A 72089-nucleotide genomic window follows, 5' to 3' on the forward strand; every position below is an offset into this window, starting at 1 on the left:
CCAAAAGTATACATGTCTAATAACAGAGCTCTAAAACATATGAAACCCTGATTTGATCACTCTATATTATATGTATTGAAACATCACTCTGTACTTAATAAATATATACAACTGTTATTTGTCTATTTTAAAAAATAAACATTTTAAAAGCCATATGAAACAGAAGTTAAATAATTAAATGAACAAATCCAGATGTGTAGGTGTGAAGTATTATAAGACTTCTGTCTCAGTAAGTGACAGATCAGGTAATCAAAAGCTCAGAAAGCACACAGAATACTTGAACAAAATGATCTACTAGCTTTATTTGATTGTCACTTTATAACATTCTACCTAACTGCAGTAGAATTTTTATTCTTTTCAGTTGTGCACAAAATCATCATCAAGATAGACTATGTTCTTGGCCTCAAGTAGTTTAAAAAGATTAAGTGCCTACAGAGTATGTTCTCTGATCAAAACTGAATTAAATTAGAAATTAATAATGGTATGATGTCTTGAAAATTTTAAAACCATTGGGAATTAAATAGCACAAAGGCAAACCTTATTTTATTGCACTTTATTGAGTTTTGCTATACTGTCTTTTTTCAAATTGAAGATTTGTGTCAACACTGCATCAAACAAGCTTCCTTTGTGTCTCTGTGTCACATTTTGGTAATTCTTACAATATTTAAGCATTTTTATTATTGTTATATTTGCTATTGTAATCTGTGATCAGGGGTCTTTGATACTACTGTTTTAATTGTTTTGGAATGCCACAAACCTCAACCATATAAGATGGCAAACTTGATAAACAAATATTGCACGTGTTCTGACTGTTCCACTGACCTGTCATTCCCCTGTCTTTCTCCCTGTCCTCTGGCCTTCCTATTCCCTGAGACAAAATAGAATGTAAATTAGACCACTTAATAACCCTACAATGACCTGTAAGTATAGAAGTGGAAGAAAGCCTCATACATTTCTCACTTTAAATCAAAAGCTAGAAAAGATTAAGTTTATTGAGGGAGGCATGTTGAAAGCTACAAAAGGACAAAAACTAGGCCTTTTGCACCAGTTAGCCAAGTTGTGAATGTAAAGAAAAAGTTCTTGAAGGAAATTGAACATGCTACTGCAGTGAACACACACATAGTAAGAAAACGAAACTGATTGCTCCATATTGCTGATATGGACAAAGTTTGAGTGGTCTGGATGAAAGATTAAGCCAGCCACAACATTCTCTTACACTAAAGCCTAATCCAGAATAAGGCCACCACTCTCTCTTATTCCATGAAGGCTAAGAGAAGTGAGAAAGCTGCAGAAAAAAAGTTGGAAGCTAACAGTTTGGTTCATACCATTTAAGAAAAGGAGCCGGCCGGGCGCGGTGGCTCAAGCCTGTAATCCCAGCACTTTGGGAGGCCGAGGCAGGTGGATCACGAGGTTGAGAGATCGAGAGCATCCTGGTCAACCTGGTGAAACCCTGTCTCTACTAAAAATACAAAAAATTAGCTGGGCATGGTGGCATGTGCCTGTAATCCCAGCTACTCAGGAGGCTGAGGCAGGAGAATTGCCTGAACCCAGGAGGTGGAGGTTGCGGTGAGCCGAGATCACGCCATTGCACTCCAGCCTGGGTAACAAGAGCGAAACTCTGTCTCAAAAAAAAAAAAAAAAAAAAAAAGAAAAGAAAAGAAAAAAGAAAAGGAGCCATCTTTATAACATAAGGGTGAAAAGTGAAAGCAGCAAGTGCTGTTGTAGAAGCTACCACAAATGTCCAAAAAGATCTAGCTAAGATCGTTGATGAAGATTGCTACAGTATATAACAGATTTTCAATGTATACAAAACAGCCTTCCATTAGAAAAAGATGCCATCTAGGTCTTTTATAGCTAGAGAGGTCAATGTCTCATTTCAAAGCTACAAAGGAAAGACTGACTCTTGTTAGGGTTAATGCAGCTTGTGACTTTTAAGTTAAAGCCAATAGTCATTTGGCTTTAACTTAAAGCCAAACTCATTCTGAAAATTCTAGGGCTCTTAAGAATTATGCTAAATCTTATCTTTCTATGTACTGTAAATGAAACCACAAAACCTGGATGACAGCACATCTGTTTGTAGCATGATTTGCTGAATATTTTAAGCCCACTATTGAGACCTACTGCTCAGAAAAAAAGATTCCTTTTCAAATATTACTGCTCATTGACAATGGTCCTGGTCATCCAAGAGCTCTGATGGAGATGGACATCAAGATTAATGTTGTTTTCATGCCTCCCAAATCTCATGGATCAAGGAGTAATTTCAACTTTCATGTCCTATGATTTAAGAAGTACTTTTTCTAAGGCTACAGCTATCATAGGTAGTGGTTTCTCTGATAGATCTGGGAAAAGTGAATTGAAAACCTTCTGTGGAGGAGTCACCATTCTAGATGCAATTAAGAACATTCATGATTTATGAGAGGAGGTCAGAATGGCAACATTAACAGGAGTTTGGAAGAAGTTGATCTAACTCTCATAGATGACTTTGAGGAGTTCAAGACTTCAGTGGAGAAAGTAATTGCAGTTGTGTTGGAAATAGCAAGAGAATTATAAGTGGGGTCTGCATATATAACCAAATTGCTACAATCTTATGATAAACTTGAACAGAATAAATAAAGTGGTTTCTTGAGATGGAATTACTCCTTGTGAAGATCTTATGAACATTGTTGAAATGACAGCAAAAGATTAGTTGATCAAGCAGTTGCAGGATTTGAGATTAATTTTGAAAGAGTATGTGAAGTACTGCTATCAGACAGCGTTACAAACTATAAAAAATCTTTCATGAAAGGAAGGATCTTATTTTAAGAAATTGCCAGCTACTCAACCTTTAAGCTCCCACCACCCTGCTGATCTGTCAGCAGGCATCAATACCAAGGCAAGTCCCTATATTTGCAAAAAGATTATGACTTATTGAAGGCTTATAGAATTGTTAAAATATTTTAGAAATAAGTTTTTAAAAATTAAGATATGTGAATATTTTAGACATAATCCTATTACACATTTATTAGACAATAGTGTAAGCATAACTTTTATATGCACCCAAAAACCAAAACAAAAAAATGTGGGGCTCATTTTATTCACTTTATTGTGGCAGCCTAGAACCAAACCCACAATATCTCCAAGATACAACCTGTACTTTGAATTGCTTATAATTTATAATTACATGGAATTAGTAATTTCTCCTCTGTACTGCTTATATTAAGATTATGGTTATTTTGAGCCAATGAAGCAATTGCCAAATTGCTACAATGGAGAAAGAAAATTTTATTTCTCTATTTAAACATAAATTTTCAAAAGTAATTATTCTCAGATTTAATCTTCTGTACTTTATTACAGTTGTCACTAAATGATAATCTCATTTGCACTTTCCTTCTGAGGGGAGAATAGAAACTTGTACAACATAAACACACATGTACTATCCAAATAAGGATAGTCAACATTGAAATTCATTCCATATGTGTGTGTCATGACAAAAACTGTAACTGTATTAAAGGCACAATATGCATCTGCTACAGAAAATTAAGCATATTACACTTGAGCATATACTATAAATATTAGGAATATTACACTTGAGTAGAAAATTCTTTTTGTGGGGTATTTTTCTTAAGATAAGCCTTCATCATCACATAGCTTCTAATTTATTAGAAAAATAATAAATTACTTATGAAAATGATTTTCTAACATTATTTTCAGTGCTTAATGTATATTAAAATTAATTATAGAAGTCAAAGACTTTGAGAATTTTGATAATATTAAAATTAATTACAGAAGTCAAAGACTTTGAGAATTTTGATAAAAACCAAACCAAAGCAATTCAAGCAAACCAAAAAGTGTCTGAATCAACCTAAATATTGAGGTTACTCCCCTTTTATGAGCTAATAGACCAATGAATTAAGAAATTACAATAGCTCATACTGAATTTTTTAGTATATGTCCACACACAAATTTTTGGAGTGCCAAAGCGATCAGTTTCTGTGGAATAACATGAGGGTATGGGGAGGAAATCAGTTTTATTCTCAAAACGAATATATCATCAGGGCTATGGCTATCCAGATAGTATGCCTAGAAGAACTGGGTGTTAACTAAGTTGAGGAAGACACTTAATAAAATTCCATGACTTAGAAAGTAAGTTGAAGGAAAGTCAAGAAAACAAACTTGATATCGAGAAATTGCAGAAGATTAGATGTAGTGATGAGGTAAAAGTGAAAAGAAGCAAGGTACAAAGTAAAAGACCAAGGCACATGTACGTAATTATTAAAAAATTGGATATCAGTCAAGGGTTGAATCTTTACTGCCAATATTGTTAGAGTTGGCTAGAGGGTATCCCAAGAAGGTAAGTCTTTTGTTCCATTGTGGTAACTGTTCTGAGTCTGATTTTTGTCTTTCACACCATAACCAGATATGATGGAATATTTGTTTCTCTCAATGAATAGAGTGTAGTGTCTTGGGTGAGAACTTTAATATCAAGGCTACTTAAGGGTCCCCGGTCTTGCTAGCAAATGAATAACCTCTTATCTATGATATTAGATAGTATGAGGATTGGCTATCAAGGCTGGCTTTGCACATGTACACTATCACATATGTATATATAATGATGTAGTTGGTAAACAGTCTTGAGAAGATGAAAAGCAATGGAAGAGATTAGTTACAGGAAAGTTGATAGATATGGGGTTTTGGTATCAACAGCAGGCAAGTGATGAGTGAGCAAAACTGACAAAGAATTAGAATAAGATAATGTCAGAATAAGGTCATATTGAGAAAAAATAAGATAGGGCATGATTATGAATCAGAGAATATGTTGATATGTTTGCTTTTCTGGAGTATAGAAATCAGTAGAATGAAAGGAAGCATTCTGTATTGTGAAAGTTGCTTGATATTTTTAATTTTGTGGAATTCTGAAGAAAGCATTTATAATTCTGAGTTCCCAAACTGATGAGAATAATGTGTCTCATCAGATATTTATTTGGAGCATGTATTGTTGAAGAGAAATCTGCTATTTAATATACTTAGTATGTCGAAATTAATTCTGGGTCATCAAGGCTTGAGAGAACAATCTCCCAGGCACTCAGAGTTTACTCATGCCCTGGGACACTACCATGCACACAGTCAAAAGAGACATTTTAAGAAGTCTTCAGGAGGTAAGAAATAGTATGAGCTTCTTGAATTTTGGAAATTGGGTCACAAAATAGAAGATACCCATCTGCAGCAGAATTTTAATTCAACCTCATTAATATTTTTCACAGCCAAGACTTTTTTTCCCCAGTCAGGACTACCTTGACTTTTGCTCTACCTTGTAAAATGTTTTAGTCTATGGTTGACTTCACCCTAATATGGAATAAACTTTTTAAAACAATTCCTGATTACCATTCTTTAATTGTTCTTCAAAGCCTTCCTTCAAACTGGCTGGCATACAAGCACTCTCACAACATAGCCCTTGATTATTCCAACAATTCAGCCGTTATTAATTGCACAAGTCTTTTCTTTGCTTTCTTTACACACTTTGAACATCTCCTTCATGTATCTGGAGCTCTTGACTAATATGTACTTTACAGCTACCTTCCAAAATTTCTTTCCTAGGTGACTTTTCAAGGAAGGCTTCCTTGACCTCTCTCTTTGCCCTCAGTTGTAATAAAACAGCACCCATTTTACTATGTTGTCAGTGTTTTGGTTATCTGGCTCCCTCATATGAACAAAGATTACGTAAGGACAACAACTCTGCCTCATTTATCTCTGTATTTCTATTATTTGGCACAGTAACTGGCACTACAGGGCACACAATAAAAACATCAAATAAACAAATAGATGATGACCTGGTGAGAACCGTATTTTGACCAACAGACAGGGCCTTCTAAAGCCTACATGTGTTTTGAGTTAGGATAATCCTTAACAACTATCCCTTTCCCAGCATTTGAATTAAGGCTTTATTGGAGCAGTAAGGGAAGGACTAGGAGTTACAGATCACACTTCCTGTTTCTGTCTTTGAAGGTCCCACATCCAAATCTTACAGTACAATCTCTCCTCTCTAAGCTATTTTTGAAGGCATTTGAGTACTTTACTCTTACAGAGGTGATAGGTTGTAATGCCTCATCCCGGTGCTTTCTTCCCAGTCATATTTGTAAACAGTAGTAATTTGCCTCCATTACATGGAACTCCATTCTGACAAGCACCTGGGTGATGACTACATCTACAAGATGCCTGGTCGGATTAGGTATTCACCTTAGGACTTTAGAATAGAAATTTTCTGGGAAGCTATTGAAATCGTGTAAATCTCATTCACATACTAATGTCTTTATTTGCAGTTAGTCTTGCCAGTTTGTGTTCTTTAGTCCACATCAACAGATATTAAATAAAGACCACAAAAATGTGAAGGAAAATCACAGAAAAATAAAATTCTGTTATAAGGGGTCTTAATTATTTTGCTTCATTTAACATTTTGAAGATGCTGATATTGAAGACTAATCTGTCTTTACCATTATTATGATCCTTTGATTATTTTTTGATCCATTTGCTATTATCTCATTATTTAGAAATTCATTTTACATAATACCCTTGGGACTGTTAGTTACCCCACATTCTTCAGAATTCATTTATGGCAGATGGAAAAAAGTTGCAAAAAAATGAAGTAAGGTAACTTCTTTTTAATCAGATTGATTACTTATAAAAGTGATTCATTGAAAAAAATGAGTATTTCTTAGATGAAATAAACAGATCAAGAAATAAATATAATCAACTAAGAATTTTCCCCCCTGTTTAGGTAAGGGGAATCTGCTATTTTTTCATAGTCCCATCTCTATTAGTAAATCAAGAGGCTTAGTCATGAAGCGATGAGACTTTCCTCTATTACATCCTGTTGAATTATTAGTCATCATTCCCTGAGTCAATTGTATTCTTTGTTTCTCCTGACATGGATCACCTATAAGTGTTGATGAAGAAGAACTGACACCTTCAATCAGTTATTTTTTTTGGTTTTATAGAGACATCCAAAGCTGAGTTTTTATTTTACAGCATATTGTAAAAAGGATATATACAAGATAAAGTTGTTACCCTACAAAGATAGTTTTCTCGTTTTTAGTTTATTATTTTTAAAAAATTTTATCAGGTTTTATTTTAGATCCAGGGATACATGTGCAGCATATTGCATGATGCTGAGGTTTAGGTTATGATTGATTCTGTCACCTAGGTAGTGAGCAGAGTACCTGATACATAGGGTACTATGGTAGTTTTTCAACCCCTACTCACTTTCTTCTCTTCCTCCTCTGTTAGTTCCCAATGTCTATCGTTCTCTTCTTTAGTCCATGTGTGCCCAATGTTTAGTTCCCATTTATAAGTAAAAACATGTAGAATCTGGTTATCTGTTTCTGCAGTAATTCACTTAGGATAATGGCCTCCAGCAGCATCCACATTGTTGCAAAGACATGATTTTGTTATTTTCATAGTTGTGTAGTATTCCATGGTGTATATGTACCAATTTTTTAAATCCAGTACACTGTTAATGGGCACCTAGGTTGATTCCATGTCTTTGCTATTGTGAAGAGTGCTATGATGAATGAGTACATGTGTAATTTGGCTATAATAATTTGTTTTCCTTTGAGTATATACTCAGACATGGGATTACTGGGTCAAATGGTAGTTCTACTTTTAATTATTCAAGAAATCTCTGAACTGCTTTTCACTGTGAGTGAACTAATTTGCATTTCCACCAACAGTGTGTAGGCATTCCCTTTTCTCCACAACCTCAACAAATTCTGTTATTTTTTGACTTTTTAACAAAAACCATTATGACTGGTGTGAGATAATATCTCGTTGTGTTTTTGATTTGCATTTCTCTGATGATTAGGGATATGGTACACTTTTTTCATATGTTTGTTGGCCACTTCTGTGTCTTCTTTTGGGAAGTGCCTGTTCATGTCCTTTTTTTTTGCTAGATTTTTAGTGGAGTTGTTTGTTTTGCACTTATTGAATTATTTAAGCTCCCTATAGATTTTGGATATATTAGACATTTGTCAGATGCATAATTTGTGAATTTTTTTCCTGTTCTATGAGATCTGTTCACTGTGTTGATAGTTTCTCTTTCTGTGCAGAATTTCATCAAGAGGCTTAGTCTAATTAGGTTTCACTTGTCAATTTTTGTTTTTGTTGGAATTTCTTTTGGGTCTTAGTCATAAATTCTTTGCCAAAGCAGATGTCTAGAAGAATATTTCTTAGGCATTCTTCTAGGTCTTTTATGGTATGAGGTCATACAGTTAAGTCTTTAATCCATCTTAAGTTAATTTTTACGTGTGGTGATAGGTAGGGATCCAGGTTTATTCTTTTGCATACTGGCTAGCTAGTTATCCCAGTACCATGTAGTGAATAGGGAGTCCTTTTTCCATTGCCTATATTTGTTGACTTTGTCAAAGGTCAGCTAGTTCTAGGTGTATGGCTTTATTTCTGGGTTTTCTATTCTTTTCCATTGGTCTATGTGTCTGTTTTTGTACCAGGTACCACGCTGTTTGGAGCATGGTAGCCCTGTAATATAGTTTGAAGTTGGGTACTGTGATGCATCCTCAATTTTGTTCTTTTTGCTTGGGATTGCTTTGGCTATTTGAGCTCTTTTTTTGGTCATTCCATGTGAATTTTAGAACAGTATTTTTTCTATTTCTGTTGAAAACGATGTTGGTAGTTTGACAGGAATAGCATTGAATTTGCAAATAGCTCTGGGCAGTCAGACTATTTTAATGATGTTGATTCTTCCAATCCATGAGCATGGACTGTTTTTCTATTTGTGGTGTCTCTGATTTCTCTGAGCAGTATTTTATAGTTCTTTTTGTAGAGTTCTTTTGCCTCCTTGGTTAGATGTATTTGTAGGCTGTGTGTGTGTGTGTGTGTGTGTGTGTGTGCGTGTGCACGTGTGTGTCTGTGCATCTATTGTAAGTGGGGCTGTGTTCTTGATTTGGTTCTTTGCTTGAGTGTACTCCTGTATGGAAATCCTACTGATTTTTGTACATTGATTTTGTATTCTGAAACTTTATTAAAGTTATTTATCTGTTCTAAGAGCCTTTGGATGGAGTATTCACAGTTTTCCAAGTATAGAAGCATCTTATCATGGAAGAGAGATAACTTACTTTTCCTCCAATTTGGATATCTTTTCTTTCTCTTTCTTGCCTGATTTCTCTTTCCAGGGCCTTCAGCACTATATTGAATATGAGGGGTGAGAGTGGGTATCCTTGTCTTGTTCCACTTCTTAAGGGGAATGCTTCCAGCTTCTGCTCATTGAGTATGAAGTTGGCTGTGGGTTTGTAATAGATGACTCTTACTATTTTGAGTTATGTTTCTTCAATGCCTAGTTTGTTAAGAACTTTAATCATGAAAGAATGTTGGATTTTATCAAGTGCCTTTTCTGTATCTATTTAAATGATTATGTGGTTTTTGTTTTCAATTCAGTTTAGACGGTAAATCATATTTATTGATTTGTGCATATTGAACCACACTTGCATCCCAGGAATAAGGCCTACTTGATGGTGGTGAATTAAGTTTTTCATGTGCTACACTATTCAGTTTACTATTTAGTATTTTGTTGAGGATTTTGTGTCTATGTTCATCAAGGATATTAGACTGTAATTGTTATTGTGTCTTTGACAGAATTTGGTTCAGGATGATGGTAGTTTTATAGGATGAGTTAGGGAGGAACTCCTTCTCATCAATTTTTTGGAATAGTTTCAGTAGCTCTTCTTTGTACATCTGGCAGAATTCAGCTGTGGATCCATCTGGTCCAAGGCTTTCTTTTGTTTGGTAGGATTTTATTATTATTATCATTATTATTTATTCTATTTCAGAGCTCATATCATTCTGTTCAGGGTTTCAATTTTTTTCCTGATTCAACGTTGGGAGGTTGCATGTTTCCAGAAATTTACCCATTTCCTCTAGATTTTCCAGTTCGTGTGCATGGAGGTGTTCATAATAGTCTCAAGATCTCTGGTATTTCTCAGGGATTAGCTGTAATGTCACCTTTGCCATTTCTGATTGTGTTTATTTGGATCTTCACTCCTTTTGGCTTTGTTAATTTAGCTAGCAATCTATTGATCATGTTTATCCTTTCAGAGAAGCAACTTTTGGTTTTGTTGATCCTTTGTATAGATCTTTCAAGTCTCAATTTGATTCATTTCTGCTCTGATTTTAGCTATTTCTTTTCTTCTACTAGCTTTGGAGCCAGTTTATTTTTGTTTTTCTTGTTCCTCTACATGTGATGTTAGAATGTTAATTTGAGATCTAACTCCTTGATGTAGGTGTTCTGTACTATACACTTTCCTCTTAATACTACTTTTGCTGTATACCAGAGATTGTGATATGCTGCATCTCTCTTTTCAATATCAAAGTTTTTGATTTCTGCATAAATTTCATTGTTTACTCAAAAGTCATTCAGAAGCAAGTTGTTTAATTTTCATGTAATTGTGTAGCTTTGAGAAATCTTCTTGATATTGGTCTCTATTTTTATTTCACTGTGGTCCAAGAGTATGCATAGTATTATTTCAGTTTTTTTGAGTTTACTGGGACATGTTTAATGGCTGAACATGTGGTCAGTTTCAGAGTATGTTCCATGTATACATACATGTTCCATATATACATGTTCTCATTTTAGAGATGAGAATCATGTATATTCTGTAGCTCTTGGGTGGGACATCCTGTAGATGTCTATTACTTAAAATTGGTCAAGCATTAAATTTAAGTGCAGAATTTCTTTGTTAGCTTTCTGCTTCAATGACCTGTCTAACACTATCAATGGGGCTGTTGAAGTCCTGCCCCACATTATTGTGTGATTGTCTAAGTCTTTTTGTAGGTCTAGAAGTACTATACATATATATATATCAGGGTGCTCTAATGTTAGTGCATATTTATATAGTGAAGTCTTCTTGTTGAACTAAAACCTTAATCCTTAGGTAATGCCTTTATTTGTCCTTTTTTGTTGTTGCTAAAGTCTGTTTTATCTGATATAAGAATAGTGACCCCTTCTCTGTTTTTGTCTTCAGTTTTCATGAAAGATCTTTCTTCATTCCTTTATGTTCAGCCTATGGGTGTCATTATATGTGAGTTACGCCTCCTGAAGAGACAGACACATCCAACAGCAAGTCACTGTAAGTACTGTGGAAACAAACTGAAAGTAGAGCTAACAGACAAAGAAGGTCCAAGTAGTCCCCAGGTATTCGGGAGGCTAAGATGGGAAGACCATCAGGGCAAGACCAAGGAGATTGAGGCTACGAGATTTTCATCCAACTTGCCACTCTGTGCCTTTCAAGTAGTGCATTTAGACTGCTTACATTCAAGGTTAATATTGATATGTCAATTTTGATCCTGTCATATATTGTTAGCTAGGTGCTTTGTAGTCTTGATTGTATAGTTGCTTTGTAGGGTCTGTGGGCTACATGTATTTTGTGTTAGCAGGTATCATTTTTTTGTTTCCATGTTTAGAACTTCCTTAAGGAACTCTTATAAGCCTGATCTAGTGATAACAAATTCCCTTAATGATTGCTTATCTGGAAAAGATTTTATTTGTCCTTTGCTTACGAAGCTTAGTTTGTGGGATATGAAATTTTTGTTCAAATTTATTTTCTGTAAGGATTCTAAAAATAGGCCCCTGATCTCTCCTGCCTTTTAAAGGGTCTTCTGAGAATTCTGCTATTAGCCTGATGGGGTTCCCTTTGTATGCAATCTGACCCTTTTTTCTAGCTGATTTTAATATTTTTTTTCTTTCATATTGACCTTAGAAAGTCTGATGAAACGTATCTTAGGAATGGTCATCTTGTATAGTATTATGCAGGGATTCTCTGAATTTCTTGAATGTTCATATTGATTTCTCCAATGAGCTTGGGGAAATTTTCGTGGACTGTATTCTCAGATATGTTTTTCAAGTTGCTAACTCTCTCTCTCAGGCATGCCAATGAGTCATAGGTTTAGTCTCTTTACATAATCCCATATTTCTTGAAGACCGTGTTCATGATTAAATTTTTTTTTTTAATTTTGAAAATCTCTATTTTTAATTAACTGGGTTGATTTGAAGGTACTGGTCTTTGAGCTCTAGATTTTTTTTTTTTTCTCTCAACTTAGTTTAGTCCATTGTTAAAACTTCCAGTTGTATGTTCATATTCCCATTGTAAATTTTTCAGTTCCAAAAATTCAGTTTGGTTCTTTCTTAAAATGGCCATGCCATATTTCAACTCTTGGATTATTTTACTGGATTCCTTAATTTGGATTTCAACTTTCTCTGGAATGCTGATCTTCACTGCAACTCAGGTTCTGAGTTTTAAGTCTGTCATTTCAGACATTTCAATCTGGTTAGGATTCATTGCTGGGGAGCTAGTGCCATCCTTTGGAGATAAGGAAACAATCTCCTTTTTGGATTGCCGAACTTCTTGCTGTGATTCCTTCTCATCTGAGGGGGCTCATTTTTTGTTTATTTTTATTTTTTTCAAAGTTGCTGTCATTTGGATGACTTTTGGTTTTATATTGTTTTTTTCCCCTGAGGGTTTCACTGTGGTGTACTTTGTGTATAGTTGATTAGCTTTGTTTCTGGGGGCTTTCAAAGGACCAAGTTTCGGTATGGTTTCTTGGTTGTAACTAGTTTCCGAATTGAGTTTCACAGGCATTGTGTGTGCTAAAGGAATTTATTTTTGTTTGCTGGTGTAATTCAGGCTGCAGTCCAGTAGACGGTGCTTAAGAGTAAGAGTTGGCAAATAGGCTTTTGCCCATCTATGTGCCTCTTTTGCAGGTCGGTGTGTTCACTGCAGTTCTCTGGGGAAGGAGGGATGGGAGAGAGAGATGACCTTCTCACTACATCTGTTCCCTGGCCTTGGGGTAGGGGAGTCTCTCCAGTCACTGGTGCCACACTGGTGTTTTCTTAACCCCCAATAAGTGTTGTGGTAGTCTGCATTTCCCCTTCCTTAGGAGTCGCTGGAGCTGAAGGTTAGGTCACCAGGAGATCCACAACTCCCCGGAGATCCACTGGTTCTCTGAGCATGCTAGAGTCAGAGGAGGTTGTGGGGAATGTCTGCAGGTGGTCTGGTGATGCAGTGCGTCAAGGGCAGAGGACCCTCAGGCAAGGCATTGGTGTCATGGATGCACATCTGTTATAATGACCATGACCCGGGTTTTTAATTTTTTTTTTTTTATTTTTGCCCAGCGGATGGCTGTAGTGGCTGCCCAGATCATGCTCCACTGATAAGGTTTTCCTTTGGTTTCTGCCCCAGCAGTAGACCTAGATTTGTTCCAAACTTCCTGCACCTGGATTGCTATGCTATACTAGGTGTTCCAAGCTTTGGGACTCCCTGAGGCAGAAGCTGTGGCGTGTCAACAGGCCAGTTGCTTCCCGGTCTTGCAAAGGGAGGGACACCTAGCTCCCCACACCAGCACTGAAACCTGTGCCTTACTCTTCTTAGTGTTCCAAGAGTGGAGGCTCCTCCCCTGCTCCAACTCAGGCCGCAGATCTCAACTCAATTCCCCTGGATGGTGTGCTTGAACCTTAGGAGCATTGAGACCTGAGGCTTTGTCCTCTGGCCTCCCACTGCAGGGAAGGCAGAGTATCTCTCTTAGGCCACTGGCTAAATACTGGTGGGGCTGTGGAGGCTGTCAAGTGGCCAGGTGGACAGCCTTGGGAGGGGCTGGCAGGCAAAGGGGTGCATGGATCGGGGTGTCCAGTTCCACAGGGAAGGGAGCCCTGCTATCTCCCAGCCTGGGGGTCAGCAGGGGCTGGAGTTCTTCAGAGCAAGGTGGAGAGCCCTGGGGGATGGATGCCTACGGATGTGTTTTGGGCAGTTGCCTCACACGCAAAACCTTTGGGGCTCTGGGTAGGTTCAAGCTCTGCCTCTGACTAGTCTCTGCGTAGTTCCCCCTGCCAGTTCCAATGTCTATAGGGACCACGGAATTTCTTGCAGCGAGGATCCCAGAGGTCTGCAGCGGGCGTGTGGTGCCCGGAGTTCCTTCACTCACCGTCCTCAGGCCATGTTCAGGATTAGGAGCCAGTCCCGGCACTCAGCAATGTCGTGCAGGCTTCCCACCTTCCTCCCTCTTCAACCCCAGTGCCTTCATCCCCACTCTATCAAAGGATTGGTTAAAAGTGGGATAGTTTACTTGATATTTTAGTTTCTCTCAGCGGGAGAGGGGTTTCCTGGCTGTGTCTAGTTGGCCATCTTGTAGGAGATCCTATCCTATAAATACTTTTCTTTGAGAACTGTTACTTTGGAATTTCCTGTAAGCCTCATGCTGTGGCCAGTTTCTGAGAGTAGGACTTGGAGAAAGACATGTTCACGTTGATTATTTTATGATAACCCACAGAAACGAACTCTAGAAATATTTGAGAATTAAAATTATAATTTATTATGTGTTAGTGATTATGTTGCAAAATAATAGAATGACCACAGCAAAACAATTTTGAATTTCAAAGTGAATGCCATTTTCTGTAAATTACACTCAAGCTACCAAAAATAAAGAGCAAACTGGCCCACTTTGCATTCAGTAAATATTGATTTCATTTCCTTCTGTCTGAAGTTGTATATTTTATTTTTACCCAAAACTCCCCAGCTCAGATCTATTTTTCTTTTACTCTAATCCAATTTAATAAAAGAAAAAACAATAAAATTGTTCCTAAAGAGCTGTGTTTACAGCTATGACAGGTGATTTTATTTTTCTTGGTCCAAAGGGTACGTCTTTAAAAATCAAATCTGGATGTGTGGATATAAGTTTGGATTGCGCAAATATTTTTTATTAGTCCAGTAAGACTCTGGGAAATCGAACTTTAGATAGGTAAATACATTTTTAAAAATTTCTTCCATCATGTATAGTTTCAATATTAAGAGAATTAAAAATTTATGAATTCTACTTTCCAAGATATAATAAACATATGAGAGTTAGAGGATGAGATATTTTAATAGAATTTTTAATATGCATATAATTTATGTTTTACTGACTTTTTAAGGATCTAAAATTTTTACACAGAAATAGAGCACTACCAATCTACTAAACATGAGTTAATCCATTTTAGTTGTTCAGAAGATACTTTAACTTCCTACCAGGCCTTCTGATATTGCCAAGAATGTCATTTGTCATTGTACTGTAGATATGGAAAAACACCAGTTACAGATTTCCAGCTGAAAGAATTCAAGATTGTCTTAGTCCATTCAGGCTCCTATAACAAAATACTAAGCAGTGGGTGGCTTATAAGTAACAGTAATGTAGTTCTTACAGTTCTGGGAACTGAAATGTCAGAGATCAAGACCTGCTGAGGGCCGACTTTCTGTTTCACAGATGGCCATCTTGTCACTGTGTTGCTATATGGTAAAAGGGATTTATGAATTCTCTGGGGTCTCTTTAATAAAGGCATTAATCCGACTCATGTGAGTTCTAATCTTATGACCTGTCACCTCCCAGAGGCCCTAACCCCAAATACCATCACAATGGAGATTAGGTTTCAACATATGCATTTTCAGGGGACAAAAACATTCAGTTTATACCACAGTTTAACTCTGATTGTACTTTCATGCACCACATATAAAATAAATACATATATTTGTATAAATGCAAATGAAGTTTGTATTCGGTTTCATCATCTGAAAAGAAATCTTACAAACTTGTATTAAATAATTTAACACATAATCAATCCATCAAACTCTAAATATAATTATTTAAATGGTTGTAACTGAGGGTTCATCATCTCCAAAATTTAGGATTTCTTAAACCATTTAATACCTAAAATGTTAACATCCTTATTTTCTAATCATCGAATGATGTTTATTCCCAACTTTTGCTTTAGTAGCTTTTTATGATGACACTCCTGAGCATGATAATTCATTTGACAACAAAAAAGGTATTTGATTCATATTTTTTAACAACCTACTATAACATCTTTTCCCTAAAAGATGAATGTAAAAGGAAGGTGGTGGGCAAAGCGGAAAATCTTATAAAAAAGTAGCAGCTATTCATTTATCCTGTGAGAGCTATGATCTCCTCAGTGTTTTAGGCAAATAAAACTTTGATCTTCTCCCTTACAAGTTTATAAAATGTGTGCTACCACTAGCAGCAATTTCAGTTTTGTTTTTTTTTTAATGTATTAACATACTTATTTTTAAAATTGCTTTTAGCCTGATGCTCTCAATGTTTGGTATCAGTTCAATTTTTATTTTTTCTCTAAAATTGAAAGTAATAATTTTTAAACAACATAAACATTAAAAATAAGCATTTTATAAATTATCAGAACATTGCTTTTGCTTCTCTATGACTGGCCTGGCCATGTTAAGTAAGTAAACTTTGTTGTATCAGAAAGCAGAACCAATTTTGCTCTCATGGAAATTAAGTTAGGGTTCCTAGAATTGTTTTCAGTTCAAGCAAAAGGACCTGTATCTTTTCCCAAAAGTATTAATTTTGCAGTCTTCCTGTGCCATTAAAACACTCTTGGCCAGGTGCGGTGGCTCACGCCTGTAATCCCAGCACTTTGGGAGGCTGAGGTGGGCAGATGACCTGAGGACAGGAGTTTGAGACCAGCCTGGCCAACATGGCAAATCCCCATCTCTATTAAAAATATAAAAATTAGCCTGGTGTGGTGGCACATGCCTATAATCCTAGCTACTCAGGAGGCTGAAGCGGGAGAATTGCTTGAACCCAGGAGGCAGGCATAGGTTGCAGTGAGCAGAGATTGTGCTATTACACTCCAGGCTGGGCAACAGAGCAAGACTCTATCTCAAAAAATAAAAAATAAAATTAAACAAACACACACACACACACACACACACACACACACACACACACACACACTCACAAAATGAAAAATATTTATGAAACATGTCTGCTTATTGAGAGATTGTTACAAAACAAAAGTTTTGGTTAAATAGTTGATGCAATTTGTTTTAATGAAAACTCTGTATTCTATTAATATTGAAGTAATGGAAAGTAATACTCCATTGGACATTTCTTGATGCATTAAGAAGAATGCTTGTCTTACCTTAGCATCATTGCTTACAGTAACAATGTGGCTCCCCTGCCCTCTGTCTATTAACTACTTCTATGTAATCATTTCCAGTACTGGGTTTCCCTTTCTACTCACTGCCTTCCTCTCCTGCCTGTGCTACTGGTTTCTTTTACTTGACAAGGCTTTGCATTGGCTTCTGCTCTCCAATTCCTGTTTCTCTTGTTCTCCAGTTTTTGTCTACAATGAGAGTAACATTTTAAAGCCCAGCACCGCCGGGCGCGGTGGCTCAAGCCTGTAATCCCAGCACTTTGGGAGGCCGAGGCGGGTGGATCACGAGGTCGAGAGTTCGAGACCATCCTGGTCGACATGGTGAAACCCCGTCTCTACTAAAAATGCAAAAAATCAGCTGGGCATGGTGGCGTGTGCCTGTAATCCCAGCTCCTCAGGAGGCTGAGGCAGGAGAATTGCCTGAACCCAGGAGGCGGAGGTTGCGGTGAGCCGAGATCGCGCCATTGCACTCCAGCCTGGGTAACAAGAGCGAAACTCCGTCTCAAAAAAAAAAAAAAATAAAATAAAAAATAAAGCCCAGCACCACAGCCATGCATTTTACCACTCTGCTTTGTTTCTGTTTTCTTCCTCAAAAATATAGTCCTTGTAGCTAAATCAGGGACATTCTTTCCAAAATATTCTGACCCTCAAGACATGACTCATCTCTCTTGGTGCCTATTTATCTGATTGGAAACCTCAGTGTCAAATATTGATTGATTTGTGACTAGAACTCTGTGGTAAACAAGGAGATACCCCCATCCAGATCTCCTTCAAAGAAGGGCTTGCTTTGCAGCCATCTGCAGCTGTCACCTCCTGCAAGGTCAGCCTCAACTGAACAGAGCTGCTTCATGTGAGGTCATGTCATTCCTGGATCACCCTTCATGCATGAGGTAGTAATATAATGAGCTGACCATTTTGTCTCCAAACAAGACACCTCTGATGAGCAATATTTTCTCCAGGGCTTTCTACTTGGTAGGGTGAAGATCTGTCAGGTCTCTATCATGCAATCAAATTCTCCCTGTGCTTAATCCTCTTCTTTCTCTTTCTTCTTACCAATGTTGAACCTCAGTAAACATCTTGTACCTCAAACATCTCAGCATCTGCTACCATAGTGCTTGACCAGCAGCAACCTCCTGTGTCCTACAAGCTACCCATTCTCTTCAGTATTCCCTCCTCACCTCCAGTGAATTGCCACATGCTCACCATTAAGCCTCATTCAGTCTTAATATCTGATAGTAATGGTTTTTAAGGTTTTTATTTTATTTCACTTATTTATTCATGTTTGATACAGAGTTTTATTCTGCAGCCCAAGCTTGAGTGCGGTGACCCAATCTCGGCCACTGCACCCTCCACTTCCAGTGCTGAAGTGATTCTTGTGCCTCAGCTTCCTGAGTAGCTGGGATTACAGGTATGTGTCACCATGCCCGGCTAATTTTTTGTATTGTTGTAGAGACGGGGTTTCACCATGTTGCCCAGGGTGGTCTCGAACTCCTGAGCTCAGGCCATCTGCTTGCCTTGGCCTCTCAAAGTGCTGGGATTACAGGCGTGAGCCACTTCAACCAGGCCAAGTCTTTTATTATGGAGTTAGGAAGACAATGTAAACATACCAGAACCCTGTGGAAGTGTTAAACCCAGTGAATCACTTTCCAGGAAAGAGTTAAGCCTGTTATGAGTATGAATGAACACTGTGCCACAGACTCTTAGGTGATGGCAACAGAGGGTCTGGATCTTTTATGACATGGACTCTCCTATAACATGGGCACTGAAACTAAAGCAAACAATGGAAGAAGGATTAGTACTACATAGAGACATTTTTAAAGAAATAACAAGGCAAAAAATTAGGCAGAAATTACAATGTAATTCTGTAAATTTACAGAGTGAAGCTGTCTTTCCTGCCTCCTCTTGTACATCCTCTAACCTTTTCCGCCTCTGTGATCTGGGTTAGCAAGACCTACCCCTTCTTTGCTCCTCCTTCCCAGCCTACTCACGTGAAGACAGTGAGGATGAAGACTTTATGATGATCAACTTCCATTTAATAAATAGTAAATACCAATTTTCTTAATAATATTTTCTTCCTCTAGCTTATTTTAAGAATAAAGTATAAGATACATATAACATACAAGATATGTTTTACTTGACTGCTTATGTTATCCATAAGGTTTCCTGTCAATAGTAGGCAATTAGTAGTCAGGTTTTCAGAGAGTTAAATGTTATATGTGAATCTAGGAATGTGTTTCCTGAACATTTGAAATAACAGCTGTAGCTTATGTTATATTACTATTGTATAGCACTGGCCTAGGCATGCTATCAAGCGAAGTCTATGACAGAATTATTTTGCATATCAGCAGCATGTAGAGCTATGAGGTGGACAATTCCACTAACCATGCTGCAGTCTTGCTATAGCTCCTGAGTTTTAGACTGTAATATAGATATAAGAAAGTTTAGAAAGGAAATCCTAATTTTAACATGAAAATCTTAATTGAAACCTGAAATTAGTAAAAAGAAATCTCAGAAGTTACAGAGTTTAACTCTAAGATTATAAAGAGAGCTTCTTTGAAAATAGAATCAATAAGGCCTACTATCTCATAGCGCAACAGGGTGGCTATTGTCAAAGTCATTACACATTTTAAAACAACTAAAAGAATATAATTAGATTGTTTATAGAACAAAGGATAAATGTTTGAGGTGATGGATACCCCATTTACCATGATTTGATTATATACATTGTATGCCTGTATCAATGTATTTTATATAACCCATATATATATATATATATATATATATATGTGTGTGTGTGTGTGTGTGTGTGTGTATACACATACCTACTGTGTGTTCACAAAAATTAAAAATTAAAAACTAAATACAATTAGAAAACTTCCTTTTCTCTCAGGCAGAAGAAATTTATAAAATAGAAAACAAAAACAAAGAAGATCACTTCTTATTTCTGAGTTTGTGCTAATCTGTTTGTGACTCATGAAAAATAAACACTGTAACTAGTGTTTGCATGAAGAGTGCCAAAGCTGGGCCGTTAAACAGAATGAAGTCAGAATCTGAAGGGTTAAACGTAAGAATAGATAGTGGCACAGACATAAGGGTCCTTAAATCTGTTAATGTAATAAGAAGAAAATAAAGCTGGACTTGCCAGTCTCCAGGGCAAGAGTGTGTCCAAGCTGTAGGGCTAAGCAATTAGAGTAGTCCTAACCAATTACATTTCAGGGCATCAGGTGATGCTGCCACAGTTAGAACTGTAGCTGGCCAAAGCCAGCCATCCAATTCACCTTGAAAGGGCCTATAATGGGGGCTCCCAAAGGGTAAATTAAAATCCATTCTAGTATAAACTCTACAACTTTCCTTAGCTCTGAGAAGTCCAAAGTAAGGAGCAATTGGTAGTGATGAGAATGCATCTAAGCTACACTGGAAATTTTCAGAACTAGGCAACAACGAACCTTGCCAAGGGCTTTCAGATTGAAGAATAACATAAATTGGGTTAATCTCTGCAACCTTTATTAAATACCTAACCAAATTAATCCAGTGAGAACTATGCCAGGCAGGAATTCCTGTTAAATCTTGTTTGGGTCAATCCATCATGGCTACTAAGACATGACGAGCAAAATTTGAATGACATGTCTGTAGTTGCATTCACTTGTTCAGGTGGACGTATAGGTGCTACATGGAAAAAGAGACTAAAGACTTGGTTAGGAGCTGGTCTCAGAAAAACTAAATGGGTCTATCAATAGAATCTACATGTCCTGGCAGAACGTTAGCAGTATCTCAAGCCCCAACCTTGTGTCTTAAATATCAAACAAAAATTTATTGATATATAATAATTGTACATATTTATGGGGTACATGTGGTATTTTGTTACATACATAAAATGTGTAATGATCAATACATAGAATGTGTAATGATTAATTCAGGATATTTAGCATATTTACCACCTTGAGCATTTATCATTTCTATGTTTGGGGAATATTTCAAGTCCTCTCCTATAGTTAAAATATACAATATATTGTCATTTACTGTAGTTATCCTACTCTTCTATTCAACATTAGAACGTATTCCTTTTATCTAACTACATTTGTTCCGTTAACCAACCTCTTTTCTTTTTTGATTTAAAAAAAAAATCAGTTTCATTTTTTTTTAAGAAAAAAAGGAAAAAGAAAGAAAGAGAGAAAGAAAGAAAAACAAAGAATGAAGGAGAGGAAGAAAGAGGAAGAGGAAGCGGGAGAGAGAACGGGAGTGTTGCTTTATTGCCCAGGCTAGAATGCAGTCTAAAAACGGGTATTGAAAACCTCTTTTATGCCAATAGTTGTGCTTAATAATGGAGACAGGAAAAAATGAGGGAAGAAAATAACAAACAAGCAGCCAACCAATATTTCATTTAAACCTGTAAGTAGGTGTGATATGGTACTGATGAGACTGTATATTTTGTGTATTTGAAGTGGAGAGTCAATGTTTATTAAGATTACTTGTTCTGGATCTGAGTTCAAGTCCTGGATATCCTTGTTAATTTTCTGTGAAATTGATCTGTCTAATGTTGATGTTGAAATCTCCCACTATTATTGTGTGGGAGTGTAAGTCTCTTTATAAGTCTTATGTATCTGGGTGTTCCTATGTTGGGTGCATATATATTTAGGATCATTAGCTCTTTTTGTTGCATTGATCCTTTTACCATTATGTAATGTCCTTCTTTGTCTCTTTTGATCTTTGTTGCTTTAAAGTCTATTTTATCAGAGGCAAGAATTGCAACTCCTGCTTTTTATTTATTTATTTATTTATTTATTTTTGCTCTCCATTTGGTTGGTAAATCTTTCTCCATCCCTTTGTTTTGAGTCTTTGTGTATCCTTGCATGTGAGATGGGTCTGGATGCAGCATACCGATGAGTTTTGGCTGTGTCTTTTGATTGGGGCATTTAGTCGATTTAAATTTAGGATTAATAATAATATATGTGAGTTTGATACCGCCATTTGATGCTAGCTGGCTGCTTTACCCATTAGTTGATGTAAATTCTTCATTATGCTGATGCTCTTTACCTTTTGGTATATTTTTGGAAAGGCTGATACTGGTTTTTCCTTTCTATGTGTAGTGCTTCTTTCAGAAGCTCTTGTAAAGCAGGCCTGGTAGTGATGAAATCTCTGAGTACTTGCTTTTTCACAAAAAGATTTTATTTTTCCTTTGCTTGTGAAGCTTAGTTTGGCTGGATATGAAATTCCGGGTTGAAAGTTCTTTTCTTTAAGGATGTTGAATATCAGCCCCTACTCTCTTCTGGCTTGTAGGGTTTCTGCTGAGAGATCTGCTGTGAGTCTGATAGGCTTCCCTTTGTGGGTAACCGGACCTTTCTCTCTGGCTGCCCTTAGTATTTTCTCCTTCATTTCAACCCTGGTGAATCTGATGATTATATGCCTTGAGGTTGGTCTTTTCGAGGAATATCTTTGTGGTGTTCTCTGTATTACTTGGAGTTGAATATTTTCCTGCCTTGCTAGGTTGGGAAAGTTTTCCTGAATATCCTGAAGAGTATTTTCCAGCTTAGAAAACCAACCTCTTTTCATCCTCCCCTTTCACACACTCTTCAAAGACTCTGATAACTATCATTCTACTTTCTACCTCCATGAAATTAATTTTTTTACCTCCCACATATGAGAGAGAACATGCTATATTTGTCTTTCTGTGCCTGTCTTATTTCACTTAACCTAATGACCTTCAGTTCCATCCACGTTGCTGCAAAAGACAGGATTTCACTCTTTTTTTTTAAGGCCAAATAGTATTCCATTGCTTATTTTTACTAAATTATCCTTATCCACTCATCCTTTGATAGACACTGAGGTTGATTCCAAATCTTTGCTATTATGAATAATGCTGTATTAAACATGGTAGTGCAGATATCCCTTTGATATACTGATTTCCTTTCTTTTGAATAAATACCTAGTAGTGGAATTGGTGCATCATATGGTAATTTTTAATTTTTAAGAACTCTGTAGATTTTTCTTCATAATGGCCATAAAAGTTTATATTCTCATTATGTCTTAAATCTTAAATAATATATATGTAATCTTTCATATCCTATAAGTAGGTAGAAACTAAACCAAATTAAGCCAATCTGGTGAGATCCAATGTTATTACAGTTTTAGAATATTTCCAAAAGTAGAATTTACTTATTAGTAAAGTTTTAAATGAGTACAGTGTCAGAATTCCCAGGAATGGTAAGTTAATATGGTTTTACGTTTCTCTGCAACAATTTTTTTCTCCATCTATGCATAGCTCTGCATTGGATCAGTAATGTTGGCATTAATTCAGGCCAGACCTGCATAGTGAGCTATGTAGTAAGCCATGTCTCACTAACACACGTTAAAAAAATATTTCACTCTGAAGATTGAAATGGATGTTTTCCTGGAAACTAAATGCTTGAACGTATCGTAAATCCATTAATGAAATGGGTAATTTGACCATAGGTATCACATGATATAAATATTTAATGCTCTGTTTTGGTTATTAAATGAAAAAAGAGGATAAAATACTGAGATGAGAAAATCCCACATTAATCATTGGGGAATTTGGTCAGGAATTGGTTCTCTGGTACTTCTTCAACCTGGAAAATCAAGAAAGAGGCAGAAATGACATCTATGTCAGACAAAAGTCGAGCCTGGTTATATTTAATAGACAAAACAGGTAAAACCATATTTCTGTTATTTGAAATTACCCATAGCGAAATAGTTTTACACCTAGAGCAGTCCTTAGTGAAGATTTTCTCCAGCTCTTGTCTTACAGGCCTAAGTAGCAGCAAAGTCTTAGCTCAGTGAACCAGTGGTTAGGTTAAAATATGCTCCCTCTTCAGCCCAGTGCTTTTTTATGGGATTTCTCCATTTTCCTTATTTTTCTTTGCTTTCAAAAGATTGATTTTTCAAACAATAAACATGTACATATATTTGTAAATTTACATATATATAAATATAAATATATATAAAAGTACAGCTTACAGACAACTTAGAGCATTCAAGGCCCTAAGAGGGTTAACAGCATTCTTCTCTTTATTTTGTTGACAAGAAAACTAACATTAAGATGTTCAATAATTTGCCTAACACCATGCAGATAGCAAGGCTCACAGCAACACGTTGGTGTCAAACTGACTCTAGAGAGCAAAGTTTCAACATTATGTAAATGTGCAAAATGTAATAGAATCCAACAAGAAGAGGAGTAGTGTGAAAGGATGCATGATGATTTTTGTTTTTATAAAAAGTGCTGCATTCTAAAGCTCACAAAGGAAATAGAATCATGGGGGAAAAAAAGAAGAAAATAGATTCTGTTATGACACACATTCCTGGAATTGTTAACTGTTTAATAGGAATCTGTTACCACATGGTTTAGAATACTTCACTTTTTTAAACGAGATGCTATCCCCCATCTGTTAGGTAGGGCAATATGGATAAGTTCTTTTTTGTTTTTAATTGACACAATAATAATATGTATTTATAGGTATGGCGTGATGTTTCAATATATACATACATATATATACACATATATATATGTTTATATATGTACGTATATGTACACATATATATATATAAACATATACACACACATTGTATAACGACCAAATCAGAGTAATTAGCATATTTATCACCTCAAACATGTATCATTATTTTCTAGTGAGAACATCAAAATCCTCTCTTCCGGTTATTTTGAAATATACAACACATTATTGTTAACTATAGTCATACTACCATGCATTAGAACACCAGAATTTATTCCCCCAACTGTAACTTTGCACCCACTGACCAATTTCTCCCCATTCCTTCCTCCCCAGTACCCTCTCCAGTCTCTGGTAACCACTATTCTGTTCTCTGCTTCCATGAGATTGACTTTTTAAGATTTTACATATGAATGAGACCACGAAGTATTTGTCCCTCTGTGCTTGGCTTATTTCACTTAACATAATGTCCTCTAGGTTTATCCAAGTTGTCACAATGACAGGATCTCATTTTTTTTTACAACTGAATAGTAATTTATTCTGTATATATGCCACATTTTAAAATCCAGTTATTCATTGGTTCCATATCTTGACTATTGTGAATAATGCTGCAATAAACCTAGAGGTACAGATATCTCTACAACATACTGATTTCATTTCCTTTGGATATATAATCCCGTTAATGGGATTGTTGGATCATATAGCCATTCCATTTTTAATTTCCTGAGGAACCTCCATATTGTTTTCCACAACGGCTGTACTAACTTACATGCCCACTAACATGTATGAGTTCCCCTTTCTCCACATCCTTGCCAGCATTTGCTGTTTTTTGTCTCTTTGATAATAGTTATTCTAACTACAGTGAGGTGACATCTCTGTGATTTTGACTTGTATTTCCCTGATGATTAGTAATGTTGAACATTTTTTCATGTTTGTTGGTCATTTTTATGTTTTATTTTGAGAAATCTCTATTCAAAGCTTTTGCTTATTTTGTAGTTCAATTGTTTGTTTTTGTTTTTTTGCTATTGAGTTGAATTCCCTGTGTATTCTGGATATAAACCCCTTGTCAGAGGCATAGTTTGAAAATATTTTCTTCCATACTGCAGATTGTCCCTTCAGTCTGTTTTTCCTTTGCTGAGCAGAACCTTTGTATTTTTATGTCAACTAATTTGTTTATTTTTGTTTATGTTGCCTATGTTTTGAGGTCCAAAAAAAAAATCCCTTCTCAGACCAATATCTACAAACATTTTCCCTATGGTTTCTTATTTTGACAGTTTCATAGTTTTGGATATTGCTTTAAGTTTTTAATTCACTTTAAGTTCATTTTGCATGTGGTGAGAGAGAGGGGTCTAGTTTCATTTTTCTGCTTGTTGATATTCCGTTTTCCCAGCATCATTTATTGAAAAGACTGTTCTTTCCCTAATATATTTTCACACTGTACTCAAACTAAGAGAACTGTGTTTTTTATATCCCAGAAGTAAAATAGGTGTACAGTAGTCAAGAATATCTTGAAAACATGGTTTGAGAAAATACAACAAATTGCTTACACAGAGGAAGAAAATATCACAAAGGACGGAAACATACTTTTTTTTTTAGCCTAAGTGCATAATGCAGTGTGTATTAGAGTATACTTCCTTTTTGCCTTTCTGAATGTATTATAGTAGTTTTTTCATCCTCAAATTATTCTTGGAAAAAAGATACATAGAACAGTTTTGTAAGTAAATGAGGACTTTGAGAAATAGTTTTCCAAAATCTATTACGAACATTGCATGTGTCACTGAGGACTGAAAATGTGCTCAGAAAATCCAGGAAATGCCAGAAACCTAGGTAGTCAAAGAATCCAGGCCCCTTAATATTTTATGATGACTTAAAAGCCGAAATATAAGAATGTCATGTTGAGCATGAGGGCCATGACTATAGAGTAGAGAGAAACCTTTCCCAGCTACTATTAAATTAGAATTATGCTCTGTTCAGCTTTGGGGTTATAGTCACAGGGCTGTTTTTTGTTTGCCTTCTTGCTTTATCATGGTTATTGCTTGTTCCTTCATTATGAAGTTCTTATTTATACATTCCCAGAATGTTCTCTTCTAAATTTGGATTTGAGCAAAAAGGAAAACAGAAGACAATGCATTTTTACAATCCCACAAATCACTGGGGCATGATCACCTGTGCTTCTTATTGACTTTGGGTGCCTATTTTATTCTCTATTCATTATATCAGCTTGAAGCCTGCGTAGCAGTGAATTTATCCAAATTTATGATCAGAATGTGGGAAAAGCAATAAGGATTCTAGTGGCCTAAAATAGATGAGTGGAGTGTGTAGGGTGTGCGGTGTCAATAAACTGTGGTCATTTAAAGAGAGGAAGAAAGGACACAGGGCATTGAGTACTACGGGGCACTCTATCAGTGAGTGCACGGGTGAGGACATAGAAAAAGGCAGCTACATTCAGAAAGGAAGGGTTTACTATAGGAACTTTGTCATCATGTTTTGGGAGGGCTAGGAATAAATGAGAGGAAAAGACAAAAACTGAAGGAGCAAAAGGAAAAAGGGGTGATACCCTGAGATGAAGAAACAACCAACAGCCCTATGCTGGAGCCCACGGGGCTTGTCGCTGCACTGCTGGAAATGCAGAGACTGCAGAAGTTGTGGCTGCAGTGTAGGCTACAGAAGTCTGCAGTTGTCCTGCCTGGTTGCTGTGATGGTAACTTCTAGAAAATTCTGTTGTTCTCAGCCAGAAACTGAAAGCTCTTCTCTCATCGTCTGTTAGGTGGACTCACATTAGCTGGAGTCTGGACTTAGAAACCCAGACAAAAAGGTGTCTGTGGAATGCAGTTTCAGTATTCTAGCCCCAGTTCTACAGAGCAGAGTCCGGAAGGGGAAGTAAGCAGCTATACTTGGTCTTGCCATAAACTGAAAAATCACCATCAACTCAAGCGCAGAATCTTCAGCATGCAAAGGATTCCAAGGAATAGCTAGCACTGGCAATACTTTAAAATTTTCTTTACATGTTTGGCTCAGATAATTTCAGTCTAGTTTATTGCAGGGCCTGGTAAACTTTTTCTTAAAGGTTCAGAAAGCGAATATATAAGTCTTATGGATGATTCAGTCTCTGTAACAACTATTATCTCTGCTATTATTGCATGACAGCAGCCGTGGACAATATTAAAATCAATGAGCATATCTGTGTTCCATTAAAATTTTATTTACAAAACCAAGTGACTGATCTGGAAGTCATAGTTTGTAGACACCTGGTTCATTGAATAACAGAGACCTATTTTCTAAAGAAACCATACAATGATTGAAAAAATATGAACTTACGGTGAGTAGAATTTAAATATATTAATTTTGATTTAATTTTCAGATCTTAGGAGAATTCATGTATAGTAAACATGAAAAACAAATCTGTACAAGTTCTGTTTTACATTTTTGATGGTTTCAAAATACTTAGAAGAATGTCTAAGTCCTTTAATTTACTGGTAAATTGACAACCAAACAAAAACACAAAGTAAGAATAACAAAAACCTTTTGGAGTACTTGGGGTCAGAAACAGTTTTGTTTCAGTATATATAGTGACTCAGAACCTGTTGTAGAAAAAGGAGATCAATAAACAGAATACCAAATGTGCTTGGAAAAGAACAAAAGACACAGGGTGACCATTGCATCAGGCCATGCAGGTCATTAGCGCTGTGTGCAAAAAGCCCAAAAAGGTTAAGCTTATGGACATCTGACCTAAACCTGTCTGAAACTATAAAAACAGTTTAGAGTATGCTAAGAACCCTCCTGATGAGAAGTAATTATTACAACATAATCTGAACTATCCAAACTCATACATTAAATGACTAAATTCATGTTATTGTGGATATATTCTTAAATTTGTTCTATATAATAAATTATGTTAATTAGTATTAGGTCAAGTAAAAGCTGATCTAATAACTCAACTCTTCACTCCAAATGAAGCATCCACTATGGAATTCTTTAATTTTTCTGCACCTGACAAATTCAGGGTGTGTAAGTAGAACAGCTTTTGTTTAAGGAATTTCAAGTAAAAGTATGTTCCATCATTTTTAAATCTTTTGCCTACGAAGCATGTAAGCACATCTCATTATTATTCAAATTCTGAGTATTACTGGGGGTAGGTATTTATTATATAAACTTTATGCCTTGGAAGAAAGATTAAGGCTTCATAATTTTCAACCCTAAATATCTTTATTTTATCAAAAAATTATGCTAGATAATGCCTAATGCATACATTTACATTTTCATACATCCATACATGTTTATTCAGTGGTTACTAAATTATTTGTCTTAATATACAATTATTTTTTGCATGATACTTTCATGGCCAATTTGATTGGCCAATTTCTTCATGGATGTTTCAGAGGGCAAGATAATAAGGTAGCATTTGCTTATGTAATAAGAATTTGTTATATAGAAAAAAATTTAAGAGATTTTCATAGTGACATATAAGTACTCATTAAATGTGTGTTGGGATACGCTAGGTATATTCTGAGCATGGTTAAACTTTGAAATCTAAGTCTAGAAAGAGTAAAATATTTTTTTCTTACTCAAGTATATAAGCCCCTTCTGGTATCTTATTTTCTATTGCAAGAGTTTTTTTTTTTCTAGAATAATTAACAGTAGTGTCAACTCAAAGGTTAAATGGCAGCCATTATAACTGAAATTTAAAGTTAGTTTTATTCAGAGCCAAGTTCAAAGACTAATATCACAGGAAACAGACTCAAGCGCAAACTAAGAATGTGTTCTGGAGGGTGCTACACAAGAGACAGCGTTTAATGTTCTGCTACAGAGAAAATGGGAGAAGTGGGTAGTGAAGCAAAGGTGGCATTCTTACTGTTCTGACTGGTGCTCAGTCATTATATGAGATAAAACAAATATGCAGTTAGCATCTCTGGAAATGAAAACAAAATCATGTTAATTAATCAGATGTTCTTCCAGTGAGAGCATTGTGTGTATGTTAGATAGGACATCTCTTGCATTTTCTTTTCTCTAATGTAAATTGTAGTCAGCAGTGAGCTTGTAATCTAACTCTACAAAAATAAAATGGTCTGATTTAAAGCATTTTCTGATTCCCATGGTGTAAATGCTTCCATTATGGCTTATTTCACAATAGAAATGTGAAATTAGTGAACTAGAAGCTAGGAAGAGATATACACCTTTAGCTCTCCTGCAAGCAGATTGGAGCCAGTTCATCACACCACTAATTAATATAAATGGAGATACCTCTTATTGACAGAGTAGCTGTGATTGGCACAGGTGAAACTCGGATGGCCTAACTTTGCCTGTGGAATTTCTCTCCCTTTTTTATCACTTATCTTTATTTTCTTCCTCCCTGAATTGATCTTTGTTCTGTGAAATGTTAATGTGATTTTTTTTTTTTTTTTGGCAAATAACAGAAACTTTACATGTATGCAAACGTTGTTACTTTGGGAGGGGAGTGTTTAATATCTCATAATTTACAAAAATTTCCCATTCCGGGATTCAAAAAAGAAAGATTCAGCAGAAAAGACTGACAGGGAAACCGATGTTGTGGTAAGACACTGTTATACTCTTGAGTCTTTAAGGACTTTCTACTTCAGTCCTATACTTGTTTGACTTAGCCCAGGAATTAACAGTTGGCACTCTCTCATTACCAATATTAATAAACTTTCCAGATTGTATTTATGAATTTTATTTTACCTGTAAGTTCTCTTCAAGTCCCAAGAGACAGGAAAATACAGAAAATTAAACTCTATGACAATTGGCAGTGGTGATCATTCTGTTTTCTGAACAATGGGCCCAGGGTCCAGGCTGGTCTTTTCAACAGAGCCAGTCAGGGAAACAAAAGGCAGAACCCTGGCCAGCTTGATAAATGCTTTCGGACTTGCTTGCTGTTTTGTCATTCAACAACGGGGGTGCTTTCTGATTGTTTTATAAGATCATAGAACTAAGCCCAAAGAATAATAGGTTCATATTTCACCCCTAAATTCCAGCTCCTCCAAAGTGCCCTAATATTTTGTTGAAGTGAAACACTGATCAAAACAACTTTAAATTATTTTTAAATGCAGTTTATGAGGTGGGGATGAAGGTGGGAAGAATGAAAACAAAAGATGAGAAGATTTGCAAGGATTTTAATTAAAATAAAAATCAGCTTTTGTTTTTTATGTATTTTATGCAAAGTCGAAGATGCCAATAAATGGTTTAACATGATATTCTGGTGGGAAAGCAGAAACCTGATACTAGTCTGGAATTTCCCTCTGATTTTACACTTGACAATGGGTTATCTTCATGGAAATTGTTGAAGGTGGTAAGCTGTTGGTACAGAATTGAGAAAAAGTTGCTTGGAGTTTACCAAGATCAGCTGAAGGTTTAGGCAAGCCTGATGAAAAATCTTAAAAATCAATGCTGCCTTGCCTCTACCAGGTCTCCACATGCAAGCCTGGAGCCTGAAGATCTGAAGACCTACTTGCCTTGGCTGATCGTCTCCCACCAGTGCAACAACACGCCCCCTCTTTCCCCACCCACCTGCATCCCACTGTTTCTAATCACTCATCGAAGCTTCCCCAGACAAGCCCCTCACTCCACCCTGCCATCTTAACTGTTATTTGGATAATGTGACTCCTCCTCACCCCACTCTACCATGTTAACTACTCTTATCCTACCTGCCATTATAACTGAACTTATGGTAATGTATACTCTTTGCCCCTACCCCCACCACTGTAACTAATCTTACTCTGTAACTTTCCACTGCCCTCCCCAAACCTATAAAACCAACTCCTATCCCACCGCCCTTTGCTAATGCCCTTTTTGGCCTTAGCCCACCTGCACCGAGGTGAATAAACAGCCATGTTGCTCACACAAAGCCTGTTTGGGGGATCTCATCATTCAAAGTGAGCATTTTTAGTAGCCTCAGTCATATTCAGATAAAAACAAGGCATCCTGGCTGGATGTGGTGGCTCATTCCTGTAATTCCAGCACTTTGAGAACCTGAGTCAGGCGGATCATAGGGTTAAGAATTTGACACCAGCCTGACCAACATGGTGAAGTCCTGTCTTTACTAAAAATACAAAAATTAACCGGGTGTGTTGTTGCACACCTGCAATATCAGCTACTCAGGAGGCTGAGGCAGGAGAGTCACTTGAACCTGGGAGGCGGAGGTTGCAATGAGCTGAGATCATGCCATTGCACTCCAGCCAGGGTAACAGAGCAAGACTCCGTTTCAAAAAAAAATAAAATATAAAGAAAATAAGGCTACCTATAACTAGTAAATCTTATGCTCTGTAACTTCCTCGGGGTATATTATGTAAACCTATCTTTCCCCAGTAGTTATTTGTAGTTAAAAAAAAATCCAGGCAAACACAAACAGGGTTTATGGGTTGATCTTAGGACATAAAGAACTAGAGAGAAACTATGTTTCAGTACCCCATTTCTCAAGAAGATGGAGCCCCAGGGAAGAAAGTTTTGTGGTAGGTAAAGAGAGTATGCATGCTAATCCCAGAAGACTCCAGAAAAAATTGCAAGTGGGAACTGAATTTAAATAAATGATAATAAAATCGTGTGTCCTGGTCTGAGTCTATTGGATTCCTTTTCCATCTTATTTCTCATTCATTTCCCAATCCTCATTCCCTTTGTGTAGCTCTTCCTTGAAGAACTTTTTCTTTGTGTGATGTGAATAGAAAGGTAATATGTAAGGCACTTTCAGGGAAATTCCCACTATGAATGGAAATATTTCAGAGACTCTGTTAAGATAAATGACTGTATCCATAATAATGAAATTCCCAAGTCAGCTGCAGGCAAATATAAAAACCACTTTAAGGCAAAATTATTGCAAGGTCCATCAATTTATACAACATATTTCTAGGCTGTCCTTGATTTGAACTTACAGACAATATAAATGCTTCGGTTAAATTCAATTTAAGTAAAACAAATAAATAAAACAGAGCCCAGAAACTCCAGCTGAAAATTCATTTGTTTCTGATCTGTACAATTTAATTTAGTGTTCAACTTGAGTGATCTTTATTCTACCTGGGCATAAAACTTATTTCCTCCAAACAATGTAAATATACTTTAAAATATATCTTAGATTTCAAAGTATCTTTTCTTTTTTCTCTCCACAAAGTGCCACGTTAACTCCTCCACCGAGCACCATCTAATGGCCCTTTCTTCTTTTAGTTCTCATAAACTGTCCCTGTCCTTTATCATGGGAATCTCATTGTGAGCAGCATTTCCTTGTTTCTAGAAACAGATATAATTATAGCTAATCATCTTCATTTAAAAAATCTATTTAATGCTAACATCTAGGCTCAGAGAATAGTTGAGTCACAGAGCCATCTGAAGAAATTGTCTTAATGTATTTCACAAACTTCCTTCTGTTGATTTTCCTTACTGGCCACTCTTATTTCCCAAACTACATTTTAGGTAACTTTAGCACTCCTTTTACTGATTTTCAGGTGTCTTGGCCTTTCCCTTCCTTACCCATTTTGCCTTTTTCATTTTTAATATTACCTTCGTGGACTTTATCCCTTGGGAAGTATCTACTTATCAAAGCAGATTCTGAAGGAGTAACACCTGATAATTTCAATCACCACTGAGACCAGAAAGTGTGAGAGCAATTTCCCAAAGATCCTCTGGTTCTTTTTCTAATCTAAAAAAAGAACATTCTCATAAACAAATTACTTCCATGCCTGGAATATGTCTCTGTCGGTATCTTTTACCATGATTTTAGCTTTTAAGAGGCCCGGGCAATGGTTAGCTACCCTGATCATTTATTTAATCCTTATAAAACAGTTAATGTCTTTGCTTGTCTAGAGTTGTTCCAGTAATGGGATCATATTTAAAAAGTATCACAGATTGTCTTCAGCCCTGCCACTCTCCAACCTCAGACAGATCCTATTTTTTTCACTCCCTTATACCAGATAACTGAATCACCCTTATCTTGATCAAACCATGATTGAAATCTTAGGGCATACTGGTCTTCTTCACCTCTCTTGCTCATCTCATTCAATCCGTTGCCAAGTTCAGCTGCGTGTCTCTCCACATGGGTGCCCTTTTCTAATGTCTGTGCTCTCATTGACAGTCCCATTCTCGTCACCACAATTTGGACTCTTACCTTCTCTTGCCAGAAATACTAAAAACTCATCTCCCTGCCTTGTCCCCTTTCTCCTCCCTTTAAAATGTCTTCTTTCATAGTGCTGTCAGAGTTAATGTCTGACAGGTGGCTATGAGCTGTAATTCTCACATTCTATATCCTCAATTAAAAAAAAAACCAAAAAACAAAAAACAAAAAAAAAAAAACTTCTTAGTCTGATAATTAACAAATAGATTTCTCAGAGTTTTCTGATGTCTTCTCACACTATTACCTACCGACTAGTAAAATCAAACAGCAGCTCTTCCCAAAACATGCACTGGTGCTGGTATCCATTTTTTTTTTAAGTTCTACTTTGGGCTCTGGGGTACATGTGCACAACCTACATCCTGCAGGATTGTTGCATAGGTACATACACTCCATGGTGGTTTGTTGTCTCCATCCCCCGGGCACCTACATCAGGCATTTCTCCTGGCATCCCTCCCCAACCTCCCCACTCCTCCCTGTCCCTCCTCTCCCCTCTACCCACCAACCTACCCCAGTGAGTGTTGTTCCCTGTGCCAAAGTGTTCTCATTGTTCATTACCTGCCTATCAGTGAAAACATGAGGTGTTTGGTTATCTGTTCTTGTATCAGTTTGCTGAGAATGATTGTTTCTAGATTCATCCGTATCTCTACAAAGGACACGAACTCATCGTTTTTTGTGGCTGCATAGTATTCCATGGTGTACATGTGCCACATTTTCTTTGTCCAGTGTATCACTGATGGTCATTTGGGTTGGTTGTAGGTACCCTTTTTTATGACTGTTTGCCACTTGCTTCATGGCCTATTCCAAGGCACATTTTACTTATGATGTCCCTCTGGCTGCCATTTTTACCACCTGTGCCCCCATCACTTCCTACGTAGCCTTCAGAGAGGATGCACATTATTGGTCCAGACAGACTTGAATTCAGATCCTAAGTCTGCCTATGGTTAATTTCAAAACTTTGAAAAAATTTACATATTTTTTGTCTTCTGTTTTCTTAAAATTCTGTAAAATGGATACAGTATTTTATTTTCATATGACCATTAAATGCAATCATCTATATAGTACATACATACACCTAGAATATATTAGAAATTCTAAACACATTGCTCTTTTTGGTAACTCTTCTTCAGTATTAATTAAACTCTTTGCCTGCATTCTAGCCACTTGAGATCTTGGCTCATTCTCTACTCACCTGTGCATTCATTGAAGTCATTATTTATTTTTGGAACCATAGTGGATTTTGGATCCGTCCATTACTTATTTTGGATAGCAACATACCTAAATAAGGAGATTTACACAGTCTGAAACTGAATTTGGAGGATAAATTAGATCCCCCAGTGGATTTAACATCTGTAATTATATAACAACACATGGTCTAGCCACTTGTCATCACCTAAGTCTGTCAGGTTTCTGTTAACCACAGCTAAAAGTGTTTACCTGAACTGATACTCTCTATGACGTTATGTGATCAAATATATAAAGAGAACCCGAGAATATAAAAATAGGGGGAAACAATTAGAGAACCGGAAGAAATGATAAACAGCATAAAGTTGGGCCATCGTCCCTGCACTTTGCCCTAACTCATACATTCAGGGTGCCTCATATCAGGAAAAATAATTTCTAAATTATTTAACTTACTAAGAATATAGATAATAAATTTTCAAATTTGAAAACAAAATTATTTACACAACAAAGACAATCAAGGTGGGGCAGTGATAAGGAGCTCCTCTGCTGCTATTAGAACTGCACTGACTTGAAGGCTTGAAAGAGAGTAGGCGCGAGAACAGCGCTGTAGGTCAGAAATAAGCCAATAACACTATGAAACAAACATGTTCTGGAACATATTTAGTGGCAATAAGTATTCTATCTGAAACAAGTGTGTTTTCACATACCTCTGAAATTAGAGATTATAAACCTACATTAGATGAAAAAGAATTTTCTACAGTTATCTATAGGTTTTAGGGGAAAAAAAGAAACTTCTATAGATTCTCTATGAGGGTCAAAGCTATGAAGGATATTTGGGACCTTTTTTTTTTTAACTTTATGTAAAAATTCTAGAATAAACATGTACTACTAGGAGAGTCAAATTATATATATTTTTTCACATGAAAGAGATTAAGTAAAGCAGAATCTTTGATGGTCTGCTGTGAATTCTTTGCAATAATTAAGAAATTTTTGAAAACCACTTCTAAATCAATTACAATATTCAGTTCGGCTTTAAGAGTGAGAGAGAGAATGTCTCTGTTCATGTTGGGAAAGAGCAGACATGCCCACAACAATTAGTCTATTATTTATTTGAAAAGGGCGTTTTTCTCATCATTTCAAAGTGTTAAACAAATAAAGGACATATTAAGTGTGTGATTCATGGAAAGATAAGAAACTTCTTACAGTATGATTCCTAGAGGATTATGACGCATTATTATGATTTGGGGTTTGTATGAAGCTTATCTTTTTGGGGTTTCCAATTTTAATTTCCATTTTTGGAGCTTAGATTTTTTTTTAATGTTCCTAACATTCAGTTAACTAAAGAAAGGTTACCAAATACTGAACCTAAAATAGCCTTTCTGGTACGTCTCATTTCCTGTGGCAAAAAATTCTGAGCAATAAAATAAAATACATGTGCCTAGAAGTTGTAAAACTGCAGTTGTAATTTGGAGTCTTAAAAGCTTCGTGACATTGGTCTGGGTAATGATTTTTTGAATATAACCCCAAAGTGCAGGTACCAAAAGCAAAAATGTGTGAATGGAATTGCATCAGACTAAAAAGCTTCTGCTCAACAAAATGAATAACAAAGTGGGAGACGTGATTATTTTATTTTATTTTATTATACTTTAATTTCTGGAGCACATGTACAGAATGTGCAGGTTGTTACATAGGTATACATGGGCCATGTGGTTTGCTGCACCCATCAACCTGTCATCTACATTAGGTATTTCTCCTAATGCTATCCCTTCCCTCGCCTCCCCACCCCCCAATAGGCCCCAGTGTGTGATGTTACCCTCCCTGTGTCCATGTGTTCTCATTGTTCAACTTCCACTTATAAGTGAGAACATGCAGTGTTTGGTTTTCTGTTCCTGTGTTAGTTTACCAAGAATGACAGTTTTCAGCTTCATCCATGTCCCTGCAAAAAACAGGAACTCGTCCTTTTTTGTGGCTGCATAGTATTTCATGCTCTATATGTGTCACATTTTCTTTATCTAGTCTAACACTGATGGGCATTTGGGTTGGTTCCAAGCCTTTGCTATTGTAAATATTGTGAATAGTGCCACAATATGTATGCATATGTCTTTATAGTAGAATGTTTTATAATCCTTTGGGTATATACCCGGTAGTAAAATTGCTATGTCAAATGGTTTTTCTGGTTCTAGTTCCTTGAGGAATCACCACACTGTCTTCCACAGTGGTTGAACTAATTTACAATCCCACCAACAGTATAAAAGTGTTCCTATTTCTCCACATCCTCTCTAGCATCTGTCGTTTCCTGACTTTTTAATAATCATGTTCTAACTAGCATGAGATGGTATCTCATTGTGGTTTTGATTTGTGTGGCTCTAATGACCAGTGATGATGTGCTTTTTTTATATACATTTGTTGACCACATAAATATTTTCTTTTGAGATGTGTCTGTTCATATCCTTCATCCACTTTTTGATGGGGTAGTTTGTTTTCTTCTTATAAATTAGTCAAAGCTGGATATAGCCCTTTGCCAGATGGATAGATTGAAAAAAATTTCTCTCATTCTGTAGATTGGCTTTTCACTCTGACAGTTTCTTTTGCTGTGCAGAAGAAACTCTTTAGTTTAATTAGATTCCGTTTGTCTATTTTGGCTTTTGTTGCCATTGCTTTTGGTGTTTTAGCCAGTAAGTCTTTGCCCATGCCTATGTCCTGAATGGTATTTCCTAGGTTTCCTTCTAAGGTTTTTACGGTTTTAGTTCTTAACTTTAAATCTTTAATCCATCTTGATTTAACTTTTGTATAAGGTGTAAGGAAGGGGTCTAGTTTCAATTTTCTGCAGATGGCTAGCCAGTTTTCCCAACACTATTTATTAGACAATCCTTTCACCATTGCTTGATTTTGTCAGGTTTGTCAAAGATCAGATGGTTGTAGATGTGTGGCATTATTTCTGAGGCCTCTGTTCTGTTCCATTTCTATATATATTTGTTTTGATAACAGTTCCATGCTGTATTGGTTACTGTATCCTTGTAGTATAGTTTGAAGTCAGGTAATGTGATGTCTCCAGCTTTGTGCTTAAGATTGTCTTGGCTATGTGGGCTCTTTTTGGTTCCATATGAAGTTTAAAGTAGTTTTTTCTAATTCTGTGAAGAAAGTCAATCGTAGGTTGTTGGAGATAGCACTGAATCTATAAATTACTTTGGGCATTATGGCCATTTTCACAATATTTATTCTTCCTATCCATGAGCATGGAATATTTCTCCATTTGTTTGTGTTCTCTTTTATGTCCTTGAGCAGTAGTTTGTAATCCTTCTTGAAGAGGTCTTTTACATCCCTTGTAAGTTGTATTCCTAGGTATTTTATTCTCTTTGTTGCAATTGTGAATGGTGGTTTACTCATGATTTGGCTCTCTGTCTATTATTGATGTATAGGAATGCTTGAGATTTTTGTACATTTATTTTGTATCCTGAGACTTTGCTGCATGCTTATCAGTTTAAGGAGATTTTGAACTGAGATGATAAAGTTTCCTAAATATACAATCACGCTATCTGCAAACAGAGATAATTTGACAACTCTCTTCCTATTTGAACATGCTTTATTTCTTTTTCTTGCCTGATTTCCCTGGCCAGAATATTAATACTATATTGAATATGAGTTGTGAGAGAGCACATTCTTGTGTTGTGCCAGTTTTCAAAGGTAATGCTTCCAACTTTTCCCATTTAGTATGATATTGGCTGTGAGTTTATCATAAATAACTCTTACTATTTTGAGAACATTCCATCAATATCTAGTTTATTAAGGATTTTTGTTTTGTTTTGTTACTTATAAGTTCCGGGGTACATGTGCAGATCATGCAGGTTTATTACATACATATACATGTGCCATGGTGGTGGTTTGCTGCATCCATGGATGGATGGATATTGAGAGTTTTTAGTATAAAGCATTGTGGAATTTTATCGAAAACCTTTTCTGCATCTATTGAGAAAATTATGTGCTTTTTGTCATTGGTTCTGTTTATGTGATGAATTACGTTTATTGATTTGCATATGTTGAATCAGCCTTGCACCCTAGGGATGAAGCCGACGTGATCATGGTGGATAAGCTTTCTAATGTGCTGCTGGATTCAGTTTGCCAGTATTTTACTGGGAACTTTTGCATTAATGTTCATCAGGAATATTGACCTGAAATTTTATTTTTCTGTTGTGTCTCTCTCAGATTTTAACAACAGAATGATGCTGGCCTCATAAAATGAAATAGGGAGGATTCTCTTTTTTTCTGTTGCTTGGAATAGTTTTAGAAGGAATGATATCAGCTCCTCTTTGTACCTGTGGTAGAATTTGGCTGTGAATCCAACAGGTCCTGGGCTTTTTTTTTTTTTTTTTTGGTAGGCTATTAATTCCTGCTCAATTTCAAAATTTGTTATTGGTCTATTCAGGAATTTGACTTCTTCCTGGTTTAGTCTTGGGAGGGTGTATATATCCAAGAATTTACCCATTTTTTTCTAGATTTTCTAGTTTATTTGCATAGAGGTGTTTATAGTATTCTCTGATTGTAGTTTGTATTTCTCTGGGATCAGTGGTGATATAACCTTTATCATTTTTTATTGTGTCTATTAGAGTCTTCTCTTTTTCTTCTTTATTAGTCTAGCTAGCAGTTTATCTATTTTGTTAATCTTTTCAAAAAACCAGCTCCTGGATTCACTGATTTTTTTGGAAGGGTTTTTTATGTCTCTATCTCCTTCAATTATGCTCTGATCTTAGTTATTTCTTGCCTTCTGCTAGCATTTCAATTTATTTGCTATTGCTTTTCTAGTTCTTCTAATTGTGATATTAAGGTGTCGATTTTAGATCTTTCCCACTTTCTCCTGCAGGCATTTAGTGCTATAAAGTTCCCTCTTAACACTGCTTTAGCTGTTTCCCAAAGATTCTGGTACATTGTGTTTTTGTTTTCATTGGTTTCAAATAACTTATTTATTTCTACCTTAATTTTTAAATTTACCCAGTAATCAATTGGGAGCATATTGTTCAGTTTCCATGTAATTATGTAGTTTTGAGTGAGTTTCTTAATCCTTAGTTCTAATTTGATTGCACTGTGGTCTGAGAGACTGTTATAATTCTGTTCATTTGCATTTACTGAGGAGTGTTTTACTTCAAAGTATGTGGTCAATTTTAGAATTAGTGCAATGTGGTGCTGAGAAGAATATATATTCTGTTTATTTGGGGTGGAGAGTTTTGTAGATGTCTACTAGTTCTGCTTGGTCCAGAGCTGTGTTCAAGACTTGAATATCCCTGTTAATTTTCTGTCTTGTTGTTCTGTCTATTATTGACAGTGGAATGTGAAAAACTCTCTCTATTATTGTATGGGAATCTAAGTCTCTTTGTAGGTCACTAAGAACTTGCTTTATGAATATGGCTGCTCCTGTATTCGGTACATATATTTTTATGATAGTTAGCTCTTCTTGATGCATTGATCCCTTTGCCATTATGTAATGCCCTTCTTTGTCTTTTTTGATCTTTGCTGGTTTAAAGTCTGTTTCATCAGAGACCAGGATTGCAACCTCTGACATTTTTTTGCTTTCCACTTGCTTGATAAATAGTTCTCCATCCCTTTATTTTCAGCCTATGTGTGCCTTTGCACATAAAATGGGTTTCCTAAATACTGAACACTGATGTGTTTTCACTCTTTATCCAGTTTGCCAGTCTGTGTCTTTTAATTGGTGCATTTAGCCCATTTACATTTAAGATTAATATTGGTATGTGTGAATTTGATCCTGTCATAATGATGCTAGCTGGTTATTTTGCCCGTTAGTTAATGCAGTTTCTTTATAGTGTCAATGGTTTTTACAGCTTGGTATGTTTTTGCAGTGGCTGGTACTGGTTTTTCCTTTCCATATATTGTGTTTCCTTCAGGAGCTCCTGTAAGGAAGGCCTGGTGGTGATCAAACGTGTCAGCATTTGCTTGTCTGCAAAGGATTTTATTTCTCCTTCACTTTTGAAGGTTAGTGTGGCTGGATATGAAATTATGGGTTAAAAATTCTTCTCTTTAAGAATGTTGAATATTGGCTCCCACTCTCTTCTGGTTTGTAGGAATTTTGCAGAGAGATTAGCTGTTAGTCTGATGAGCTTACCTTTGTGGGTAGCCCAACCTTTCTCTCTGGCTGCCCTTAGCATTTTTTACTTTATTTCAACCTTGGTGAATTTGACAATTTTGTATCCTGGGGTTTCTCTTCTCCAGGAGTATCTTTGTGGTGGTCTCTGTTTTTCCTGAATTTGAATGTCAGCCTGCCTTGCTAGTTGGGAAAATACTCCCGGATAATATCCTGAAGAGTGTCTTCCAACTTGGTTTCATTCTCCTCATCACTTTCAGGTACACAAATCAAATGTGTAATTTCCCATAATCTTATACTTTTGGAGGCTTTGTTTCTTCCTTTTTATTCTTTTTTTCTAATCTTGTCTTCATGCTTTATTTCATTAAGTTGATCTTCAATCTCTGATATCCTTTTGTCCACCTGATTGATTCAGCTATTGGTACATGTGTATGCTTTGTGAAGTTCTCATGCTGTGTTTAGAGCTCCATCAGGTCACTTATGTTTTCCTCTAAACTGGTTATTCTAGTTAGCAGTTCTTTTAACATTTTTACAAGGTTCTTAGCTTTCTTTTCTTTTCTTTTTTCCTTTTTTGCGATGGAATCTCACTCTGACACTAGGCTGGAGTGTAGTGGTGCAATCTGTGTTCACTGAAATCTCCACCTTCCAAGTATAAGCAGTTCTCCTGCCTAAGCCTCCTGAGTAGCTGGGATTACAGACGTATGCCACCATGACCAGCTAATTTTTGTATTTTTAGTAGAGATGGGTTTCACCATGTTGGCAGGATGGTCTCAATCTCCTGATCTTATGATCTTTTCGTCTTGGCCTCCTAAAGTGCTGAGATTACAGGTGTACGCTGCCAAGCCCAGCCAAGATTCTTAGCTTTCTTGCATTGGGTTAGAAAAGGCTCCTTTAACTTGGAGGAGTTCATTATTATCCACCTTCTGAAGCCTACTTCTGTCAGTTTATCAAACTCATTCTCCATCCAGTTTTGTTTCCTTGCTGGTGATGAGTTGTGATTTTTTGGAGAAGAAACATTCTGGTTTCTGGAATTTGCGGCCTTTTTGCTCTGGTTTCCCTCATTTTCGTGAATTTATCTATCTTCATTTTTGATGTTGGTGACATTCAGATGGAGTTTTTGTGTGGATGTCTTTTTTGTTGATATTGATGATATTTCTTTCTGTTTGTTTTCCTTCTAACAGACCCCTCTATTGCAAGTCTGCTGGAGCTTGCTGGAGGTCCACTCCAGACCCTGGTTTCCTGGGTATCACCAGCAGAGGCTACAGACCAGCAAAGATTGCTGCCTGTTTCTTCCACTGGAAGCTTCATCCCAGAGGAGCACCCACCAGATTTAAACTGGGGCTCTCCTGTATGAGGGTCTATTGACCCCTACTAGGAGATGTATCCTAGTCAGGAGGCATAGGGGTCAGGAATCCACTTGAAGAGGCAATCTGACCCTCAGCAGAGCTCAAGTGCTGTGCTGAGAGATCTGCTGCTCTCTTCAGAGTCAGCAGGCAGGAACATTTGAGTCTGCAAAGCTGCACCCACAGCTGCCTCTTCCCCCAGGTGCTCCATCCCTGGGAGATGGGAGTTTTATCTATAAGCACCTGACTGGGGCTTTCTTTCAGAGATACCCTTCCCAGAGAGCAGAAATCTAGAGAGGCAGTCTGGTTACAATGGTTTTGCACACTGGTGGGTTCTGCCCCCAGTTCAAACTTGCAGCAGCTTTGTTTACACTGTGAAAGGAAAACTGCCTACTCAAGCCTCAGTAATGGCAAACTCCCCTCTCCTCACCAAGCTGGAGCATCCCAGGTCAATTTCAGACTGCTGTGCTGGCAGCAAGAATTTCAAGCCAGTGGATCTTAGCTTGCTGGTCTCCATGGGAGTGGGATCTGCTGAGCTAGACCACTTGGCTCCCTGGTTTCAGCCCTTTTCCAGGGGAGCGAACGGTTCTGTCTCACTGGCATTCCAGGTGCCACTGAGGTATGAAAAAAAAAAAAACACAAACAAACAAACAAACAAAAAACCTACTGCAGCTATCTTGGTGTCTGTTCAAACAGCTGCCCAGTCTTTGGCTTGAAACCCAGCACCCTGGTGGTGGAGGCACCTGAGGGAATCTCCTGGTCTGTGGGTTGTGAAGACAGTGCAAAAAGTGTGTATCTGGGCTGGAATACACCATTCCTCATGACACAATCCCTCATGTCTTATGTCTTCCCTTGGCTATGGAAGGGAGTTCTTTGGCCCCTTGCACTTTTCAGGTGAGGCAACACCCCACTTCTCTTGGTTCACCCTTCGTAGGCTGCACTCATTGTCAAACCAGTCCCTGTAATACAAGCCATGTGCCTCACTTGGAAATGGAAATGAAGAAATCACCTGCCTTCTGTATTGATCTCACTGGTAGCTGCAGACCAGAGCTGTTGCTATTCTTCCTAGCCATCAAATCCTATACCTCAGACTCCAACTCGTGGGAAAAGGTGGCTCTACTACAAGTGGGCAAAATGGCTGTCCCAGGAGATGTGATTTCTATATTCTGCTTCATACCTGTATAGAAAATAGTCTTGAAATCATCACATTCCTTTGTTTACAAACTCCTTGTCACTATTACCTCTATAGCTCTCTTTTTATTACTTCCTGGAATAAAATATGACAATTTTTTTTTCATTTTATGATTAAAATTCCCCTTTTTATTTATATAAACATAAAATACTTAGCAATTGTTTATTTCTCTTCAGAATTTTTCTTATTGCATATTGCTGAATTCTGAAACTTTATCACAAAATAACTTTTAAACATCATATGAAATAAGAAAAGAAACTGTGGCTTTAGAAATGCTTCTTAAATCTCTTGGTGTCCATCTTTTCCCATCTTACAATGGTACTAATAACTCTGTTCAGTCTAATAACTCTGTTCTATCCCTCTCATATAGACAAATGAAAACCATAAGTGTAAAACTGTGTTGAAAACCTGAGCAACAATATAAACATTAAAGCATTGTTTTAGATTCATGCATTTTAGCATTCATAACTTGAACATGCTTCCTTCTCTTACAAAATTATTTTTGTCACTAAATAGTATCCTTCTTCTTTTTTGATTTGCATAAAATGTGCATCTTTGGCCAATATGATTTTTTATATTTATTTTCCTATTGAAAGTGAACACGGCCAGGTGTCATGGCTCATTTCTGTAATCTCAGCACTTTAAGAGGCTGAACTGAGAGGACTGCTTGGGCCCAGGAGTTTGAGACCAGACTGGATAACATAGTAAAACCTCATCTTTATTTAAAAAAAAGAAAAAGAAAAAGAAAAAGAAAAAAAGAAAGAAAAGAAAAGAAACCTTAACCAGGTATGATGGCATGTGTCTGTGGTCCCAGCTATTCAAGAAGCTGAGGCTGGAGGATTACTTGAGCCCAGGAAGTTGAGGCTGCAGTAGGCAATGATTATGTCACTTCACTCCAGCATGAGTGACAGAGCAAGACCTTGTGGAAAGAAAGGAAGGAAGGAAGGAAGGAAGGAAGGAAGGAAGGAAGGAAGGAAACACAAAAAAAGAAAAGAAAGAAAGTAAATAGCAAGAAAAAATACATTCTATGCAAACATTAAAAACAAACTGAAATGGGCTAAGGAACAAAATGGAAATTTTGCTACAGTTTTAATTTTTTCTGCCAAGTTCAATCCATAGTTTCTGGAGTACAAATCTTTATTTTTTTTCTTTTTTTAGAATACAAATCTTTATTTAAGTTAAGAATTGGGGTGTAGAGTGTAGGTTAGGGTGGTAGGGGGAACTAGAGGAATCTAAATCTGGGCCTTTAAAGTGCCTGGGGTGGGCACTGGTAACCTTATATAGGATATTTCTTTAGCCTTGGCTGAGTTTTCTCACTTTAGTATGATGAACCTTTCATATTGGATAATTCTTGTAGAGAGGAGCTGTCCTGTGCATTCGAGGATACCAACATCTCTAGATTTTAATCCATTATTTGCCAGTGGCACTTCATTTTACCCCAAAGGAAACTATCAAACATGTCTTTACATACTGCCAAATGTCCCCTGTGGGGTGATAATATTCTCCATTGGGAACCTTTGTGTTAGGGCAATTTGAATCTGCAATGAAAGATTACATATACCTTTTGTTTCTCAGCTGGGTTTATGACTGAGAAATAGAATGCAAGACAATTCAAGAAAATTGCTACTTATTTATTACTAAAGATAATTGACAATATATACTTTTGGGAAGACAGCGTCCCAGTACAGCACTTTTACTAAAGTCTACTATATATAAATTAACTTCGTGAAAGCATATTTACTTGCATTTCTAAACCAAATTCTCTTCTGACTTTTCATGAGGAGTTGTAAACTCAAACATGAGCAAAGGTAAAGAATTTTGATAGACCTCTAGCTAGGATTCTCACCTTTTATTTTCTGAATAATTCCTTTTTGAAGAATTTCCTTGACTCTTCAGGAATTTATTGTACTTTTTCTTACTGTAATTAACACCTGGGCCTTGGGCATCAATTACATATTGCCTTATATTATTTTCTAGTAGAACAATAAATGCTAGAGGTGGATTTTCAGTGTGATTACAAAGTCTCCGAGGGCAACATACTTCTCTTTTATGTTTCACAACATCCAGTATAGTGTCATACTCATTGATACTGAGTATAATTGTTGGAGTCAAACAGATGTGGGCTCTACTCAGGATTCTGTCAACCAAGGGCAGGGTAAATTTGCACAACTCAGTTTCCTCAAGTTAAGTAGCCATGTTTGAGTTCTACACCTAACTTCCACACATTCAGAACAACACTTTGATTAGAATTCAACTTCTTATATAATTTTCCAACTTTCCTAGACAGAAAGAATATAATGCTGATACTAACTTGGTTGTCAAGATCCAAAATTGATACAATATTTATTGTGAATTAATGTTTAAGCACCCTAAATTGGTACATCCATTTTGTACATCCATTTCTTGTGAGCCTATTTCATACAAGATAGTGTTTAAAGTGGTACATCAAATGCTTATAGGTTTATTGATATAAAAACTCAAGGTAATTGAAGTAGCCTTTTGTATACAAGGTACTTTTAAGCAAAAAAAAAAAAAAAATTCTCTGAATGTGAAATTTTCAGAGTTATAATTCTGAAAATCTGTTCATTTGTATTTCAAAAGACATTTAATCTTCAGTAAAATATGCAAATAATAATTCAAATAGCCACCTAAACCTATTATATTAATAAATATATTTTTGAGAAGAAACAGCAGAATTGCTTATTGATAATGTAACTCCTTATTTGACTTATGATTTTCCTCATTACCTTAATAATAGTCTTTTATTTTGGGGCCACAATGTAGCCAGACTTTGAGCTCAGTCAGCTTTTGGGGCCTCCTCAATGCCATGAAGAAGTAAAAGCTGTGCTGACATTTGCTGTGATGGCACAGCATATCTTTGTTAGTAACAAGATCAATGAAAACAATAATTCCCTGAGTACTTACTGTGTGTCAGCTTCTACCCTAAACTCCATAAATCACTTCATCAAATTTTCAAAACAACTATATGAGGTAGATATTGTCTGACTGTGCAAATAAAAAAAAAAAAAAAAACAGAAACATAGGAATGCAAGAAAACTTGCAAAGTACCACAGTTAATGTCAGCACCTTAGAGTTGAGTTCTTTTAGTTTACCCGGCCATATTTCCTAACACCAACTCCTTAGACTTTTAGGTCATGGGAAAATGCACTAGTTGTAGCTTGTAGGATGTGATTCAATTTAAAAATGACTTATTGGCCATTTCTGACCTTTGCCTAAGCTTGCTTTTATCAGAAATTTCTTATTTTCCTTTCCTATCTTATGAATGTTTTCTTCACATTAGAAAAATAAATCTAAAATGATGTGACCTGAGGTGGCTTCCTGGCAAGGACTTTCAAACTGCATTCTGGTGTTCTCTAAAATCACCATGGAAGTGATTCAGTAGCCACTATGATTAAGGGGCAAGAAGTGAAAAGTCAGGGAATTAGGTTACTCCTGCCCAGTTCCCTTAAATAGCTTCACTTCTCTGTTTTCAATAGTAAAACTATATCTATCTATCTATCTATCTATCTATCTATCTATCTATCTACCATCTAGCTATTTTGGGGGGAAAATCATTATTTTTAAAAAAAGTTTAGAGAACACTTCTCTTGTTGAACTCTGCTTTTAGCATAGAAAGCTGAGGCCTATAGAGTTTAGGCAGTTGGCCCTAAATCTCACAGCTTGTCAGAGGTCTCCTAACTCCAAGTCCAACCTATTTTTTGTCACCCCATGCTCTTGGCCTAAAGGAGAATAGTGTAATTGTGTTGTATGTGGTGCACTAGACTCTGGGCTATCACTCTGCAAGCCCACTCTGAGTTGACAGCTGATTCACCTAACCTCCATCTTTGCTGGAACAGTACAGGCCCCTGGAGTTTGTTCTTAGGCTCAGCTTCCATTTGCATGGGCCTAACATATGTTCCTGCTTCACTTTCCTTTTTAGCCACCTTCATTGATTTTTGTGACTTTCAATAAATTAGAAAAGAATAGATACCCACCTAAAGAACTAAGCTCTCAATGGGGCATGTTGTGTATGATTCATCACCAGCATGGTTTTTTTTTGTTGTCGTTTTTTTAAACTCACTTGATTGTTGACAGCAAACTTCTTAATCAGGAAAGGCTCCCGTGGATGAGCTTGAAATCATCTCTTTTTCAGAGTGATTTGAAAGGTTCAATAAAGTGTTTTGTTGCATTTGACTATGGACATAGTCATCCAGTGTGTATGAACTACAGTGGCCTTTATTCTGTGAGTCAGTAAAGGAAAATAGACATTACAGACTGTAAGGAAAAGGGGAGGTAAGAGGCAGCTGGAACAAGAATGAAGTGGTAAACTGCAGCTGGCTGAATTTCTTGTCCTGGTGAATGCAGCACATAACACATTCTGCTACATTATCACAAGGGGTATTTGATACTTATAAGATTTTTGTAGTTTGGAGAAGAGCATGTATTCAGAGTTTGAACTGTGTATTCTTTTTTTTATTGCATTTTAGGTTTACTGTGTATTCTTTTACTTTATGGTATTCACTAACACCAAGTTTATATTTCAGTTGAAGGAAAATCATTCTGAGAAAAAAGAAGATTTACAGGAAAAGACAGCTTATAGTTTATTTCAGAGAATTTATCAAAGATACTCAGTTACTAGCTGATTAATAACAATATTTTTCTTTCCAGTAATATTTTCAAATTAGAAATAGTTTTCAGGATTGCAGTTATTAAGAAGAACATTGTGTGTATGTGAGAGGGAGAACTTCTTGAGTTTTAATCCTTTCTTGATTTCACTGTTACAATTTATGATTAATACTCACAGATTAAAAGGTCAACTTGTCCAAAGAGTGATTTATTCTATAAATGAGATCAGATTGTGTATCTCGAGTAGCCAATTATTCTTAACAGCTGTTATCTCAATATTATGAACTGAATGTTTGTGTCCTCAAAAAATTCAGATGCAAAAATCTTAACCCCCAGTGTGATTATATTAGAAAGTAGGGCCTTTGGGTGATCTAAACCAAAAATGAAATTCTAAGCCCCCAGCCATCTGAATGGATCCTTCCTCTTGGCAAGGGCATTCCAAAGCTAACCTGAAATACTAGTTCAAGCCATGATGTAAAGGGGAGGTTGAACATGCCTCAGTGTACCCCCCTCAATTTTGGAATTACTAGTAGAACAGACTCCTTAAGTCTCATAAGAAATATTTACAATCTGTTTTCTCTGAGGCTTGCTACCAGGAAGCTTCATCTGCATAGTAAAACCATAGTCTCCACAAACCCGTATTGTAACCCAGACATTCCTTTCTATTGATAATAACTCTTTCAATCAATTGCCAATCAGAAAATTTTTGAATCTGCCTATGACTTAGAAGCCCCCATTTTCAGTTGTTACGGCTTGTCAGACTAAACCAATGTACACCTTAAATATATTGATGTCTCATGTCTTCCTAAAATATATGAAAATGGAGCAGTACCCCACTACCTTGGGTGCTTGTTCTTGGGATCTTCTGAGAGCTGTGTCATCGGCCAATGGTCGCTCATATTTGGCTCAGAATAAATCCATTCAAATATTTCACAAAATTTGACTCTTTTCATTGACAATAATTTGGCACCAAATATATGGGGCCTCAGAGAAGAATCAGGACTCCAAATTTATAACTAAGGTACCAGCAGTGACCGATTGGAGGCCTTCCCTGACTTTAAGCTTCTCCTCCAGTGGAACTGGTAAGTTCTCCTGAGTCCTAGCCTTTCCATTGGTTGAGAGTCCTTCATTTATTCTGAGCATTTTTTCTTTTCTTCTAGGAAGCTGTTGTTTAGGATCCTAATTCTAGTTCAGAGGTGCATTCTAAAGGGTCTTCTCCATTGCTTTTTCTCACAGTGAACATCCAACAAAATTAGTTTTAAAAGGCTTGTTCAGGAAACACATTTAAGAACTGATCACTTCATGTTTTGAGCCCCAATGTGCTAGATGTCCTGAGAGAGAAACTGAGACACATAGGATAGCAGAAACAATCAGTGCTGACACACTATGAAGTCCCACCCACAGTCAGCACACTTGGATCCTTTATACCAAATTCTAGGCCATAGCTCAGTTCCAAGAAAGAAAGTAAGAAAGAAAAGAGAGAGAGAGAAAGAAAAGAGAGAGAGAGAAAGAAGTGGAGAGAAAGAGAGAGAGAGAAAAGAAAGAAAGAAAGAAAGAAAGAAAGAAAGAAAGAAAGAAAAGAAGAAACAGAAAGAGAAGTAAAGAAAGAGAAAAGAAAATAAAATAAAAGAAAGGGTGGGAAACAAATAATATACCTGAATGGCACATCTATAAAATGGACATATAATTGTATTTTGTGCATGTTTTAAATCGATGGACAAATTGCTTCAAGAAAAAATTCAGAGCCCAAAGGTTGACCTGCAACTTCAGAATTTCTAGTTTCTTTATTTCACTATTTTCTTTTCTGTCTGCTTTAAATCTGCTGTTACTTTTCTACTGAGATTTTTTTAAAAACTAAAGAAACAAAAAAACACTGTTGGGATCCAACTTTTGTTTGTTTGTCTGTTTTTCCAAACCAGTGAGTTGGTATTAATATCACAGGGCTGGAGTTCGGAAGTAAAATCTATAGGATTTTGTTAATATGAGTGTGCATGCTTGTGTTTAGGTGTGTGTCCAGGTATTCTGTTATGTGTTTTGGCCACAGGTACTGAATTGGCTTAAAGTTAGGGTACTCACAAATTAAATAATAATTTCAAATGCTTTTCGGGTTCATGAGACTTAAGTGCAATTTTTGATAAATAGGCTGGCTTCAAAATTATTGGTAAAGTAATATTAGAAGGGTCTTAAGAATTGTCAGCATTTTTGGTTCCATTTTTTTGATAAGCAGACTCAAATTTATGCCTGCAGAATACTATAAGATGTCAAAAATTTCCATAAGGTTTATGAAACTAAACCCAGCCCAAAACAAAATAATCTTTGCTTGTGTAATTTTTGATAAATAAAACAGTTAATATTTTTGGTTTAATGAAAACAACTAAATTGTGAATTATTGGCAAAATACTCATATTTCAACCTTAAGTTTCTTACTTAGGTAAACATCTAAAATTCATGGGCTATAAAAATGGTTAACAGGGGGTATTCCTGGGCAAGATAGCTGAATAGAAACAGCTCTGGTCTACAGCTCCCAGAGAGACCAATGCAGAAAGTGGGTGATATCTGCATTGCCAACTGAGATACCTGGTTCATATCAATGGGACTGGTTAGATAGCGGATGCAGCCCATGGAGGGTGAGCAGAAGCAGGGTGGGGCATCTCTTCACTCAGGAAGCACAAGGGGTTGGGGAAATCACTTCCCTACCCCAAGGGTAGCTATGAGGGACTGTGCCATGAGGGATGGTGCACTGTGGCCCAGATACTGTGCTTCTCCAATGGTCTTCACAACCTACAAACCAGGAGATTCCCTCAGGTGCCTACATCACCAGGGCCCTGGGTTTCAAGCACAAAACTAGGGAGCCATTTGAGCAGACATCAAGCTAGCTGCAGGAGTTTTTGTTGTTGTTGTTGTTCATACTGCAGTGGTGCCTGGAATGCCAGCAAGACAGAACCATTTACTACCCCTGGAAACCATTTACTACCCCTGGAAAGGGGGCTGAAGCCAGGGAACCAAGTGGTCTTGCTCAGCAGATCCCAGCCCAATGGAACCCAGCAAGCTAAGATACACTTGAAATTCTTGCTGTGAACACAGTATTCTGAAGTCAACATGGAATGCTTGAGCTTGGTCCAGGAAGAGACATAGACCATTACTGATACTCCAGTAGGCAGTTTTCCTTCAACAGTATAAACAAAGCCATCAGGAAGTTCAAGTACACCTCAGTGCTGCAAAGCCACTGTAGCCAGACTGCCTTTCTAGATTCCTCCTCTCTGGGCAGGGCATCTCTGAAAAAAATATAGCATCCCCAGTCAAGCTTATAGATAAAAGTTCCATCTCCCTGGGACAGAGCAACTGGGGGAAGGGGTGGCTGTGGATGCAGCCTCCACATATGTAAATGTTCCTGCCTGCCAGCTCTGAAGAGAACAGCAAATCACCCAGCACAGTGCTCAAGCTCTCATAAGGGATAGATAGCCTCTCAAGTGGGTCCCTGAGCCCCATACCTCCTGACTAGGAGACACCTCCCAACAGGGGTTGACACATCATACAGAAGAGTTCCAGCTGGCATCTGGTGGGTGGCCTTCTGGGATGAAGATTCCAGACAAAAGAGCAGGCAGCAATCTTTGCTGTTCTGCAGCTTCCACTGGTGATACCCAGGCAAACAGGTTCTGGAGTAGACCCCCAGAAACCTCCAGGAAACCTGCAGAAGAGGGGCCTCACTGTTAGAAGGAAAACTAACAAAAAAAAGCAATAGCATCAACATCAGCAAAAAGGGTGACCATAAAAAAACTCCATCTGAAAGTCACTAATAGCAAAGACCAAAGGTCGATAAATCCACAAAGAAGAGGAAAAACCAGCATAAAAAGGCCGAAAATTTCGAAACCAGAATGCCTTTTCTCCAAAGATCACGACTCATCACCAGCAAGTGAACAAAACTGGACAGAAAATGAATTTGACAAGTGTACGGAAGGAGGCTTCAGAAGGTGGGTAGTAAAAAAGTTGTCTGAGCTAAAGGAATGTGCTCTAACCCAATACAAGGAAGAAAAAAACCTTGATAAAAGGTTAGAGGAATTGCTAACAAGAATAACCAGTTTAGAGAAGAACATAAATGACCTGATGGAACTGAAAAACACAGCATAAGAACTTTGCGAAGCATACACAAGTATCAATACCCAAATCAATCAAGTGGAAAGAAGGATATCAGAGATTGAAGATCAACTTAAAAAAATAAAGCATGAAGACAAGATTAGAGAAAAAAAAAGAATAAAAAGGAAGAAACAACGACTCCAAGAAAAATGGGACTATTTGGGAGGAATGCTGGGAAGATGGCCGCCTAAGAACAGCTCAGGACTTCAGCTCCCAGTGAAAGTGCAGAGGGTGAGTGGACGCCGCATTTCCAGATGAACTCTTATTGCCCACAGACCAGGAGATACCCAGGCAGAGGGGTCGCCAGCATCTCAGTCCCAGCCGGTGCGGCTGTTTTGGCCCCCGCGGGGCTGATTCCGCCCGCGCGGCTGCTGTGATCACTCCCTGTTGCTGCGGTTCTCCGTACAAAAGCCACTGGTCTGGGAGCCCTCTTAGCTGGTGAGCAGAGCCCTGAGATGGCAGAATAGCCCAATCATCTGAAATAGCGAGCCAGGCCAGGAGATTCCTAGGCAAAAAATCCGCAAGGAGCCGGCGCCGCGGTTCGAGCCGACTCCGTGAGTCGCAGCACCGGAGATCCCGGCGCCTTTTCAACAAGCGACCGGAACGCGGGGTCGTTCAACTTAAAAGAAAAGACTCTGAGTCAGGGAGCCAGGTGATCAGGCTCGGTTGGTCCCACCCCTCCACCCCCAACAACAACGAAAACAAAAACAGTAATTGGAAACCCTCTGGGTTGAGCCCTTCAAACCAAGCACAGCTGAACCCGGAGGGTCCGGCTCCGTGGGGGAGGGGCTTCCGCCATTACTGAGACTCTCCACCGCAACGGAGGCAGGCTGCCTTTGCCGAGGAACCCGCCGTTGCTGAGGCAACCTGCCACAACAGAGAGAGTCCGCCATAACAGAGGCGGGGCCACCATTGCCCAGACAGTTCTAACTACGCCCTTATAAAAAGGACTACAGGGAAGAGCTCAGGGCAGCTGGGTGGAGCCCACAGCAGCTCAGCAAAGCCCCTGCGGGCAGGCAGAGGCTAGGCGTGCTGCTAGCTGGGCGGGTCCGACCTGAAAGAAAAATCAAAAAAGGCAGTAGTGCAACGGAAACTCATAAAGCTCCAACTCCCTGGGACAGAGACAGACAACAGGTGGATAAACCCACAAAAATGGGAAGAAACCAGCGCAAAAAGGACGAAAACTCGCAAAACCAGAACACCTCTCCTCCTAAAAGGGATCACAACTCCTCACCAGCAAGGGAACCAGACCGGATGGAGAAGGAGGGTGATGAAATGACAGAATCAGACTTCAGAAGGTGGGTAGTAAGAAACTACAATGAACTAAAAGAACATGTTCTAACCCATCGCAAAGAAAATAGGAACCTTGAATAAAGATTGGACGAACTGCTGACGAGAATGGACAGCATAGAGAGGAGTATAAGTGAATTGATGGAGCTGAAAAACGCAACACGAGAACTTCGTGAAGCATGCACAAGCTTCAACAGCCGAATTGACCAAGCAGAAGAAAGGATATCAGAGGTCGAAGATCAACTCAATGAAATAAAAAGAGAAGGCAAGAACAGAGAAAAAAGCACAAAAAGGAATGAACAAAATCTTCAAGAAATGTGGGACTATGTGAAAAGACCTAATCTACGTCTGATAGGTGTACCTGAATGTGATGAAGAGAATGAATCCAAGCTGGAAAATACTCTTCAGGATATTATCCAGAAAAACTTCCCTAACCTAGCAAGGCAGACCAATATTCAAATCCAGGAAATACAGAGAACACCACAAAGATATTCCTCAAGAAGAGCAATGCCAAGGCACATAATCGTCAGATTCACCAGGGTTGAAATGAAAGAGAAAATGCTAAGGGCAGCCAGAGAGAAAGGTCGGGTTACCCACAAAGGGAAGCCCATTAGACTCACAGCAGATCTCTCAGCAGAAACCCTACAAGCCAGAAGAGACTGGGGGCCAATATTCAACATCCTTAAAGAAAAGAACTTTCAACCCAGAATCTCCTATCCAGCCAAACTAAGCTTCATAAGTGAAGGAAAAATAAAATCCTTTGTGAACAAGCAAGCACTCAGAGATTTCATCACCACCAAACCTGCTCTACAAGAACTCCTGAAAGAGGCTCTACACATATAAAGGAACAACCAGTACCAGCCACTCCAAAAACACACCAAATGGTAAAAGAGCATCGACACAATCAAGAATCTGCATCAACTAACCAACAAAACAGCCAGGTAGCATCAAAATGACAGTATCAAAATCACACATAACAATACTATCCCTAAATGTCAATGGACTAAATGCCCCAATCAAAAGACACAGACTGGCAAACTGGATAAAAAGCCAAAACCCATCAGTGTGCTGTATCCAGGAAACCCATCTTACATAAGGATACACAAAGGCTCAAAATAAAGGGATGGAGGAAGATCTACCAAGCAAATGGAGGGCAAAAAAAGGCAGGAGTTGCAATTCCCATCTCTGATAAAATAGACTTTAAAGCAACAAAGATCAAAAGAGACAAAGAAGGACATTACATAATGGTAAAAGGATCACTGCAACAAGAAGAGCTAACGATCTTAAATATATATGCACCCAATACAGGAGCACCCAGATACATAAGGCAAGTTCTTAATGACTTACAAAGAGACTTAGACTCCCACACAATAATAGTGGGAGACTTTAACACCCCATTGTCAATATTAGACAGATCAACCAGATAGAAAATCAACAAGGATATCCAGGACCTGAATACAGACCTGGAACAAGCAAACCTAATAGACATTTACAGAACTCTCCACCCCAAATCCACAGAATATACATTCTTCTCAGCACCACATCACACCTACTCTAAAATTGACTACATAATTGGCAATAAATCACTCCTCAGCAAATGCAAAAGAACAGAAATCATAACAAACAGTCTCTCAGACCACAGTGCAATCGAGTTAGAACTCAGAATGCAGAAACTAACTCAGAACCGCACAGCTTCATGGAAACTGAACAACTTGCTCTTGAATGTTGACTGGATAAACAATGAAATGAAGGCAGAAATAAGATGTTCTTCGAAACCAATGAGAACGAAGACACAACATACCAGAATCTCTGGGACACATTTAAAGCAGTCTCTAGAGGAAAATATATAGCAATGAGTGCCCACATGAGAAGAAAGGAGAGATCTAAAATTGACACCCTATCATCAAAATTGAAAGAGCTAGAGGAGCAAGATCAAAAAAACTCAAAACCTAGCAGAAGACAGGAAATAACTAAGATCAGAGCAGAACTGAAGGAAATAGAGACACAAAAAACTCTTCAAAAAATCAATAAATCCAGGATCGGGTTTTTTTTGAAAAGATCAACAAAATAGACAGACCACTAGCCAGATTAATAAAAAAGAAAAGAGAGAATAACCAAATTGATGCAATAAAAAATGATAAAGGGGATATCACCACAGATTCCACAGAAATCCAAACCATCATCAGAGATTATTACAAACAACTCTATGCACATAAACTAGTAAACCTGGAAGAAATGGATAAATTCCTGGACACCTGCAACCTCCCAAGCCTAAACCTGGAAGAAGCCGAAACCCTGAATAGACCAATAACATGGTCTTAAGTTGAGGCAGCAATAAAGAGCCTACCACCCAAAAAAAGCCCATGTCCAGATGGGTTCACAGCTGAATTCTACCAGACATACAAGGAAGAGCTGATACCATTCCTTCTGAAACTATTCCAGACTATCCAAAAAGAGGGAATCCTTCCCAAATCATTTTACGAGACAAACATCATACTGATACCAAAACCCGGCAGACACTCAACAAGAAAAGAAAATTTCAGGCCAATATCCATGATGAACATAGATGCAAAAATCTTCAATAAAATACTGGCAAACCGATTGCAACAGCATATCAAAAAGCTCATCCACCATGATCAAGTAGGATTCATCCCGGGGATGCAAGGCTGGTTCAACATACGCAAGTCCATAAACGTAATCCACCACATAAACAGAACCAAAGACAAAAACCACATGATTATCTCAATTGATGCAGAGAAGGCTTTTGACAAAATTCAACAACCCTTTATGCTAAAAACCCTCAATAAACTAGGTATTGACGGAACGTATCTCAAAATAATAAAAGCTATTTATGACAAACCAACAGCCAATATCATACTGAATGGGCAAAAACTGGAAGCATTCGCTTTGAAATCTGGCACTAGACAAGGATGCCCTCTCTCACCACTCCTATTCAATATAGTACTGGAAGTTCTAGCCAGAGCAATCAGGCAAGAAAAAGAAATAAAGGGTATCCAAATTGGAAAGGAGGAAATCAAATTGTCTCTATTTGCAGATGACATGATTGTATATCTGGAAGACCCCATCATCTCAGCCCAAAATCTCCTGAAACTGATAAACAACTTCAGCAAAGTCTCAGGATACAAAATCAACGTGCAAAAATCACAAGCATTCCTATACACCAGTAATAGAATTCAAGAGAGCCAAATCAAGAACGAACTGCCATTCACAATTGCTACAAAGAGAATAAAGTACCTAGGAATACAACTAACAAGGAACGTAAAGGACCTCTTCAAGGAGAACTACAAGCCATTGCTCAATGAAATAAGAGAGGATACAAACAGATGGAGAAACATTCCATGTTCATGGTTAGGAAGAATCAACATCGTGAAAATGGCCATACTGCCCAAAGTAATTTACAGATTCAACGCTATTCCCATCAAGCTACCAATGACCTTCTTCACAGAACTGGAAAAAAACACCTTAAACTTCGTATGGAACCAAAAGAGAGCCCGCATAGCCAAGTCAATTCTAAGCAAAAAGAACAAAGCAGGAGGCAGCACACTACTGGACTTCAAACTATACTACAAGGCTACAGTAATCAAAACAGCATGGTACTGGTACCAAAACAGAGATATAGACCAATGGAACAGAACAGAGGCCTCAGAGGAAATACAACATACCCACAACCATCTGATCTTCGACAAACCTGACAAAAACAAGCAATGGGAAAAGGACTCCCTGTTTAATAAATTGTGTTGGGAAAACTGGCTAGCCATGTGCAGAAAGCAGAAACTGGACCCCTTCCTGACACCTTACACCAAAATTAACTCCAGATGGATTAAAGACTTAAACATCAGACCTAATACCATAAAAACCTTAGAAGAAAATCTAGGCAAAACCGTTCAGGACATAGGTGTAGGCAAGGACTTCATGACCAAAACGCCAAAAGCAATGGCAACAAAAGCCAAAATAGACAAATGGGACCTAATCAAACTCCACAGCTTCTGCACGGCAAAAGAAACAGTCAGTAGAGTGAATCGGCAACCAACAGAATGGGAAAAAAATTTTGCAGTCTACCCATCTGACAAGGGGCTGGTATCCAGAATTTACAAAGAACTAAAGCAGATCTACAAGAAAAAAACAAACAAGCCCATTCAAAAATGGGCGAAGGATATGAACAGATACTTTACAAAAGAAGACATACAGGAGGCCAACAAACATATGAAAAAATGCTCATCATCACTGGTCATCAGAGAAATGCAAATCAAAACCACATTGAGATACCATCTCACACCAGTTAGAATGGCGATCATTAAAAAATCGGGAAACAACAGATGCTGGAGAGGATGTGGAGAAATAGGAACACTTTTACACTGTTGGTGGGAATGTAAATTAATTCAACCATTGTGGAAGACAGTGTGGTGATTCCTCAAGGACCTAAAAATAGAAATCCCATTTGACCCAGCAATCTCATTACTGGGTATATATCCAAAGGATTATAAATCATTCTACTACAAGGACACGTGCACACGAATGTTCATTGCAGCACTGTTTACAATAGCAAAGACCTGGAACCAACCCAAATGCCCAACGATGATAGACTGGATAGGGAAAATGTGGTACATATACACCATGGAATATTATGCAGCCATCAAAAACGATGAGTTCACGTCCTTTGTAGGGACATGGATGAACCTGGAAACCATCATTCTCAGCAAACTGACACAAGAGCAGAAAATCAAACACCGTATATTCTCGCTCATAGGCGGGTGTTGAACAATGAGAACACATGGACACAGGGAGGGGAGCACTACACACTGGGGTCCGTTGGGGGGAAATAGGGGAGGGGCGGGGGGGTGGGGAGGTGGGAAGAGATAGCATGGGGAGAAATGACAGATACAGATGAGGGGATGGAAGGCAGCAAAGCACACTGCCATGTGTGTACCTATGCAACAATCTTGCATGTTCATCACATGTACCCCAAAACCTAAAATGCAATAAAAAAAAAGGAAAAAAAAAAAAAGAAAGAAATTGGGACTATTTGAAAAGACTAAACCTACATTTGATTGGTGTACCCAAAAGTGACAGGGAAAATGGAAGCAAGTTGGAAAACACACTTCAGGATATTATCCAGGAGAACTTCCCCAACCTAGCAAGATAGGCCAACATTCAAATTAAGAAAGTATAGACAACACCAAAAAGATACTCTTTGAGAAGAGCAACCTCAAGACACATAATTGTCAGATTCACCAAAGTTGAAATGAAAGAAAAAATGTTAAGTGCAGCCAGAGAGTAAGGCCGAATTACCCACAAAGGGAGGTCCATGAGACTAACAGTGGATCTCTCTACAGAAATCTTAAAAGCTAGAAGAGAGTGGAAGCCAATATTCAACATTCTTAAAGATTTGAATTTTCAATCCACAATTTCAGTTCTAGCCAAACTAAGCTTCATAAGTGAAGGAGAAATAAAATTCTTTGCAGACAAAAAAAATCCTGAGGGATTTTGTCACCAACACGCATGGCTTACAAGAGTACTAAATATAGAAAAAAAAATTTTTTTTAAAGGTACCAGTCACTGCAAAAACAAAGAAAGATGTAAAGACCATTGACACTATGAAGAAACTGCACCAACTAATGGACAATAACCAATTGGCATCATAATGACAGTATCAAATTCACACATAACAATATTAACCTTAAATGTAAATGGGCTAAATGTCTCAATTAAGAGACACAGACTAGCAAATTGAATAAAGAGTCAAAAGCCATAGGTGTGCTGTATTCAGGAGTCCTATCTCATGTGCAAGGACATACACAGGCTCAAAAAAAAAAAAAAAAAAAAAAAAAAAGGTGTGTGGGGGGGGGACAGAGGAAGATTTACCAAGAAAATGGAAAGCAAAAGAAAAGCAGAAGTTGCAATTCTAGTCTGTGATGAAACAGACTTTAAACCAAGAAAGATCAAAAAAGACAAAGAAGGGCATTATGTAATGGTAAAGGAATCAATGCAACAAGAAGAGCTAACAACTCTACACATATATGCATACAATACAGGAGCACCCATGTTCATAAAGCAAGTTCTTAGAGAACTACACAGACTTAGACTCCTACACAATAATAGTGGGAGACTTTATCACCTGACTGTCAATATTAGATCAAGGAAACAGAAAATTAACAAGGATATTCAGGACTTGAACTCAGCTATGGAACAAGTACACCTAATAGACATCTACAGAATTCTCCATCCCAAATCAAGAGAATATACATTCTTCTCAGCACTACATAACACTCATTCTAAAATTGACCACATAATTGGAAGTAAAACACTCCTCAGCAAATGCAAAAACTGGAAATTATGACAAACAGTCTCTCAGACCATGGTGCCATCAAATTAGAACTCAGGATTAAGAAACTCACTCAAAACCACACAACTACATGAAAACTGAACAACCTGCTCCTGAATGACTACTGGTAAATAATGAAATCAAGGCAGAAATAAATAAGTTCTTTGAAACCAATGAAAGCAAAGACACAATGTACCACACTCTCCAGGACACAGATAAAGCAGTGTTTAGAGGGAAATTTCTAGCAGTATAAATGCCCACAGGAGAAAGCAGGAAAGATCTAAATCCAACACCCTACCATCACAATTAAAAGAACTAGAGAAGCAAGAGTAAATAAAATAAAAAACTAGCAGAAGACAAGAAATAACTAAGATAAGAGCAGACCTGAAGGAGACAGAGACACTAAAAACCCTTCAAAAAAAATCAATGCCTCCAGGAGGTGGTTCTTGGAAAAGATTAACAAAATAGATAGACCACTAGCCAGACCAATAAAGAAGAAAAGAGAAGAATCTAATAAATACAATGAAAAATAATAAAGAGGAAATCACCATTGATCCCACAGAAATACAAATTACCATCAGAGGATACTGTAAACACCTCTATGCAAATAAACTAGAAAGTCTAGAAGAAATAAATTCATGGACACATACACTTTACCAAGTCTAAACCAGGAAGAAGTCAATTCCCTGAATAGAGCAATAATAAGTTTTTAAATTGAAACAGTAATTATTAGCCTACCAACCAAAGAAAGCCAAAGACCAGAGGGAATCACAGCCGAATTCTACCAGAGGCACAAAGAGGATCTGGTGCCATTCCTTTTAAAACTATTTCAAACTATAGAAAAAGAGGACTCCTCACTAACTCATCTTATATGGTCAGATTCATTCTGATACCAAAACGTGGCAAAAACACAACAAAAAGAAAACTTCAGGCCAATATTCCTGATGAACATCAATGTGAAAATTTTCAATAAAATACTGGCAAACAAAATCCAGCAGCACATTAAAAATTATCTACCACAATCAAGTTGGCTTCATCTCTGGGGCGCAAGGCTGGTTCAACACACACAAATCAATAAACATATTGCATCACATAAACACAACTAATGACAAAAATCACATGATTATTTCAATAGTTGCAGAGAAGGCCTTCAAAAAAATTCAACAGCTCTTCATGCTAAAAACCCTCAATGAACTAGGTATTAACGGAACATATCTCAAAATAGTAAGAACTATTTATGACAAACCCACAGCCAATATCATGCAGAATGGGCAAAAGCTGGAAGCATTCCCTTTGAAATACAGCACAAGACAAAGATGCCCTTTCTCACCACTCCTATTCAACATATAATTGGAAGTTCTGGCCAGGACAATAAGGAAAGAGAAAGAAATAAAGTGTATTCAAATAAGAAGAGAGGAAGTCAAATAATCTCCTTTTACAGATGACATAATTGTATATTTAGAAAACCCCATCATCTCAGCCGAAAAACTCCTTAAGTTTATAAGCAAAAAAGATCCTGTGTAGCCAAGACAATCCTAAGCAAAAAGAACAAAGCTGGAAGCCTCAGGCCATTTGACTTCAAACTATACTACAAAGCTACAGTAACCAAAACAGCATGGTACTGGCACAAAAACAGATATATAGACCAACGGAATAGAACAGAAGCCTCAGAAATAACACATCTACAACCATCTGATCTTTGACAACCTGACAGAAACAAGCAATGGGGAAAGGATTTCCTATGTAATAAATGGTATTTCATAAAAATTGAAAGAGCTAGAGGAGCAAGATAAAAAAAAAAATCTCAAAAACTAGCAGAAGACAAGAAATAACTAAGATCAGAGCAGCACTGAAGGAGTTAGAAAACAAAAAATCCTTCAAAAAATTAATAATTCAGGAACTGTTTTTTGAAAAGATAAACAATAGACAGAACACTAGCATGATTAATAGAAAAGAAAGAAGAATCAAATACATGCAATAAAAATGATAAAGGGGATATCACCACTGATTCCACAGAAATACAAATTGCCATCAGAGATTACTACAAGCAACTCCATGCACATAAACCAGTAAACCTGTAATAAATGGATAAATTCCTAGACACTTGCACCCTCCCCAGCCTACATCAGGAAGAAGTCAAAATCCTGAAGAGACCCATAACAAGGGCTGAAGGTGAGGCAGAATTTAATAGTCTACCAACCAAAAAAAGCCCAGATCCAGATGGGTTTACAGCAGATTTCTACCAGTCATACAGAGAGGAGCTGGTCCCATTCCTTCTGAAACTATTCCAAATAATCCAAAAAGAGGCAATACTTTCCAAATCATTTTATGAGGTCAATATCATCTTGATTCCAAAACCCGTCAGAGACTCAACAAGAAAAGAAAACTTCAGACCAATATCCATGGTGAACATGGATGCAAAATCCTTCAATAAAATACTGGCAAACCGATTGCAACAGCACATCAAAAAGCTTATCCATCATGATCAGGCAGGCTTCATTCCGGGAATGCAAGGCTGGTTCAACATATGCAAGTCTATAAACATAATTCACCACATAATCAGAATCAAAGACAAAAACCACATGACTATATCAATAGATGCAGAGAAGGCTTTCTACAAAATTCAACAGCACTTTATGCTAAAAACTCTCAATAAACTATGTTTCAGCAGAACGTATCTCAAAATAATAAAAGCTCTTTGCAACAAACCCACAGCCAATATCATACTGAATGGGCAAAAATTGGAAGCATTTCCTTTGAAATCTGGCACTACACAAGATGCCCTCTCTCACCATTCCTATTCAATATAGTATTGGAAGTTCTAGCCAGAGCAAGCAGGCAAGAAAAAGAAATAAAGGGTATTCAATTAGGAAAGGAGGAAGTCAAATTGTCTCTATTTGCAGACGATATGATTGCATATTTAGAAAACCCTATCATCTCAGCCCCAAATCTCCTGAAACTGATAAGCACATCAGCAGTCACAAGACATAAAATCAATGTGCAGAAATTACAAGCATTCCTATACACCAATAACAGACTTAAAGAGAGCTGAATCAAGAATGAACTGCCATTCACTATTGCTACAAAGAGAATAAAATACCTAGGAATACAACTAACAAAAGATGTAAAGGTTCTCTTCAAGGAGAACTACAAACTGCTGCTCAAGGAAATAGGAGAGGACACAAACTGATGGAAACATTCCATGCTCATGGTTAGGAAGAATCAATATTGCAAAAATGGCCATACTGCCCAAAGTAATTTATAGATTCAATGCTATCCCCATCAAGCTACCTATGACCCTCTTCACAGAACTGGAAAAAAACACCTTAAACTTCATATGAAACTGAAAGGGAGCCCACATACCTAAGCAAATTCTAAGCAAAAAGAACAAAACTGGAGGCATCATGCTACCTGACTTTAAACTATACTACAAGGCTACAGTAATCAAATATATGGCACTGGTACCAAAACAGAGATATAGACCAATGGAACAGAACAGAGGCTTTAAAGGCAAAACCCCACATCTACAACCAACTGATCTTTGACAAATATGACAAAAACAAGTAATGGGGAAAGGATTCCCTGTTTAATAAATGGTATTGGGAATACTGGCTAATCATGTGCAGAAAGCAGAAAATGGACACCCTCCTGACACCTTACACTAAAATTAACTCCAGATTGATTAAAGACTTAAGCATAAGACCTAGCACATGAAAACTCTAGAAGAAAGCCTAGGCAAAACCATCCAGGACATAGGCACAGGCAAGGACTTCATTACTAAAACACCAAAAGCATTGGCAGCAAAAGCCAAAAGACACAAATGGGATCTAATTAAACTCCAGAGCTTCTGCATAGCAAAAGAAACAATCATTAGAGTGACCCAGCAACCAACAGAATGGGAAAAAATTTTTGCAATCTGCTTATCTGACAAAGGGCTAATATCCAGAATCTATAAAGAACTAAAACAGATTTACAAGAAAAAAACCAACAAACCCACTCAAAAGTGGGCAAAGGACATGAACAGACACTTTTCCAAAGAAGACATTTATGAGGCCAACAAACATATGGAAAAATGCTCATTATCACTGATTATTAAAGAAATGCAAATCAAAACCACATTGAGATACCATCTCACTTCAGTTAGAATGGCGATCATTAAAAAATCTGGAGACAGAAGATGCTGGAGAGGATGTAGAGAAATAGGGACACTTCTTTTACACTGTTGGTGGGAGTGTAAGTTAGTTCAACCATTGTGGAAGACAGTGTGGTGATTCCTCAAGGACCTAGGAATAGAAATTCCATTTGACTCAGCCATTGCATTACTGGATATATATCCAAAGGATTATAAATTATTCTATTGTAAAGATACATGCACATGTATATTCATTGTGGCACTGTTTACAATAGCAAAGACCTGGAACCAACTCAAATACCCGTCAATGATAGACTGGACAGGAAAAATGTGGCACATATTCACCATGGAATACTATGCAGCCATAAAAAAGATGGGTTCGTGTCCTTTGTAGGGACATGGATGAATCTGGAAACCATCAGTCTCAAAAAACTAACACAAGAACAGAAAATCAAACACCACATGTTCTCACTCATATGTGAGTGTTGAACAATGAGAACACATGGACACAGGGAGGGAAGCATCACACACAGGGATATGTTGGGGAGGACTAGAGGAGGGACAGTGGGAGGTAGGGAGTTGGGGAGGGATAACATGGGGAGAAATGCCAGATATAGGTGATAGGGATGGAGGCAGCAAACCACATTGCCATGTATGTACCTATGCAACAATCCTGCATGTTCTGCACACGTACCCCAGAACCTAAAGTGCAATAAAATATATTAAAATAAAAAAAAAGAAAGTAAAGGAGTAAAAGAATGGCTACTCCATAGTCACAGCAGCAGCTTGGGCTACTGAACTAAGGACACTTGGTTATTTCCTGATTATATGCTAAACAAAGTGTGGATTATTCATGAATTTTCCAGGAAAAAAGTAGGTAACTCCCAGAACTGAAGGTTCTGCTCCTTTTTTTAAGCATGCTGATGCATTATAATTAGTGTAAAATGAGCCATGAGGACTACTAGAGATCACCCTCATCAATCTCATCTCGGTTCTGGTGGGTTTTGGCTGGCTTCTTTACTGCAACCTGTTTTATCACCAAGGTCTTTGTGACCTGTATCTTGCATCGACCTACTATTTTATCCTGTGACATAGAATGACTAGCCTGGGAATGCAGCCCAGTGGGTCTCAGCATTATTTTACCAACCTGTATACAAGATGGAGTTGCTCTGTTCAAATGCCTCTGACACAACCTCTACTCTGGAAGAGGCAGTACACTTGGTGGGGCTTCCAGGAGAATGATTTGAGTATCATATATTAACCTGCCCTTAGAGTTTATACATGGTTTATAAACAGAAGTCAATCAATCAGTCTTTGAGTATATCATCCACACACCTGTTCCTGGATAAGCATTTCTTTGTCAGTATAAAGCTTCATAGACTTGTATAGAGCTTTTCCTTTTGTTGCTTTAATATAAAAAATTGCAGACTCTTATTAAACAAGATATGTCACCTACTGTCAGCTAAAACTGTGGCAATCCAAGATTCACAATAAGGTTGTTAATGTATTTCTAAGACCCCCAAGTCTTCCTTATTTTTTTTATTCTTGCTTTCTCTGTGAATTTATGTGTTTTCATTTGAAATGTAAATAGAAAAATTTCTTTCTCAGAGTGGTTAGGTTTAAAACTTAACATATTTAATTATCTTTTACTGACCAGATGCTTCTATTAATTCATTCGTTTAGGTGAGGCTATCAATTGTCAATGATCTTAACAATCTTTTTTACTTTGCTATGATGTCATCCCCCATATCTTTTCAAGAAGAAAAAAGGGGACTTGAGGCTATAGATCCAACGATATCAACAGATTGTTAGTTGGTTTTCTCTTAAGTTTGATACAAAGCCTCTCATTTTATCGCTAAAATTTTGTTGTATACATACAAATCTCTCTGAACAAATTTGGACAAGAAACCAATGATGATTTAGGAGTAAAAACTGTGGCTTGTGGTCATGCAATGTCGGATTGAAAATATGTGGTGGTCAAGTTTTGGCTAGATTTTGTTTGTCAAGTGGAAATGAACATGATTATCTTGCATTACTTATATCTACAAGGTCTTTTATTCATATTACCTCTCTATAATGTGGCTTTAAAATATCTGCTGGAAATTGATTGAAGCATGTGAGATTCTTTCTTTCTTTCAGAGTATTTGTTTTCTGTACAGGGAAACATGTGACCACGTCCTCTTTTACAATAACAGTAATGATTATTGCAGCATGTATTTTGTCATAAAAAAGAAAATATGGGTCCCTCTGGTAATACTGCTGTTCAAAATATTTGCTTCCCTTCCCTAGAATAATTATATTTTAGAGCTATTTCCTGCAGGAGGATTGCTCTTTTGTCCTCTTGAAGCTACAACTGGATGCAGAACTTGATCTGTAGACCAAAATGTGAGTAGACGCGACATGAGATATTCCTGACCAGACGTTTGGTGAAAAAGTTTATAGTTGCCAACCTCTTCTCCCCATGTAAGAACTCAAGGTGAGGCTCTATCCACAATCTGTGTAAGCAAGAAATAAAGTATTGCTTCAAGTCATTGAGATCCTTGGTATTGTTTGGTACTATAGAAAAATATATACTAAACCAATTATTAAAACCCCTTTGATATAGCAATTACACTTCTGGAGATTTATTCTCAGAAATAACTTGACAAAGCACATAATTATGCAGGAATAAAAATGCCGATCATATTGTAAAAAAATTAGACAAAAAATTAGGACCCAAACTTATTAATAATTATTTCATTGATTGATAGCATACCCATACAGTGGAAAACTATGCTGCTATTAAAATTATGATGGCATGTATTTATATAATACCTTACATAAATCACATATAATTATGCATGTGTATACATGCACACACACACACACACAAACGTATCTGTTGCTAAATTCCATTGTTAAAGTAAATTAACATGGAGACTAGGCTTGAAGACTCACTGAGCAGTCAAAGTCAGATAGACCTCATGGGTGACCTTAACCTTGCTAGATTTGCAAACATAAGTAAACCTTAATTTAAGCTATTTTTAGTAAATGCCTATATTAAAGAAAAACAGATCTTAAGTTCAACTAATCAGAAGCAACCAAAAACCTTACAATTGTACAACAATTATATAACTAAAGACTTTCTAATGGGATAGACCAATTAAGGTGACTGTCTAACTGTGATAAAGCAAATATTTTCTTTCTTTTACTTTTGTGTTTGTCCAAAAAAGCCTCCTTCTTGTGTTCCCTTGGTTAAACTCCTAAGCCACTTCTAGGTTGGAACTGCCCAATTAGTGAATTTCTGTTTCCTCAAATAAACTCTTTAAAATTTTATTGCACCTGAGTTTATCTCTTTAACATTGAATGTAAATGCACATGCATGTATATATGTGTGTGTATGTGCATAAAATGTGGAAGATGTTCAATATTGCTAAGTAAAAAATGAGATTATAAAATAACACATGTATTATGATTCTGTTTTAACAAAAATAATATATTCATCAGAAAGAATATATACTAAGAACCAAAAATACTTATAGAAATATAGTAAATTTATAATAAACATCAAAGATAGACCAAAAGTAGAAGAGAAATCATAAATTGTGCTGGGAAGGCTGAAAGGCATGTGTAGACTAAAAAGCATCGTAAGCTCTTCGCATTATCCTTTGAATAATGTGGAAAAGGTACAGGTGTAAAACTGAGCTGTCAATGTTCTCTCCTCTCGTAGTCACTGCCTTAAGAATCCAAGTCACAGATGCAATTTGGATGCAGTGCATTTTTTTTTTAACACAAGCCTAAAGATAAATAAATTCAATGTTGAAACTAAAATCAGATCCAGGGTAATTTGGATTCAAATCAGAGTACAGTAAAATAAATATTCTCCAAAGACTTTGTTGTCCATTAGCAAAAACTTCTCTGTCTTATATACTCTTTATTGTTTACTGTTTACTTGCTTGCTCTTCATCCTTTATGTATTTACTCTATTCCCAGTTTCTAAACTTAGAATCACAAAAGATATCCAATAAAATACTTGTTGAATAAAAAATTCATCTAATTTTCTCTTAAGCTATATTTACTTTTGAATTCTATGGCTTAATTTCTGATCACAAACACTATGCACATTCAATATAGTACTCGCTACCATGGCTTCTGCCTATCCTGGGCCTGTTTCCCCTTAGATTCTTTCTTCCTTTGCTCACTTCTGGGTTACAGGAAAGCTGACTGCTAGAGACTGCAATTCCAGGCTCGCATGATAGCTGGCTTCGGACTAGGACTGGCCAACAGGAAGCACAAGCAGAATATTTGAGGGCGAGAAAAGGAAAAAGCCAGGACACTCCTTTTCTTCCTGTTTCTCCTGTGCAGCATTTTCCTGTATATCTCTGTAAATCCAGCTTCTACTCATTAGGCCCACGGGATTCCAGATTCTAACAAGTGACTCTGGCTCTGGAATTCAAATAACATCATCCTCTCTTTTTGAACCTCCATTCCAGGGGTGTTGATGGTTTCCTTCTGTTGCTAATTCTGGGTGGCCTCAGTCTTCTGTTACTGATGTAAACAGTCCCCTGCATTAAGGTGCCTACTATTGTAATTAAAGTGGATTCTGTTTTTCTGTTTGGATGCTGACATAAAAATGAAAAGTATAGTTATCAATTGCTTAGTTTAGAATATGATATATAATTTACTTTAGTAACAAATCATATTCTAAAGTGATATTTGATTTATAGTAGCTTTTTGTTTTAATTTTAAAGACTTTGTAATAAAATCAATTTTCAAGGGAAAATCTCAACATTTTCTTTCTTAAAAAAAATTTGCTCAATAATTCAAAGTTATCTTTTCCATGAGAAGTCTTTTGGAGGATGGGGGAGAATTATGTTTGTATGATTTTGAATAAGTAGAACTGTTCTTCCTTGTTTATTCTAAAAGTGCCATTGATGTTATGGACATTACTGAAACAGAGATGACCACCTTTCCAGTGATATGAGGCGCATAGGTGTCTAGCAGATGTCAACTTAGGTAAGACCTTCAGTTCTCTTGTATGTGGGCCTCACAAATTTGTGAAGGGTCTCATTCTAAGTCAAAGCCTTGGGTACTAACTGATCACCGTCCTGGCTCTCCCTTTCTTTCCTTGAAAAAAATGTGAATTCCAGTTCCAGACCAAATATTCTAAGTCATGTCTCTGATATTAGCCATATCCACCCTGTGGAAAGTCTTCATTTTCACATTTTATTCTTGCGTTCCTTGAATTTCAGACCATAATTATTGCATTATCTCAAAGAGAAGTGAACTTCAGTGGGCCTGAGAAGTGCCCTATCCTTGTACACAGTTAACACATACCCCACATAATTATCTTTTCATTAGAGTTATGAATAGCATGTGTCAGGTAAAACATTAAAAAATAAAGCATCGTTTACTTGCATTTTGAAAGGTTGTATTATACAATGGTTGAGATTCTTGGGCATATGGGTTTGAATCCCTGCTTTGACATTTTACTAGTTCTGGGGAACTTGAACAAATTACTTACCACCAAGTCTTTATTGCTTCATCTATAAAACAGACTTAAAAATTCCTAATGCCTGCCAGGCACAGTGGTTCATGCCTGTAATCCAGGCACTGTGGGAAGCAAAGGCGGGTGGATCACCTGAGGTCAGGCATTCAAGACCAGCCTGACCAAAATGGTGAAACCTCATCTCTACTAAAAATACAAAAAAATTGCTGGGCATGGTGGCGTATGCGTATAATCCCAGGTACTCAGGAGGCTGAGGCAGAAGAATTGCTTGAACCTGGGAGGCAGATGTTGCAGTGAGCCAAGATTGTGCCATTGCACTCCAGCCTGGGCAACAAAAGGAAAACTGCATCTCAAAAAAAAAAAAAAATCACAATACCTAATGACATCTTTGGGGTTTAAACAAAATATTATGTAAAGATTTGGGATAGTACCTGGAACATTAGACAGTAATAAACACTCAAGTCATGTAAGCTATGATGAGGATGGCAGTGTTGGTGATGCCTGTATAACACAGTCTAATGAGGAGACTGATAAAAATAGCTAGGTGTGGCCTGGTATAGTTTCAGTTCTTTGTAGAACTGGCGTATATTTATTTATTTATAAGTGTATTTCTCTATATGAGATAGAGTCTTTTTTGTAGCATGGAGACCACAGAATACTTAAAACATTTGCAGAAAAAAATGTTATAGCCAAATAAGGCCCTATTTTCTCTTGTTTTTCTTAAGTCAAGTAGGAATCTATTGAAGTGAAAAATAATAACAGAGCCAGTGTGGTGCTACTTAAAAGGTGAAAACTAATCTTGAGACACAGCACAGGCATTCCCCTGTCTAGTCAGGGCATTCTTCTGGGTGTAATACAATGCAGGACAAACAAGTTCAGTCATGAGGAACCTCTTCTCTGTGCTGCCGTATAGTGGGAGAGAAGAAAACCGGCAATTCTATTCCAATGGAGGATCTATTTCCCACTTTGTCCTTAATGCTTCTCAAATTATACCTGATTTGAAAAATAAAATAACCATTTAAAGACCTTACATTTCCTGAGTTCAATCTGACTTAAATTTACATATTCTGATTTCCCACCCTGCCAGCCTCTTTTTCTTTATTTCATTTACAACTTAATCTTCCTTTTCCTTACTTCTTGAACTTTAAACAATGTCTTAAGGCTCTGACCTAGGTCCTCTTCATTTATCACCCTGTGCTTTCTTTTCCTAGGCAATCTAATAGCTATACCCATAGTCATCCTTCCACTGACAACTCTCAGGTTTATGAATTTTACTCTTGGCTTCTGAGCTCAAACCCATATATTCAGCTAACATGCTTCAAATAGTATTTGCTACCCTCAGCTACTCTAAATGGGTGTTCTGTGGACCCAGATAATCTGAAACAGGACTCAGCTAATTTAAAAAGTTCATTTTGCCAAGTTGAGGATGCACACCCATGGGACAGCCTCAGGCAGTCCTAACATGTGTCCATGGTGGTTGGGGCACAGTTTTGTTTTATACATTTTAGGAAGACATGAGACATCGATCAATATATGTCAGAAATACATTAGTTTGGCCTACAGAGGTGGGACAACTTGAAGCAAAGGCAGGAAGACTTGAACCAGGGAGGGGGCTTCCAGGTCACAGGCAAAAGACAAATGGTTTCATTCTTCTGAGTTTCTGGTTAGCTTTTCCAATGGAAGCAATTAAATATACATTTATCTCAGTGAGCAGAGCAATAACTTTGAATAGAATGGGAGGCAGATTTTTCCTAAACAGTTTCCAGCTTGAATTTTTCCGTTTAGCTTCATGATTTTGGGTGCCCAAGATATTTTCCTTTCACATTTCCCCCTCTTTCCTCTTTTTTTTTTTTTTTTTTTTTTTTTGATAGAGTCTTGCTCTGTCACCAGGCGTCAGGCTGGAGTGCCGTGGTGCAGTCTCGGCTCACTGCAACCTCTGCCTCGCAGGTTCAAGCAGTTCTCTTGCCTCAGCCTCCTGAGTAGCTGGGACTACAGGCACACATCACCACACCCAGCTAATTTTTGTATTTTTAGTAGAGACGGGGTTTCACCAAGTTGTCCAGGATGGTCTCAATTTCTTGACCTTGTGATCTGCCTGCCTAGGCCTCCCAAAGTGCTGGGATTACAGGTGTGAGCCACCGTGCCTAGCCCCTCCCCCAATATATTTTTTTTTAAAAGTCTTTTGGAGAAAGCATTTTAGAAGAAAATGAGTCTCTGGTCCTAGGCTTTATCTGATCTATTATGGCTAAGTTGGTTTATTCCTGCACAGGTAGGTCTGGAGTTATCAGGAAAGCTCAGTTTTAGAAATTTATGAAATCTCATGTCCTATGAAGAGAAAATAGGGGGAGGAATGGAGATAAACAACAAACAAAAGAGCAATCCTAGAAAATTAATATAGGCCACATTACTCTGAAGTCTACACATCAGTAGGCAGGCATGAAAGTGGCTTATGTATGTAAATAAGTTGCTGTTATCTTCTTCTGAAGTTTAGGTTGTCTGGCTTCAGTTTTCAGGGCTTTAAGAAAATATTGCTTAGTTTCCGACTCCAAATTAAAAAAAAAAAAAAAAAAAAAGAGAAAAAAGAAGTGGAAAAAAATGAAAACATTGTTTTGAAGACTTTGACCCAAGATAAATTAGAATTCAGCCCAAACTGTAGAAAATAATAAAAATTGAAAAACATTAGGCAGGACTAGAATCTAATAGCAGGTGTCC

The sequence above is a fragment of the Saimiri boliviensis genome, chromosome 1, assembly GCF_048565385.1.
Source record: "Saimiri boliviensis isolate mSaiBol1 chromosome 1, mSaiBol1.pri, whole genome shotgun sequence".
In the NCBI taxonomy this organism is placed as follows: domain Eukaryota; kingdom Metazoa; phylum Chordata; class Mammalia; order Primates; family Cebidae; genus Saimiri; species Saimiri boliviensis.